We start from the raw sequence: 61,008 nt of genomic DNA on the forward strand, positions 1-61,008 counted from the left end.
CAGTACTTTTTTGGGTCCCTGTACTTGTTGTACATTTTGGGAGGTCTCTGCCACTTCTCGTCTTCTTTGCTGATGGCAAAAATTTGAGTTCTGGATGCCACTAAGGGGGTATACTCATTAAACTTCCCCCTTTTTTCAGTTTTGAATTCGTTACCTTTGCCTCTGCCTGGTCCCTGCCAGTCTCTTCTTGGCTGTGGGTTTTCTCTTCTGTCTGGGTATTCTTTTTTGTATGGCTCTTTCTTGCTCTGACTACCGTAATTGTTCTCACTTGCCACATATCGACGTGAGGTTGCTCTGCCAATTTATTCACTCTTTATAAATTCATTTGCCTTTCCCAGTACCTCTGCCAGGGTTGTGAATGATTTTCTGCCCAGATAACTCTTGAACTCTCCATCCCGCAGACCAGTCATCATGGCCAGGACTGCTACCTCTTGCTGCAACTTGGGTATATTCGACGCCTCCATATTGAATCTGGATATGTATTCCCTCAAAGATTCCTGAGGCCCCTGGATGACTGACATCAGCTCCCCTGTCATCCTTTCTCTGGCAATGTTTGCCACGTATTGGGTGCGAAACAAGATAGCTAGCTGCCGGAAAGATGTTATGGTGCCTTTGGGTATTTTACCAAACCAGCTCTGTGCCATCCCCTCTAGAGTGGAAGGAAAGACCTTACACCACATAGAGTCTGTGTTGGTATATAGCATCATGTGTCCCCCAAAGGCAGAGAGGTGATTCGTTGGGTCTGTCTTTCCGGAGTATTTGCAGGTGGGCATTTTTATCTTTTCCATTCTTTCAGAGAGTATTTCATCGCAGAAGGGAGAATTATCAGGCTTAACTACTGCTCGGATGGGATTGGGCGTACCTGACACGGAGTGGTGTCTATGACTGGGTGCTTGTTCAGTCCTTGCCCGGGGTTGAGCTCTGCTTGGTGTGATACTCTCTGCTTCATACTCTTGATTATCAGCCCCTTCCATGTCTTGCTGCAGATTCCTCCTCCAAACATTCGGACTATGTTGGGGTCTGGGACGTTTTCTCCTCTGCTCAACCTCAACCTCTGGGGCTGTTCTCATGACCTGGGCTTGTGGGGTTGTTTGAGTAAGGAATGTCAGGACTTCTATTGCTGTGCGCATCTGGTCGGGTGAGAACTGTGCCCCCAATCGTGCTAGTGAGGCACTGGTTGGAATTGGGATACCCTGGCCCTGGCTAGGGGTTGCCATAGCTCTGGGTTGTGGTGTCTCTCTTGGCGGACCAAGACTCTGAGGCATGCCGAACAAGGGTACATTTGTGGTTCTCTGGTTGTTTTTTGAGGTGGGTGGTTCTATCTGCTGGATTATCGGTTCGCTTGACTCAGTCATTGTGTGAGAGGGTAGGTCTTTTAGAAGCAAGGTCTGGGAAGTCCCCTCCTTCTAGCGCCACTTGTTCCGAGTATGGAACTGGGGGAGCCCTGCCTGGTGATGTTGCCCTGTCAGACAGAACGAACGTAAGCTAACCTCGGGGGTTTAACCGAGGAAACCCCCTCCGATGCCTAAGTCAGCAAATGAGATAATGCTCTAGAGAGAGAAAGTAGAGAGGGTTAAGAATTGTACTTGTATTGAACGTGTCCGCAAATGAATGGGGACGGCAGTATTTATAGGCGTACTATTCAGTACTTTGGCCTATTCAGATGTGCCGCGTGTACGCTAGTGATGTACTTGTTGTTTGTCCTTTTACTTAACGACGTATCTATGTTGTCGTCTAGCAGGTCGTTTCCCCGCAGACCTGAGGGTCTGTGCGGTTCTTGAGGACTTGTGGTACTTTCAATAGGTACTTCCTGCGGTTGCTTTGCTTGATCTGTCTTATCAGATGTCCGATGGTCTGCTGTGACATGGATGATCTGCTAGGTTACTTCTACTCCGTACAGTCAGCATTGCTCTACGTCCTCCACCAGTTATCAATATAGTCTTATAGTTGTGTAACAGACTCTGCTTTGGTTGTTCAATTATGTTGTATGATTCTGCCCTTGATCTGTTTCATTATAAAGACTCGTTGCTTGTTATCAGCTAGACCAAATATCAGTGCTGTAATGTTGCGTTTCTTTAAGGTAAAGATTGGATTGGTAGAGGAAACGTACGTTGCAGACCACTAAAAATAAGTTAACTTAGTGGCTGACATTGACTAAATTAAATTTGGGAATTATCTGCTTAATATTTTGCTGATCTTGTTGTAAAACCTTCTTTAGAGGAAACTGATCTTAACAAGATCATATTGGGTATTATTGTTTTTTTTTTCTATCTTGACACTGGTGACTTAAATTGCAGATAATACGTGTTGTTAAGACATGACAGCTGATTGGTGTGCATTGCCCGATGAAATCCTCGGAGAAATGATGTTGAAACTAGATTCTGCTGAAGACATTATATACTTCTCTGCTGTTTGTCGGTCATGGCTCTGTGTGTATTCTATGGTAAAAAAAGGAGTGTACTGTGAAAATGCCATGGTTGATGCTACCCGAGAACACGAAAGAAAACCCTAATTTCTTTAGGAAACTATTTTGTCCAAATAAGCAAAAATGTTACCAATTGCAGCTACCTCAAACTTTTGGGGCTCGATGTTGGGGTTCATCATGTGGTTGGGTTGTTACACTTGATCTTAACCTAGAGTTGTATCTATTTAACCATCTTATCACAGCTCGACTTGGTCTACCCCCTCAACCAACCATGCCTGACCAAGCCAAAATAGATATTCATATGATACGTGATTGTTTTGTGGACAAAGCAATTGTTTTTAAAGCAGATGGAGGAGATAATGATTATATCGTCATAGCAATACTTGGTGAGTATTGCAGCCCAGTAGCTTATGCAAGGACCGGTGACAAAACATGGTCTTCAATTCCAGCTTCTGAGACATATAAAAGTGTGGTTGATGTTGTTCAATTTGGTTCACAAACACTTTTCTTGTATCAAAGAGGGGCGGTAGGATGTTGTGACATGAGTACCATGACGGTAATGGAATATCTACCCCAGCCTCAAGGTATTTTGGATAATGTTGGACTATTTAGATTATACTTGTTGGACTCATTTGGCGATCTTATAATGGTAGCACGACATAAAATGGAAGTTCTAAATGAGGATCCGGATGCGGTTGAAGGTTGGGATCTAGATGTTTGTTATCGAACAATAGATTTTAAGGTATATAAGCTCAATTTTGGCAACAAAATTTGGGAGGAAGTCAATGACTTGGGTGATGTCGCATTATTTGTTGGCAACAATTCTTCTATGGCAGTTGATGTATCATGTACCAATAATTGCAAAAACAATTGTATCTATTTCACTGACGATGAGTGGCAATTTTGGGATGGACCTACTCTTTATGGGGGGCATGATCCTGGAATTTTTAATATTGCCAATCAGGATTTCGAGATCCTTTATGAACTAAGGTTTCTTTCAAGTATTATTCCCAAAATCATAAATACTATTCTTTTTTTGGGGGGGGGGGGGGGGGGGGTATTTACAAATCATACATTCTTCTCAAAATCTCAATGGCGTTGGATTGTTTTTTTGTGTGTGATGCAACTCATACATTCTTCTCAAAATCTAAATCGCATTGATTTTGACTTTGATTTTTATTTTGACATGTGCAATGGGACGGGTCAGGGTCGGGTGGGTTAGAAATCAAGTGGTTTGGGTTGGGTCAGGTCAAGATAACTCTTTAACTGGCTGGACCTGGTTGTGGCCCATTTATCATCACCTGACCCAACTTGGCCCATTTATTAATTCTATAGCTCACGACATTTTGGTACCACCAATCGATATATTTTGAAGTAATAATTATTTATTTGGTATCCAAATTAAAAATGCCAACTTCTTCTAAGTTAGCTGATTAACAATATCAGTTCTAGCAATCAGATAATCATGAAACTGCAAAAATTTTAAAACTTGATGAAGGAATTCCGAGAACAAATGAACAAAACCCGAACCTAAAATAGCAAATTACAACTAAACAATCTGGATAAAATTATGGCCAACAACGAAAAGCAAATAAAATAATTTTTTTAATAGAAGAAAAAAATAAGATTGAAAAACTACATACAATTGAGGAAGAGATGTACTCCTTGGTGATGAGAAACTTTTGTGTGAGACCGCCTCACATGAAAGACCGCCTTGTTGGCAATCTTGCTGGCAGCCATGTTGGCGCATGTGCTGACGTCATGCTGACGTCAGCATGTAATTTTTTTAAAAAAAAAAAATTTCGAATTTTTTTTTGATTTTTTTTATCAGGCTTAACTAATTGGACTTCAGGCTTAACTAATTGGACTTCAGGCTTAACTAATTGGATTTAAGGCTTAATTTTTTTTTTCGATTTTTTTTTCAAAATTAAAATTTTCAATTTTTTTTGGGTACTAACTAAACTAGTGTAAAACATAATTAAAAGTAATAAAATCATAACTAATTGAATAACAAAATAGTTAAGGTATAAAAACAAATAGTTAAACTTATGAGTCGAATAGTTATTAATTTTAAACAAACTTATTATTAACTAAAACTCATAAAATTTTAACTAATTAGTTGCAATGCTTAACTAATTGATTTCATTGCTTAACTAATTGGTTCATTGCTTAACTAATTGATTTTGTTGCTTAACTAATTGAATCTCAAACTTAACTAATTAGTTTCGTGGTTAACTTAATTAAATGTAGTGCATAACTAATTGCTTCCAGTGATTCACTAATTGGTTTTAGTACTTCACTAATTGATTGCATGGTTTAACTAATATGTTACATTACTTAACTAATTTATTGCATTGCTTAACTAATTGGTTCTGAAGCTTAACTTATTAGTTTCATTTTTAACTAATTGATTCAATTGCTTAACTAATTATTTTCAATGCTTAACTAATTGGATTTCAAGCTTAACTAATTGAATTTCAGGCTTAAATTTTTTATTTTCCCGAAAAAAAATAATTTCGAATTTTGTATCTTAACTAAAACTCTGAAATTCGTTATCTGAAACTCAAAAATACATAACTAAAACTCAAAAAATCTTAACTAAAACCAAGAAAATCGTAACTTAAACTCGTGAAATCATAACTGAAACTCGGAAAATCGTAACTAAAGCCCTGAATTGAAACTAAAAAATACGTAACTAAAACTCAAAAAACCTTAACTAAAACCAAGAAAATCATAACTAAAACTTAAAAATTCAGAACTAAAACCTAGAAAATCAGTCCAACGTACAACTCCACTAAGAAGGCCATTATTTCACAATTATAACTAAAACTAAAACATAATTATTCTTATCTAAATATAAGAAAAATATAACTAAACTAAAAATTACTTAAATGCAAACCAATACTACGTATAAGTAAAACATTTTATTTTTTAACTAAACCCAGATTATTCATAACTAAAACATTACAATTCTTAACTAAAACTAAACTGAAATTAAAACACCAACGACATCATCAACGACCACGAAAAATAGTCCTTCCCTCCAGCTACAAAACCCTAGCGAGACTAAGAAGCTTCCTTTGTTCGCCTCGCAGCTTCCCTTCGCTCTATTCGAGTAACCACCAGCAGTACCATGTATAATGCATCGGTGGCCGCTGTGACGAGGCAAAGCCTCCTCCTCTTGTCAGATAATCAAAAATCGAAAACACCTAAATTAAAAGAGGAGAACAACACGAGAAATACAAAATTCAAAGATTTTTCATCGACCGGCGAGGTATGACCACCGCCGATTCATTACCTCATTTCAACACATAACCCGACAACTAGATCTGGCCTCCAACATAGACTGAATAACCGCCTTCGATTTGTTACTAGAATAGAGCGGCGGCGGCGACAAGGCCGAGAACTTCCTCACACGTTTCTCGCACCTTCGACCTGCTCGCCCTTTCCTTACATGCGCCGCCGTCATACTCGATCTCCTTCAAATTACCGCCGGAAAACCTCGATTGAAGAAAAAATTAAGATTCAAGATATCAAAACACAATTAAACCATAAAAACCTGAAAAATAAAAAACCTAAAACCGTCAAGTAAAAATGGAGGTAGATGAAGAAGAATGGAGAGAGAGATTGAAGATAACCTCGATCATTTCTTGCGACAAGACGTACGAATGGCGGCGGAGATTTAAGGAGAGAAGCGGCGAGGATGACCGACGACAGCGAAGATTTTGGGGAGAGGGAGGGGCGGAGAGGTTGAGGGAGGAGAGAGAGAGGGAGAGAGCAGAAATTAGGATTGAAAATGAAATGAAATGAAAAATAATGAAAAATGCATATTTATATTTATTTATTTAAAAAAATTCAGCTGATATCAGCACTTAGTTGGCATCTTGGTTGCCAACAATGCGGTCTTTTCTTTAAGACCGCCTTATACAAAAGTTTGTACTCGGTGATAGAAGGGAAAGACCATGAAATATAATGTTGTTGACTCTCGCCTATTAAGTCCCATCCCAACCCTTTTATCTTTAAATTTTAAAATTTTGTTGATCCTTTACGAGTCAGCCACATTAATATAAAGGGTTGGGTCTGACCCTGAAATTTCAAGGTTTGGTCGGCTACCTGCTTCATTGCACAAGTCTATCATTGAGAAGATGGATATCATTCAATAAACTGGACTGAATTGTGGGGAGAATCTGTATACTCCCTCCGTCCCTTAATACTCGACTCGGTTTGACCGGCACAGAGTTTAAGGGACTTGAATTGACTTATTAGTTTAATAGATAGTGGGGTATTATTTTAATGTAGTTAGTGGAAAATGTGTAAAGGGATAGAGTATGGCTTGAATTTATTATTATTTTTTGTATGGAGTAGGGGGTAGGTGGGTTAATAAGGGGGGAGTGAGAAATAATATAATATTGTTAAGTATTTCCATTTTTAGAAACAGGTCAAGTATTAAGGGACGACCCGATAAGGAAAACAGGTCAAGTATTAAGGGACGGAGGGAGTATATACCTGATGTGAGCAATTCGTATGATTAAAAAAATGACTTCCTCACAAAAAATAAAAATACTTGAGCAAGTATCCAACCGTTGGTACATCAATGACATAAGCAACTATCAAAATCTTGTAACTATTTTGTAGCTCAAAATCTTGTTAGATATTAATAATTTATTTTGGATCAAATAAATCAAGGGACTTACTATTTACTGCCCCATAATACTCAAAATTTCCCCATTCATTTACCCATATACCCTCCTTTATTTACCCCCCTCATTTACCCTCTTACATTCCCACCCCAAATCTAACCACCAGGTCCACCACCGCCGGCCACCACCTCGGACCACCACCGCCACCATCACGTCGTCGGCGGCATAATGACCGAGTCTTCACAAGAGGTTTTTTTGTGCGGAATATTTTTTAGAAACTTATGCATTTTTAGCTTGTACCATGGTTCAGGCTTATGAATTTTAATCTTGTCACTAGTGGAAAAAATACCTGTTGAGGGGGGCATTTTGGGTTTATTGAGGCGAACAAGGCCCGCTGCGACAGACGTAGCTTCAACAGCTCAGTGATCTGTTGAGGCGTACATTAACTTCATTTATATTAACCCAACAGAGCAAAGCGTATATATAGTACGTATGTTTACAATTTTTAAACACCTAGCTAGTCTAACAAATTACAACTTATATTAACAACTAAAGACAAAAGGCTAGAGAGCTAATCTAACAAATGTCTCTAATCCAGCCACTTAGGTCCCTTTAGATCATGCATTACAAACCTTAAGTAAGGTCGTGTTGACTTTCTTCCAATCGACTCGATCCCTAGCCTGCAAGTTGCATGGAAGGAAAATATATATGAGTACCAAAGTTTACACTCACGATATTGTCTTTACATTCCATTGAAGCATAAAATTAAAAGATATAGTTGCAGACTATAGAGATAATTAAGTACGTTGTTGACCTATAACGACCCAATGAGCCTTAAATAAGCATACGTAGATTAGAATGAGTTTTAGAAAGTTAAAGCTATGTATATTAGTCATGTAATAAGAATCAAATGAGTCCTTAGGTTCTTTAGTTCAAAGTTGGGAGCGGAAATGTCATTTTAGCTCTAAACATGACCTATAACGACCTAATGAGCCTTAAATGTGCATAAATAGATTCGAATGAGTTTTAGAAAGTTTTAACTATGCATATTAGACATGTAATAAGAATCAAATGAGTCCTTAGGTTTTTTAGTTCAAAGTTGGGAGCGGAAATGTCATTTTAGCTCTAAACATGACCTATAACGACCTAATGAGCCTTAAATGTGCATAAATAGATTCGAATGAGTTTTAGAAAGTTTTAACTATGCATATTAGACATGTAATAAGAATCAAATGAGTCCTTAGGTTTTTTAGTTCAAAGTTGGGAGCGGAAATGTCATTTTAGCTCTAAACATGACCTATAACAACCTAATGAGCCTTAAATGTGCATAAATAGATTCGAATGAGTTTTAGAAAGTTTTAACTATGCATATTAATCATGTAATAAGAATCAAATGAGTCCTTAGGTTCTTTAGTTCAAAGTTGGGAGCGGAAATGTCATTTTAGCTCTAAACATGACCTATAACGACCTAATGAGCCTTAAATGTGCATAAATAGATTCGAATGAGTTTTAGAAAGTTAAAACTATGTATATTAGTCATGTAATAAGAATCAAATGAGTCCTTAGGTTCTTTAGTTCAAAGTTGGGAGCGGAAATGTCATTTTAGCTCTAAACATGACCTATAACGACCTAATGAGCCTTAAATGTGCATAAATAGATTCGAATGAGTTTTAGAAAGTTTTAACTATGCATATTAGACATGTAATAAGAATCAAATGAGTCCTTAGGTTCTTTAGTTCAAAGTTGGGAGCGGAAATGTCATTTTAGCTCTAAACATGACCTATAACGACCTAATGAGCCTTAAATGTGCATAAATAGATTCGAATGAGTTTTAGAAAGTTAAAACTATGTATATTAGTCATGTAATAAGAATCAAATGAGTCCTTAGGTTTTTTAGTTCAAAGTTGGGAGCGGAAATGTCATTTTAGCTCTAAACATGACCTATAACGACCTAATGAGCCTTAAATGTGCATAAATAGATTCGAATGAGTTTTAGAAAGTTTTAACTATGCATATTAGACATGTAATAAGAATCAAATGAGTCCTTAGGTTTTTTAGTTCAAAGTTGGGAGCGGAAATGTCATTTTAGCTCTAAACATGACCTATAACGACCTAATGAGCCTTAAATGTGCATAAATAGATTCGAATGAGTTTTAGAAAGTTTTAACTATGCATATTAATCATGTAATAAGAATCAAATGAGTCCTTAGGTTCTTTAGTTCAAAGTTGGGAGCGGAAATGTCATTTTAGCTCTAAACATGACCTATAACGACCTAATGAGCCTTAAATGTGCATAAATAGATTCGAATGAGTTTTAGAAAGTTAAAACTATGTATATTAGTCATGTAATAAGAATCAAATGAGTCCTTAGGTTCTTTAGTTCAAAGTTGGGAGCGGAAATGTCATTTTAGCTCTAAACATGACCTATAACGACCTAATGAGCCTTAAATGTGCATAAATAGATTCGAATGAGTTTTAGAAAGTTAAAACTATGCATATTAGTCATGTAATAAGAATCAAATGAGTCCTTAGGTTCTTTAGTTCAAAGTTGGGAGCGGAAATGTCATTTTAGCTCTAAACATGACCTATAACGACCTAATGAGCCTTAAATGTGCATAAATAGATTCGAATGAGTTTTAGAAAGTTTTAACTATGCATATTAGACATGTAATAAGAATCAAATGAGTCCTTAGGTTCTTTAGTTCAAAGTTGGGAGCGGAAATGTCATTGTAGCTCTAAACATGACCTATAACGACCTAATGAGCCTTAAATGTGCATAAATAGATTCGAATGAGTTTTAGAAAGTTTTAACTATGCATATTAGTCATGTAATAAGAATAAAATGAGTCCTTAGGTTCTTTAGTTCAAAGTTGGGAGCGGAAATGTCATTTTAGCTCTAAACATGACCTATAACGACCTAATGAGCCTTAAATGTGCATAAATAGATTCGAATGAGTTTTAGAAAGTTAAAACTATGCATATTAGACATGTAATAAGAATCAAATGAGTCCTTAGGTTTTTTAGTTCAAAGTTGGGAGCGGAAATGTCAAACAAAGAGGCAGGGCTGTGTTTGATGACATAAAACCTAATTAGAGAAATTATTAGAGAAGTGGAATTAATGCAACTATCTTACTTATAGTTAGAATTCTTGGAAAATATAATCTCGGTTTGTATTTGCAAGAACAGGCACATTGGTAATGTCTAATTCTTATTTAAAAGAAATATGTTCATATATCTCAACCAGTTTTTTCATAGCAAGCTAAGGGAGACTTGCAGCATCAAGAATGATGAGAGAGGGAAACAAAATGATCCACTTTTAGATTTGGAAATAGGAAATGGGTTTTTTAAAGGGTAATGATATATGCAGCTTTTAAGTTGTAAATAAGCATTTAATGCATTTCCTAAATTGAAAGTAATTTTAGGAATGCATGACAAAATCATGTGTGAATAGCTGTAATTAATGCTTAGTTTAGGTTAATGTTTCCATTTTTTATATAATCTAGATTAAAAAGAATTACAGAATGACAAACGTAAGACTGAAGTGAGGTAGATAAATACCTTACACTTTTTTGAGGAGACAAAATTATTGGAGGGATTTATTATAAGAAAGTCAAAACCATGTTGTAGATGGGATGAATTCCTCAACTAAGCATAGTTTATGAATTCCTCAACAAATTATGGGAGGCCTTTCCTCTCATGTTACAAGGAGGGAAAGGTAGCGCTAATGCAAAAAATAAATGAAAGTTGTAAGCACAATACAGTCAGTGAGAGGAAAGGCACGCAGCACAATACAGTCAACTAATTATTGGAGGCCTTTCCTCTCATGTTAGGCGCAACATAGCAAAGGTTCTAACTCCAACTAGAATAAAGATGTATTCCGCTAAGAATGGGGAGGAGGAAGGGAGATTCAAGCTCGTTCCATACTTCGATCTTAATAATCAGATTATAATGAAGGTCAATGAAGTTTTTTTATCTGAGACATGTCATCAAATTATCCAGAATGGAAACAAGAACAAATTGCTATCAGATCAGACAATCCAAAACCAAGACACTGTTTAACTCTTTAAACAGCAGGCAAAGCAACAATTAACCAAAATATAATAAAATTACCTGCAGTCTCTGGATGTTGAAGTTAGACAGTTTCAAGAACCGAGAGCATTAAGACTGGAGTATAATGGCCTTCATCTCAGCACCAACAGACAAGTCAGCACCATCACAGAAATCTCAGCTTAGTTCTGAAACTTTTAGGATGGCTCTTGCTTTCTCTAGAACATATAAAGCAATTAAGCAAAACACGCACCTAAGGTGACACTGTCAGGATCACCTTCTCGGCATCACCAAAGCAGTGGAGAGAGACCGTGCCTTCTTTGACTTACCATTATCTCTTATGGAGCAGGCCACTTCAATACTTCATAGCCATTTTGGCCACTTAAATCAACTCATAACAAGAAATAGGTAGAGATTCTAAATTCACTGAATCATATACTAACCACACAGGCACGCAGATAAAAAGGGAAAGATTTTCATAAAATGTTGAAGAACTTTGTGAGAAATATCTGAAAATTACACTTTTAGGAATGAAAGAAACGTATCTTACAAGGATTTACAATTTGAACAATACATCCCTGACTCACCTATTATGATGAGATCAGACATGAAATAAGTTAGAGATCTGCCCCTTCCCTTTCCAACTACACACGGGTTGATGGTGATCTCCAAATAATGAAATTTAAGTTGAGGCATAGTGACATACCAGCAGGTCAAACAGTATGTATCAGGTAATAATATGATAAGCAATTAGATGACCCAAAACCAAGACACGATAGAACCAGTAGCCAAGCCAACTACTAAGAACCGTATACTAACTAAGAACATAGACAGAACAAAAATATTGCCGAAAAACCCTAATCCCCAATTTTTCGCAATTGCAGATTTCAAACAACAGCATCAAAAAATTGTCAAGATTTCTACAAACAAATATGAAGAAACTATTCTATTTCCACTAAACTTCTACAGAAATTTAGTCATCGATTCGCAAATTTGACAGTAAATCCAAACAAAAATTGTAAAAAATGAAAACAAGTTAAACAGATTTAAGAAGAAATTGAAGCTTACTTAAGAAAATTGCTTGAGTTGATCGGAAATTTGATTGAGTTTCCGGCGCTTTTCTTGATGATCTTCTCAACAGCTTCAAAAATGTCACAGTATGAGTTTGCGTTGGAAGCTAGAGATGTGAAGTACGACGACCAGTTTGGAAGAGATGTCGCAGCTAGCTTATCTGTTTGGCGGTGGTTTTGATTTAAATTTAATGTGTGCCTATTGAGGCGGGCAAATGAAGGCCCCCTTCAACAGAAAGACCCTATTGAGGCGGGCAATTAAAAGCCCCCTTCAACAGCTTCTTTCTATTGAGGCGGGCTAAGAAAGCCCCCTTCAACAGCTTCTGTAGAAGCGAACACCACAAAAGCCCGCCTCAACCTGTTAGTAAAATATTTGACCCGCGTTGACTAAGTAGCTATTGAGGCGCGCTTATGTATGCCCCCCTCAACAAGGGGGCTACAACAGGGGTTTTTTCCACTAGTGTGTACCATAGTACAGACTTATGAGTTTTTAGCTTCGACCATGATATTGACTTATGCAGTTTAAGCTTGTACCATGGAAGGAGCTAAAAATTCATAAGCCTGTACCATGGTACAAGCTAAATATTCGTAAGTCTATATTATTTAAGGTTTTGATTTGTTGTTGCATTTGATTTAATATAATCGGACAAAAAATAGAGATTTATGAATGTTTAGCTCCTTCCATGGTACAATTTTTTAAATTAAATGTTATAGGGAGCTACAAAGTATTGTAGCCAACCAATGTGAAACTTTATAGCTTAAATCAATTGTAGTTAGAAATTTGATGTGGCAAACTAAGCTACACTAACTTGTAGCTCACCATTGGAGTTGCTCTAAAGGCTATATTTGAAGTTCTAAAGGCTATATTTGAAGTTCTGAATGTCAAATTCGAATAGGAAAACTTCCTTGATCATTTTAAAAAAGATTTTGTGTCTTTTATCACCTAAAAAAAACTTGTTTTGTAATTTAACACCTTACTTAATTTAAATTATATTTAAACACCTTAAAAAACATAAAATTTAGAAATCAATACCCGTTAACATTTTCTATTAGGAAAACATTGGTAGGGCCCATATTTACACTTAATCATCCAATTTAGAGTTATCCTCCATGTTTTCATTTAATTCCCGCTTCTTGTTTTCTGCCCTTCCTCTTCTATCCGAGGAAGTATAAATCAATATCTGATATGTATTTCACAAATACATATCACCCATTAAACGACAAAATAGGGATAAGATAAACATTAAAGGACAAAGTCAATTTTTTTTTATGAAAATGACATCCGTTTTGGGAAAATGGCATTGGTTTTTCCAAAATGGCATCTTTTTTTAGAAAAATGGCACCTGCTTTCATTTTTGTCTTATCTCTATTTTGTCGTTTAGTGGGGTGATACGTATCTTGAAATACATATCAGATATTGGCCTCTCCGCCCTCCTTCTCCCCTTTCTAGAACTGCTCTACTTTGAATCTCTGATGCTTCTCTTCAATTCTCACCCAACCACCCCACGCATCTGAATTGGTACTCCGTATAAAAGGATAAAGTATATTGACTTATCAAATATGTGTTTACAAATACATATCATAACAAAAGACAAAATAAGAAAAAGACAAAAAAAAAAATTGCTGTCAACTTTTTTTTTTTTGAAAATTATCTCACAAAAAAAGCTGACAGCAAACAGTCACTTAACTTAATCAATTCCACTTGCATGGACCCGGTCCACCATAAGATTACCATGGACCAGGGTAATTAGGTAATTTTAACAGTGAGTAAATTATAGAAATTGTAGGTTCTGTAAAGTAACTATATCTCCAGAATAATAACTATGAACATAATAATGATAATGATAAGAGTAACTATTTTATCCAAAGAGTAACTATATCATATAGAAAAGTAATTTTAACTGTAAAACAATTACTACTATATATTCATTTTTGCAGACAAAAAGAGTAAATTATAGAAACTATAGGTTTAGTAAAGTAACTATATTTTCAGAATAGTAACTATGAAATAAATAATAATAATAATAATAATAATAATAATAATAATAATAATAATAATAATATAGTAATTTCGATGAGAGCAATTATTCTATCCAAAGATTAACTATATTATATAGAAAAATAACTTTAGCTGTAAAACAATTACTATATTATAAAAATAAACAATATGATATAGATGGTTTAGAGGTCATATAGTATTTTTTTTTTATTATATATCACATAATTACTGAAATATAAAAGAGTAACTATATCAAAAGTAACAGTAATTATAATTCTTGAACAATAATAAAGAAAACATTAACTACTTGGTTAGTTGTTTTAGCTACGACATTCTAATTCTTTGCATCTATAAATAAACCATGTTAAACTCAAATGTTTTTTGAACTAAAAAATACTAATCGACACGTTCACGTGGACCACGTCTCTTTTTTCCACCAACACATCATGTCCTTCCTCTACCACGTTCTTGGTTTCCATTGTTGTCAGGATTTTCTTCTTCTCCTGCTTTTGTTTTCCTTGTAGAATTTATTCTTTGCACGATTTCAATTCTGGGTGCATCATCTCTTGTATTTCTGAATCAATAATATTTAAACTAAGTTAATAATTTAACATTTAAATATGAAAAAATAACATAGTAACTATGTAAAACGTGTAGTTTCTATTATGCATCATATAGTAACTCTTACAATTAACGATGGTAAAATACTTGCAGAATTGCATATATAGTTATTGTTATTGTTATAGTCATATAGTTACTGTCAAAATAATATAGTCACTTTTATTAATAATAACATGGAGTACAAAGAAAGATCATAAAATGAACATAATGATAAGATAATAACTATTAAAAATATATAGTTACTATTATACATGATATAGTAACTCTTAATATTAATGATAGTCATATACGAGCAAGGTTGTAGATATAGTTATTGTTATGATCATATAGTTGTTGTGATCATAACATAGTAACTCTTATTACTAATAACATGGAAGACAACAAAGAACATGAAAAGAACATTATAATATACATAAAAAACTATACCAAACATATAGTTACTATAATACAAGATATAATACCTATAAATATTATTGATGGTCATTTAGTCACAGAGTTGCAGACATAGTTGATGTGATAATAATATAGTAACTCTATCCATAATACAGTAACTATATCATTAAAAATATAGAATAACATAAAAACATGCACATAACATAATAAACTAACATAATACCTATTTCAAAAATATAGTAACTATATAAAACGTACAATAACTATTAAAGAAAATAAACATATGGTAACAAGTCATGATAAAATAAACATAATATCTATTTCAAACATATAGTAACTATATAAATAATATAGTAACTATTGAAGAAAATAAACATATGGTAACACATCATGATAAAATAAACATAGTACCTATTTCAAACATATAGTAACTAATATAATAATATAGTAACTATTGTACACATATAGTAACCATTATAATCACACAACAACTAGCTTAACATATAGTGACTATTATTATAATATAGTAACTATTGTACAAATATAGTAACCATTATAATCATATAGTCACTATCTAAGAAGCGGACAAATACATACTCTAAATAACATAGTACATAATGTAATCGTATAGTAACTATTATTTATCAGAAAGTCACTATAAACTGTTCATAACATAATAACTATCTTAAACACATAGTTACTGTTTTAAACTTATAATAACTTTCTAAAAAATATAGTGACTATTTTAAACACATAGTTACTGTTTTAAAGTTATAGTAACTTTAAAAAAAAAGTATAGTTACTCTAAAAACTACTACTAACATAAACACAACGAACATTCCAGTGACTATTAAAAACACTAATTCGCAACATAAATTAAAGGTGACTATATCATTTATATACTAACTAAGTGAAACACTAACCCTAATTTCAACAAAACAACAAACATTTCGAATCACTCAACAAAATAATAACTATTGTACACATATAGTAACTGTTGTACACATATAGTAACCATTAAAATGATATAGTAACTATTGTACACATATACTAACCATTAAAATTACATAGTACCTCTTTAAACCATATAGTTACTGTATTACTCATATAGTTACTATTTAAAATCGTGAAGTCACTGATCGAATTCGCGAAGTGAAAACGATACTTCGGTAAAACACAAACATTAATTTCTTCAAAACAACAAATATTTTCAATTTTAAATAAAAATAGACTTAAAATTCTTTAAAAAACTACAAACCGAGATGTGATCTCTAAAAATTCTTGTGAAGATTTGTAGGCGAGCGCAAATTCTTCGATTCGATTTCGGCAATGATGAATCTCCTTCTTGATCTACTACTTCCTCCAATTTTTCCTCATCAAATAGATCCAATCATAAGAATTATAAGATAATTACGAAAAAAAATCGAACAAAACCTAGAAATTTGGGCTAAATTTTGAAAAGCATAGAGAGAAAATAAAGAGAGAGAAAATGAAAGAGAATGAACAGAATGTAGATCTGAAATTTTGAAAAATAAAAAAGTTTAAAACGTATATAAAGTGGGCTAGACACAAATCGCATTAAAACTCTTCAAAACACATAGTAACTCTTTAAAACACATAGTTACTGTAATACGCATATAGTTACTATTTAAAATTACAAAATAACTGTCACGTGACAGTTACATATGTTACCCATAAAAATTACTCCGTTGCCCTGGTCCACGCTAAGTTAGCATGGACCGGGTTTATATTAGTGTAAATATAACTTAATTATCTCATCAAAAAAGTTGACAGCACACAGTCACTTAACTTAATTATCTCATTCTAATGTGATAGTGTGAGTCGAGTCTCTAACTTCATCGAGTTTTTATGTAAAAAAAAAAAAAAAACTTTATCGAGGTAAACTTTTTTCAGTTTTATTTGAAATTGAAATTTATGATAAGGAGTACCCATTTTTAGGCAATTACACTCTTCGAAAATGATAAAGGTCGTAACATGCGAGCTTTAAACCGTGTCACAATAACGACATGACATGCTTATGTGTCATGTTTTAAATTGGAAACTAAAATATTTAACTTAAATAACTTATTATACATGTTACAAAAAAAGGTAGGAAAATCTTAATATTCTAATTTGTTTCCTTTTTCATATCGACTACCTTATTTACGTATTTTCATAATAAAAATATTGCATTGATAGTAAAAATATTCTGATGACGCATGCCCTACGTGGCGCCTATATAATGTACCAATTAAATTGCGACAACTAGCTGTACTAAATGTTGTCGCAACTTGCGACCCTTATCATCACCCTACACTTTTATTAGTTATTACTAAGTATACTTATGATTTATGGTGCGTTCTATTTACTAGATTTTTTTTATGAACTTATCGTATCTAAACTAACTCGAACTTATCTAAAGTTATTAGAACTTATCAAATCTTATTTTAATTAAGTTATAAATTGTAGGAAATTTTGATATTTACTACCTTAAAAATACACCACTTTTGTATTTACTATCTTATGAAAATTTTATTTTAATTTACTAATTAAAGTATGTTTTTGTTTAGATTTACTATCATTTTACAGTTTTCTCATTATAAAATTAAGATATCTCCTTCATTTCTTAATCGTTTAAAGTGATTCAAAGTTTATTATTTTCTTTTTTCTATAAAGATTTCATTGCGAACGACATTTCAAAACAATTTTTTTGATAATTCACAAATATTTTTAATTCATTTTACCTTTTACAAAACTTTAAAAGCAGAATCTCTATGGAATCTTTACACATAAATGAGAATGTGTTTTGAATCATTTTAAACAATTAAGAAATGAAAGAGATATCTTAATTTTAAAATGAGAAAATTTTGAAGTGGTAGTGATTCCAAACAAAAATCTAGGTAATAAATTTAAATAAAACTAGATTTTAAATCTTGTGCGATGCACAAATCTTTATTCATATAGATTGTGATTGAAATTTATTGTACATTGAAATTGTGGTACATTTCACGTTATAATAAATATCTCAAATAACGTAACAAAAAGTATAAGATATATACTAAGTATAAAGAAACGTAGGGAGTAAAATATCTCACATGTATTTTTAAGGTAGTAAATACCAAAAAATCATAAATTATACTCGATAACCCCTATTTATTCTTGAACTAATTAACCAAACTTAATTATACTTATCTAAACTTATATTTCTTGAAATAAGTGGAAATAAGAAAACTTCATACCACATAATCACTTGTTATGCTTAAGTACGTAAAAATCCTGCAAAATCAAGAGCCTTGACTGCTGGAAAGAAGCTACGCCTAAGAGCATCATCAACCTTGACATTGCACTAATGTCAAGTGAAGTTTAACCCATGTCAAGCCTTTCAATGTTGACTGAATATTACTGTCAAATGGTTGCTGCACTTGCCATGGGTCACATATGTGACCCAATGTCAAAACTTGGTGCAAGAGATATGTGGGGCAAAGGGTAATTGTTGTTATTTTTTTTATTCTCCCTTTTCCTTCTTTACCAGCCCATCAGCAATGTATTGCAGTAATTATACTTTATTTCCATGGCTTCTTTTTTGTTTTTCTGTTTAGGTTGATGTAACTATGCAACTTTTAATTTTTTTCTTTGATGAATGCTATTAATATTGATTTATTATAACTAATAGAAATAGTATTGTTTTAAAAAAGTTAGCGACAATATCAAATAATAATAAAATAATATGAGTATATTGTAAAAATAAATTGTAATATAATTAAAGTTTTAGTAGTTGATAAAATTATTAATAGAGAGATAATTAGAGATGGGAGTATATAAAAAGTAGGTGAGAGAAAATTATGACCTTATGTCAAGATTGTGGGTGAAAAAAGAGGGGTTAGAGTAGGTGATATGTCAAGTTAGTGAAAAGTGAGGTGGAAAGAGGAGAAGGATGAAAGAGAAATTATTTTACACTTGACTGAGAGTCAAGAATGCATATGGTCAAACAAGATTAAGTGAATACCAGAATATACTTATAATTTATTTATTTTTGAATAAAACGTGAATAGTTCAGTAGCGAGTTAGACTCGTGATCTTCTCGAGCATACACATCATATTAAACTCCGATGTAACAATGTTATATGTATCGATCGTAGAGTCAAGTAACGGTTTGTTCTCCAATATGGGGTAAAATGTTAGAACTAAGTCCATGCGATGCACGATCAATATTTCATTTGAGGGGATTTGAGTCCTTCATAATAGCCCTTCGTTAATGAGATTGTTCTTTTAGTTTGTGGTAATTTAGTTGCATTATATAGAGCATGGTAGTTGACTTCAAGTAAAATTTATATCTTACTAGATTAGATCCCGTGCACGCACGGGTATTTAACCAGTTTTTTTTATAATATATTTGACTGAAATATTTCTCTCCCATGAGTTACCGCATAATTAATAAATCCTAAACACTCATTTAACCATCTTGCAATTTTAGTCCTACTACATATTGCATATGTTATATGCATATAATGCTAATTAGACCAAAATATTCGATATACTAATATGCTAATTTAATTTGACCAAAATGTTAAGTAAATATATTTTTCATTATAAATCTATTGATTTGACTAAAATGGAAAATTATTATGTGACATCTATTATTTCCATAAACATATGCAGAATATTCTTTTTTCTATACATAAACAGTTACTCCGTAATAAAAAAATGACAGAATATTAAAAACACGGAGTACAAATAAAGTAAAGATTGTTTTAGGAAAAAAAATTCGGGGGGGAATTTTGCATCAGAAAGTGACATGTGTCATTTATGTTGTCTGTTTTAGTATAAAATAATAGATTATCTTTACTAAGTAATTATTTATCTATTTGGACTCCTAGCAAAATTTATATCTTATTATCTTTTTACCAGTAGTTGACTCCTAGTAAATTTACTAAGTTCTTATTTATCTATTAATCTATTATTTATGTATTTGTACTCCTAGAAAAATTTATCTCTTATTATCTTTTTACCAATGGTTGAATCCTATTAAATTTACTAAGTGTTTATTTATCTATTAATCTCTTATTATCTTTTATCGGATATTTAACTATTTTTATTTTAATAAATCTGAAATAATATTAGTTGTATTATATATATATATATATATATATATATATATATATATATATATATATATATAGAGAGAGAGAGAGAGAATTAGAGGAAAAGAAGTTATTGGTTAATGATTTCATTAGTACCTCAATATGAAACTATTACAAAATATCATACTCTGTAATTAGGTTCGTGCGTAAATCTGTTGAATGAGTCACTGCAGCAACAACAACAACAAACAACCAAAAAAATGTATTAGAAAATACTTCCTCCGTTCCGCAATAGATGTATCGTTTCTCATTTGGGCACTATTCATCAACTAAGTTTGACAATCATTCTTTCACATTATGTAAGAATAAAAATAGTCAAGTGAGATTTTGTTAAATTCGTATCAATGCGAGGATTTCAAATATCAAGTTTTTATGATTTTTACTTAGACGCAATTAGAGATATTAATGTTTAAAGAAGCGTGTTTGAATACGTGAAAAAAGAAATGATGCAAGTATTGTGAAACGGAGGTAGTACGAATTATACACTATATATAAGTTTCGCCACATAAAAACATGCATGCTTACATGATCATATATTCACGATGAATGAATTAATTTTACATTACTATGATAAATAGGACATCAAAATTATAATAATAATAAAAAAATGCTATCCCTTTATATATATAGTACGAATATCAATCTGACATTTTTTTTTAAAGTAACTAGATTAGATCCCGTGCACGCACGGATTTTGATCATGTTTTTCACAAATTATTTAACGGATTATCTCTCAAACTACTGCATAGTTATAACATTGTTAACATACTCATTTAAATTTATTCATCTAATGTGCATATTTAAAATGTTTTTTTAGCTATATTTAAAATGCTAGTATGGTAAGTTGACAAAACTATTGAGTGATATATTTTTCATTATTAATATAGTGATTTGACTAAAATAATACCAATTTAGAATAATTATTATTACGTCGTCTCTATTATTTCCATAGTTTATAAACTAAATTTTGTTTCCATACATAAATAGTTTATAAAAAAAGATAGAAAATAAAACATATACAATTAATTTTTTTGGAAAGTGGTTTTTGGCGGGAAAAAATCGCACCAGGAATTGACACGTGTCATTCCTGGTGTCAATTTTAGTATATAGTAATAGATAGGGGAGAGGGTGCAATGGGGGGAAAAGGGAGAAGTTAATTAAATTTAAAATTTTCTAAGGCCACAGGTCGGTCACGTGATGAAGTGAACGTTGGGAATTATGGTCAATGTCCTTTTTTTGACCAAAGGTCTCAGTTAACAAAAAAAAAGGTTCATGAAGGTCCCAATTTGTCACTATGCTTACAAAAATGTATTTTCTCACAAAGTCGACCTTATAAAAGGTCTGACAAATTTTAACCCACTAACCAATACTTGCATATGTTTAACCCACTAACCATAACTCGTATTCGCCTACCTCATTTATCAACCATGTCCAGTCATCGTTGTATTGATAAATACAATATGGATTTTGATGAGTTAAGAGGTGCTTTCTTGGAAAAGGTAGTTATTATTCAAGTTGATGATGGAGAAGATGATTATATTGTTAGAACAATTCCAGGCCAACCTAATGGAAGCATAACTTATACAAAGCCGAGTGATCTAGTATGGACTTCAGTTATAAGTAAGGAGATAACTAAAGGAGCATGTGTGAAGGATGTTGTGCGTTGGGGGGTTCACAAATGATATTCTTGTATCGGGACCGAGGAACTGGATATTGCCACATCAATGCACTTGATCATTCAGATCCAGAGCAACCGACGATAATGAAATATCTACCTCAACCCTTAAATTTTTATGATGGTAGAACGCTAGAAAAAGTTTACTTGTTGGTGACATTTGGTGATTTTATAATGGTCTGTCGATTCAAACAGTGTAATGATAATGAAAATGGGGATAACCCCTTGTGTTCGGATTTTTCTTATCGAACAACGGATTTCGAGGTATACAAAATCAAGTTAGGCACCAAAAATTATAAGCATGTTCATGAGTTTTACTTCAATATCGTTTGTTAGTAGATCAAACGTTAGTAATTGCAAGAGCAATTATATTCACTTCACCGATAATGAGTGGCAATTTGGGATGTGTTCGACATTAAGGGGGGTCATGATGTTAAACTTTTCTACATAACAAACATGGAGTTGGAAGCTGTGTATGAAGGTGATGATATAAATTATATTTGTTGCACTGCATTGTGGTTTATGCCTAACTTCTAGCTTATGGTTTCTTGAAGTATTGTACTCCTTATCAATTTTAGCTTATACGGAGTACTATGTAGTAAGTATTCTTTGTCAGGATATTTTAGAGTTAAGCTAAACAATGGGGACTCAGCTTTCAAATTTTTCACTCTTTATAACCTATATCTTTTTTTTTCACCCTTTACGACCTCAAACTCATTTTACGGCAAGTTAACTCAAGGCTAACCCACTGTTAACCACACCAACCATATATTATGTATACACATACAAAAAGAGGTATAAACTAATGTTTGGGGGTCCAACCTTTCACATTTTTCACCTTATAGGACATATATATACCTTTTTTCCCACCCTTTTGGACCTCAAACACAAATTATGGTGAGTTAACCATAGCCCAATCCATTATTAAGTTATTATCCAAATGAGCAACATTATAAACAATAAAATCAATTAGATGCATAAAATACAATCATAAAAAATTAAAACAGTAAAATAAAGTCTCAACTCTTGCATTTTCTCCATTAGCACCCCGTTATCCATGACTATTTTACGAAGAACTTGGTAATAATGTTAAAATATAAAGCATATATGCCGAAAAAAATAAGAAAATGTAGACACATGTCGAGTACCTAACAACATCACCAAAACCAGATTAATTTTCACTAACTTTCTATCCAAGAACACGAACTCAATAAACATAGAAATTGTGCGATCGTAAGTTCATCCGAATAATCAGCACTTTGTTGGTTATATCCGATTGAAGTTGGTAGATGAAGATAATTCACCAATTCATTTTGGTGAAATCGAAAAAATAAAAAATAAAATGGATCAAATTTTCGACCGAAGAACAACGAAATTCATCAAGAATTTCTATCAACCCAATAAACATCGAAACCATAAATTTAATGCAAGTAGGTGAGTTTGGGGGGAGCTTTTGATTTTGTTGGTTTTTTTTATCAGCAACGAATTTTCGATTGCTTTTGAGAAGAAAGATGAAACGGGTGTTGAAGATTCTAGGGAATGGGGAGATTCCTTTGATTATCTATAATGAACGTCGGAAATATTGTTCCATTAGTGATGAATTTGACATTAATTGTCTGGTTTAAGTTAGTTTTTTTTATTTTATTTTATTGGTGATTGATATGCTATGAGAGTGCGAGATTTTGAAAGACAAAATTGAGGATCTTGGGTGATGAAAAGTGGAATTGAATGAATAATTAATTATACCAACTATATATTAATTAACATGTAATTTTAAAAAAGAAAATGATTTGGAATTAGATATTCTCCTTAAAAAATATTGATTTAATTTCCTTTAATTATCATTATTAATGGGCATTGTTAAATAACGCCCTACTTTATCCCATTTTTCCTATCTTATCCTTACTAATTTGCCATAGTTTCTTACTCTTTTTTCTTACATTTCCCCTCTTCTTTAACATAACTCCCACTCTTCCAAAGCATACCCACCAGTCCACCACCAACGTTACTGGAGTACCACTATTAGTCTGACTCTAACAAGCTGAAAAAGTGGTTGGCCATCAACTCCATTGTTGCGATCTGCCTCACCTACCACACCCACATTTCTACTAAGGAGAACCACCACAACACCTTGTCGGGTGACCCAAATGGTTGAATATTATAATCGTATAATAGCAAGTGCGCACAAAGTATATTCGATTTGTGAAAATTCATACATTTTCCCCAGAAAATAGGGCGAAACTGCATCTAAATGAGAGTACACCAACGGACAGACTAAGTTAAATCCATTTTAGCCTACGGGATAGACTAGATCCAAATGGGTGTCATCCAAATGAGTGTACACCATGGGTGACACCCATATTGTGCTAGTTTATACCATGGGGTGGACTTAATTAGAGCTAGTTCAGCCCTTCACAATTTTGACGACATTCCCGTCCAGCGCTAGTCCGAGGATTTGATTCCTCGATGTCCAACACAAGTATGCACCCACGAAATAACCCCTTGGAAGTATCACATTTCATGTGGATCTATAATTGAATACTTGAAGAGGAGACAAAATACAAAACAAAAATGTTGCTGAAATACAAAACAAAAATAAAACCTTGAAGAGGAGGTGAGGCGATGGGAGAATTGCGGCTTCGATGGGAAGCGATGAAGCAGCATGGGCAGCGGTGGCTAACATCGGTGGCCAGGGTGTTTGCTTATGTTGTTTGCAGTGAGGGTGAAGGGGAGCGTGAATGTCCCCGTCAAGGATGTCATGGTGGTACTGGAACAGTGAGAGGATCAAGAGAGGAAAAGCAGTGAAGGTGGAGAGATAGACTATCAGGGAAGGTAGATGAGGGGTGGGATTAGTAAGGGTAAGATAGGAAACTTCATGATAAAATGGGGCGTTTTGTTTAATTATAGGGAGTTAAATAATAAGTCAATTATTAATCGGGCACACTTTATTAGCTTAATTCTCATTGGTTTGCAATTTAGAAGGTGGACCACTGGCGGATCCAGAAATTGTACTAAGTGGGGTCACTATTACAAAATTACTGAAAAATTAACTAAATTAGATACTTTTTAATACAAATTAGTCTAAAATTAACTAAAATTATGTAATTTTTTTGGCCAAGTGGGGTCAAGTGACCCCACTCCCTACACACTAGATCCGCCAGTGAGATGGACCATGGTGCACATAGAGCATGGTGCACCTTAAGAACATTAGTATATAATTAAAAGAACATCTGGTTAAGTTAAAAGAACATCGACATATATTTTTTTATATTTTTAATAAATTGTGATTTTTTATAACAAAAAAGTAAAACATTATATTGCATGTTCTTTTGTCATAGTGTCATGTTCTTTTGTTTATGCACATGTGTTCTTTTGGTGCACATGGTGCACCATGCTCTATGTGCACCATGGTCCATAGTCCACGGATTGCTCATTGGTTAATAGTTAACAATGATTTACATACAAACCAATCGGTAGCTGACACGTGGAATATTTACAAGGGGATTGAACTTTTAACCAAGGGGACTAACCTTTTGTTTGCTTGGGTTAGTTTTGACCGGAAAGTTAATAATAGGTCTCAAACAGTGAAAAGAAAAAGGTTTATGTCCCAAACGGTGAAAATATAAAAGGTAAGACCCCAACGTTATACTTAACTCAGAGATTTTTATATTGATTTTCGTTGTATTTTCATGGCGCCTTGTCCAAAAACATTCATACAAACTTATCATTCCTGAACTCAACATATAACAAACTTATCCAATTAAGATGTCTTTAGATGTATGATTCATAATTATTTTTTTTTCAAATTACGTTACCAAAACACTAAATATTGACACACCAAAATATACTACATATGTGGAGGAAATATACAAACAAACACAATCAACAGAGAAAGAAAAGAAGTACAAGTGATTCAATTGCACAATATGCGGTCATCGTTCTTGTACCAGATTTAGTTAAAACTAGATTAGATCCCGTGCACGCACGGATTTTGATATATTTTTTCAAAAAATATTTAACTGAATATCTCCCAAACTACTGCATAGTTATAACATTTTTAACATACTCGTTTAAATTTATTCATCTAATATGCATACTTAAAATGCTAATACGACAATTTGACCAAAATATTGAGTGATATATTTTTCATTATTAATATAGCGATTTGACTAAAATATTACCAATTTAGAATAATTATTATTACGTCGTATCTATTATTTCCATAATTTATAAACTAAAATTTGTTTCCATACATAAATAATGAGTAGTTTATAAAAAAAAGGTAGAGAATAAAAATAAAATAAAAAAGATAAACTTTTTTGGGAAAGTAATTTTTGGCGGGAAAAAATCGCATCAGAAATTGACACGTGTCATTCCTGGTGTCTCTTTTAGTATATAGTAATAGATGTCAAGACTTCGCTTATGTGAATGAACCAGTTCTATTGAAATGCAATTTCAATTTGACACTTCATTTCAAATTTATGCCAACCTTCTGTAAACTACTACTTTGTATTCAATCTGAAACTTAATTGCAAAAGATTTGGCGTGTTGTAGTTCTTTGGATTCAGAGGTTACTTTATCTCCAACAGAATTCATTAAATCAACACATTACCTGAGAAAGTTTTGGCTTAAAGTGACTTGTGTCCATGGACATAAGTGGCTTGTAATTGTTACCCGCTAATTTGGTATTGGTACTAAGACTAGTATGGTATTAGTATACCAATACATTGCTAAGAAGTACCAATAAAAATTATTTGTGTTATTGGTACTGACATATGCTGTGTTGGTACTAAAAATAATTGTATTTGAGTCACTTGTGTCCACATGGACACAAGTCACTTGAGGTTTAGCAATCCTCCACATTACCTAGTGACTACAGTCTATAGAAACGGCCAAAAAATTATGAGTCTACGCACATAATGTGAAATTACAATGAAATCTGACTTGCAGGATTACAAATATTGCTAGAGTAAACTGCCCAATCAAAACTGTTAAAAACCAAAATCTAGAAACATGTAATAAAATATCAAGACTCTCCAATAAAATATCTAAGAGTAGAAGGACCTAGAACTATCTACAAAGGGAAGAAAGTAGATTAGTCTAGAGTATTGTAGTGGTGGAATCAACCAACATTGTGTTACTATAAATATAGAGCATTGTAAAGCATGAAAATTGAATAGCCTGTAAAACAAGAATAATTTCCCACAAAATTCAACTTTGTATTTCCCACAAAATTTAATAGCCAATAAAACAAGAATAATTTCTCACAAAATTGAAAACAACTTTCTTTTTAGAAACAAGTCAATCCAAAAGTCGTCAATCGGGATGCATTTTATCGTTGAGTTGTTTTTCACATAAGAATTTTATGGTGTCACTAAGTAGGGTGATGTCCACAACCTTAATGAAGAGATTTGATTCCCAAAAGCAAGTCAGTTAAAGACCTATTACCAACCTTCTTTTGAGTTATTCAACACTCTCTTTCCCTTCACCCATTGGAATTGACCACATAAGAAGGGACACATGTGAGAACTACATAGGGTTTTGATCCGGGAATAGATTCAAATCCCACGTTAAACGGTACGTAGGGAAACTTCAATGCTCAAACCCACATCACCAGATTTATCTCCTCGTGCATGTATTATATCATATGCAATGCATGTATTATATCATATGCAATGCATGTATTATATCATATTGCATATGAGTGTGTTTGACTACTTGCAAATTATGTGACATTATGCATTAGTAGGAGTCTGTTCTTAGAACAGAGGGATAAACGAGTTCCAGACGTTTGATCTTCCTAACTTATACCCTGGACCTTAATCTTTGATTTCAAAAGACCAGATTTCATAGGAAAAATGCCTTTTATTTTGTGGAGCCATCATTGTTTTCGAAAATTTATTTTTCATTAAATAATTATTTATCCCTTGAAAATGATGATTTTAAAAATCCAGTTTCTATCGGATAAAATAGGGTGGCGACTCTAAACTTTCAAATATTATATGCCTAACTGTTGGCTTATGTGAGATTCTGACCGCTAATTTATACTAGTTGAGAATCGGTCCCACACATGGTTTCAACAAGGTAGATAAAATCAATAGAGATAACTTCTCTTTTTGGGTGCTTTCAAGGTTTCAACACTTGGGAAAAAGAAAAACGAAAACCATGAATTTTCGAACCTAATAAAGAACATCAGAGTCAGAGGCAGTAGAGACAAATTTAATGGCCAACCATTTTGTCACGAACCTTCCGGCTCTGCCAACCTGGCAATTTAAAAATATTCTACAAGAATGATTAAAGAGCACACGAAGAATAACAATTATTTGATTAAATGAAGGTGTAAAAAATGCATACCCTAAGTAGGTAAGTATCTGTTGAATCTGGCATGTCACGAATCTGAATCCAAATCGCTACCCGATATTATTTCAAAGTGTATTACTTTTCGTACATAATTTTTTTTAAAGGAAGTTCCCGATTTAATCTAATATATTTAATTAAAGTGCATATGTTTGTAATTTATTAATTTATTATAAACTCATTAGATTTTGGCAAACGAGAAATAGGATTTATAATTTATTTTAGAATTAAAAAAAATACAAGTTTTATGTAAGTAAAGTTAACGCATGGTTCATATTTGGATATGGATATGGATATATATATATGGATTAGGATTCGGATATGGATATGGATTCGGATTCGGATATGGATATGGATATGGATGCAATTTTGGAGTCCGAATTTTAAATGTATTTGGATATGGATGCAATTTTGGAGTCCGAATTTTAAATGGATCGGATTCGGAGTTTACTACATCCGACCCGAGTCCGATCCATTGCCATTCCTAAGCGCTAGAAAATTCTGGCGCTGGTTTCCTTATTCTGCAGAAATTCGAATTGCAAATCTGTTTCAAACTTACTTAGGTTCTGCTTTGCATAGGTATAAATAGAGGTCACGGTCCTCATTAGTCTTCACCCTTGCATTGCTATTGATTGTGTTTGTGCACTTTTGCTTTTGTTGTTATCATGTCAACTCCTGTTCCCTCTGTTTCCCTGAAATCTGTTGTTAGCAAGTGGCTTCGCTCGTTTGCTCCTACTGAAAAAATATTGCTGAAAGAATATGCTTTGGATGCTTTTTTAGGATTACAACAAATAAAAATGGACTTTAGCTTTATTCATGCTGCCTGAACTTTTGGGATCCGGACCACCATGTGTTTGTTTTCCGTAATAATGAGATCGTCTCATTGCCTGAAGAATTTTATGCGATTTTGGGTTATTATGTTAATGCACTTTCTGCCACTCCTAGTAAGGGGAAGAAAATGGTGGGAAAATTCCTTGGCATGGCTGATAATGTTGTTAATGAGATGGTAGTAGAGATACTGTTGATTTGTTTTTTTTTTTTTTTTTTTGGTTCTACTACGAGGAGTTCCCACCGCCTTCGGCGAGGTAATCTCCCGTGGGAGTTTGCATGGGTACCTCGATGGGCAGCATCATATCCCTCCCAGTTGAGATTTTTTCCATTCCCAAGGCTCGAACCCGAGACCTTGGTTAAGGAGCAAGGGGCCCTTAACCACTCATGCCAACCTCAATTGGTAGATACTGTTGATTTGTCAATGCTCATTAAATGCTTTAGGATTTCTACTGACAATATAAGCAAACAAAAGTTTAGCATTAGGATTTAGGGCTCTTTGCTTTTGCTTGTTGAAGTGTTATTTATTCTGTAACAATGACGGTATATTTAGAGATCTGAAACTGATGTCAATTGTCAGTATGATGGAAATGCAAGCGAGTGCGTTCATATTCCAAAGGCATTAATTGCCAATGAAACACTAACGTAGTCTGTCTCTGTCGATAATTCAAACGAGTTTTGGGGTAAGGAGTTAAGGACGCAACTCGTGGGGATGATATGAGTGTGTACGATATGTCATCTCAAGAATTCTAATAGGTTTTATGATACAATTTCAGTCTTCTACTCATGCACGCCTGGTTTATGCCCAAATTGTTGATGTTCTTCATCTCTATGTCTTTTCCTTTCTTTGATTTTGTTGGTAAGGAATCAATAAAATATGAGTGTACCATAAATTTTGTTGATGGATATGTATTGAGTCTATAATCTTACGAAAGAATTGCGAAATAAGCTTATGAAATATGAACGAATATACAAGTTTTGGAAATCAGATAGAACACCTTAACATAGGATGATAGGACTAATAAAACAAAAGCTCTAATTACATGGCCTATGTACAGAATTCCGCTATGTGCTCGGTGTTGATGTCTCTGGTCATTACATATACAGCAGTAAACTGTGATATATTCTTCAAGTTGAGTGCATATCCTGCTCAAACCCGAGAGGGAAATGGAAGAACACAATTGACTCCTATTTACCCTTTCAACCAAGTTTTTTACAGCATCATCATGCATTCATGCTAATTATCCTACTTAAACATCCCTCATAATTGGCTGAGGAGTCCATTTGAGATTCAAGGCTAACCTCCCAGATTTTGTTCCGTCTAGATCAAAGACATCGTACAGATCCCCTTCCAGCAATACTCTAGTCAGTGTCATGATGTATCTTCCCATATAATTCTGCAATATTACACCACATTTATATATTAGGGTTTTGCAAAGAGTCACTAAATTTGCTGCAGATGGAAACAGCAAATTAACATCAATAACAGAAACATTTCGAATTGACAACTTGACCGAATACATGAAAGAGCTTTACAACACATAAGAAACGCAGACAACTTCTGTAAAGAGAAATATGCCTTTTGCAACTGTGTAGTAGAGCTTATAGGGGCAGTGCGTGCCGAGTTAAACTTTATTACTAACCAAAGAGGAATTATTTGCAAGAAAAATTCAATACGAACAGACCAGTGTATAAAAAGGCGCACCTAGGCTCTGAGGCGCAAGGCGATTTCGATGAGGCGCACTTTGAGGCGCAAAAAGGCGCAAAAAAGGCGCACCTACCAAGGCACACCATTTTTTTACTTTTTATTAGGGCGCCTCACTTCAATGAGGCGCACCGAGGCGCGCCTAAGGCGCTGGGAACTCCAAATCGCCTTGTTGCGCCTTGAGCCTTTTTATACATTGGAACAGACCAACACATTCAACTATTAGCTTCTACCAACTCCATCCGTATCCTACCCTGCAATACACATTCTACTCTTCTAGGAAGGATTGAAGGGAAGACTCTTCATACTAATGGTGTAGTATTTAGTGAAAGGGAGAGAGATAGGCTATCATTCCCCTCTCATGCCGTTAGAGGTAGCAGGGTATAGTTACTATAGTATAGTATGATAGCTTTAAATCAAGGTAGACCACATTTTATTTCAGATAAACAGCATTAAGGGTGTCTTTTAAGTTTATGATCTCTAGTTTGTGAAGTACAGAGTATAATATTATCATAAATCAACTAGTCTTTTTCTTCTTTGTCTGCAGATAGGGTAAGGTGTTTGAGACTTGCGACTTGCAAGCAAGCAATATGTACAATTGTAGATGTCCCTGCCTCCCTAGTCATGATTGTAATAAACTAGTTGTACACAAGAAGAGGAAATGGTCAAATCAAGGTTAAGGAAGTTACCTTTCCAATTGTGTCATGATCATACACCTCAAAAATAAGCAATTCGTGCAAAGCATCCTCCACAACAAAGTCAAAAGTTTGGTTCCAAACTGGATTTAGAGTTTCATTTAGCACCTGAAATTGAATAAAGGGAAAGATCAAGCATCAATTTAACAATTTCTGATAAACAATCCAACTGCAAGTCATAAGTTAAGGCACAGTGATTAGTTATGAAAATATACCCTAGTTTTCACTTTTGTTCCTGCCTTCTTCATTGACACGACCACATACGGGTCAGACTTTCCAGTCAGGTCCATAACTGGCAAATTTTCTGCAGATACTACTGTTACAGAAAGTACCCCTCTAAGGATGACCTCGTGCTTCTTTTCACTGGTTTTTCTTTCAATATCACTCACATCATCGTCAGTTGTGTCTTTCAAGACTCTCTCCACGTTCGTCAACGGCACATTAGAGGAAAAAGGATTTAGAATCTGATTTTCAGTGCCAAATGGACAATATAAGAGCTCAAGATTAACCTGCACAACAAAAAACCCAAAGGAAGGTTAAGTGACCTCTTTGTCAAACCTCTCTTATTAGCCCCACCAACAGGTTAAAAAAAGAAGTAAAGAAAACGAAAAACATTTGAGAAGAAAGAACTAAAAGAAATGGAACACTGCTACTAATTAATTTTTTGCGTATTATCATCAAGTTATTTCTAACCAAATAATTCCATTCTCACTCACTATACTTTGATAGTTGGATATAGCAAATACAGCTTATTAGATAAGGAATTTGAGCTATATTATACAGACTTACACCTCAAAATAAAGTTGTTAATAAATGGACAGAATAAAAGTATAGGGTTATAGACCATGAAATGCATGTCACAAAAATATTACAGAATTTGGAATTCTCTTCCAATAAAATGAATTCTGCAAGTTCTTGGGTAGCAGAACACAGCATCAAACATAAGGAAACAGTTAACATCACCAATGATCGATGATATAATCTAGCAATATTGAAAATCTCTTCTATTTTTTACTTCTTAAGGTACTTGTTATTTTCATTTCCATTTGTTTTCTCTGACATTCTTATCCTGTGCAGGTATACAAAAACTTAAAAGGAAATCAAGAATAATTTGTAAAACAGGTTCCTTACCTGACCTCTATATTTTGTATCCCTTTGGACCTCTAAGTCCTTAACTAGAGTCAACCATTCAATTTTCACTTTACCAGGCTCCAGCACATTGATTGGTATATGTGCACAACCAATGAGTTGAGGAGGCTGAAGCCCTTCATCATCGTAGACTCTAAGAGTCAAATGTTGTGTGGATGGATCCTCAACTACGAAGTCAAAAGTCTCGTTCCATATTGGATTCAGTTGATTGTTCTGAAAAAAAGTTATGATGTCATCCAAGATGTAAAAAGTTAAGATAAATTAGAGAAAAGGGCATAAACTTACAATCGTTTTGCTTTTTTTGGTTCTGTTGCGTAGTGGACGTATGAATAAGGAAGCAAAAGGATCAGACTTCCCAATGAGGTCTTTATTTGACAAGTCTTTGGCTTGAACCAGCTTCACCTCTAAAATTCCACGAGGCTTCAGTTCCAAGTCACTGTGCCAAAAAAAGGCCAAATATAAAAGTTAATCATCTGCCAACTATTATTTTTATTTGCTATACTCTGCCTCATCAACTCAGCTTCCTACAAAGCACATTCCCCTCCAAATATTCAATATTTACTTTCAAATTTTATTTTTTATTTTCTGCCCATATTATGGTCAACTCTAAATATAACACCTTACTATCTTAGATAATGTCTCTTGAACTTTATAGTTGGCTATAATGACACTAGACAAAAGATGGATGTTTTCATTTCGGCAATTCTCTGAAAGTCATCGGTCATTCTGGCATATCCTTATTTCTCTATTTGAATTATCAGTGACAAGGGTCATACTAAGAATTAGAAAAGCATACTCCGCATATAAAAACAAGGAAATGTAGATAAAGCCTTCAAAAAAAACAATGAGAAGAAACATCACTTGCCTGTAATCTCCAGGTATAATTGGTATTATCTTGCGAACTGGCCACGTTATAGAATCTTCTATAGCATCTCTTATCATATTCTGCAAATTAAATGCCAGAATAATTCTAAATACTTAAAGTTGACATTTGTTACAGGCCGTCCACCGCAGTGACTTAAAAGTAAAAGTGTAAAGAAAAGGTATAGGTCCTATATTTATTTATTTTTGAGGGGACAATAAATTAATACGGAGTAATGTAAATGATAAAATAATGAAATTTAAGGGAATGGAAAAAATGATGAGAACTTAAAACTGTTACAACAGAGTTAAAAGAGTTATGAACTTATGATCAGCCTGATAAGGAAACATTTAGCAATGATAAGGGTTGAACAGAATGTCTCACTATAACCTTTTCTATGCATATTTGCAAAGTTGCACACATGATATGTAATTCTATCTAAGCTCTAACAGAAACAACCTCTAAGCTGGGATCATCATCAAAAAAAATTAGGAAATTGTTTTCTACTTCACAATCTAGGTAGATCACTTCCCAGAGTTAAATCTCACTAAAGCCATTTCTACTTGCATGCTTTTATCCTTTTAGGTTCGACTGTGTGAGCCCGTCAGAGGCACGGGATATGGTATAGTTAGGATTGTGAAGAAACAATAGGAACTAAATACAACAATGTAAACAATATGAACAATGCAAGGAGTGTGGCCCCTGCAATTGGAATGACCTCTGAAGTTTGTCCTGTACAACGCTTATCCCTAGTTAAGTTGGGGAAAAAAGATAGTTGTCAATCTTGACATCATATAAGCAGAAGTATAGGGCTACTGATGGCATGTTAAAGAAGTGGTCGACAAAAAAGGTAACAAATGTAGCTTGAGGCTTGACTCCAACATGCAGGAAAGGAAGATATTGTAACTTTCTCTCGATGTTCAAGTCGTGATACAGGTGGAGCATTACACAAGAATATATGAAGGTAGGTTTCCATAAAACTGTATCCTACACAGTTCAATAAATTTGCCAAGTGAAGTAACCAAGAAATTTCTCTTTCTTTTTCTCTTCCAAATGAATACAAGGCCATTCAACAAATTATCACTTAAACCAATCTAGGAACCCTATACATGCATGACTAAAAATTCCAGTTGAGAAAATACCATATAAAAAGAACACTTAAGCAACACAATTTGTAAATCACAGCAGGGTGTAAATAAATGTTTCTACATCAACAAGCATATTGTGTAAAAGAACTAAAAATAAAAAATAAAAATTCTTACATCAATGGAATCAGAAAGCCCTGGAACAATGGACATGTCACCACCTATAACTTTAAGTGTGAAATCCAAGTCTTTCTGCATTCAATAAAAGGAATAGGTCAACTGACAGAACCAGTGGAGCTGATAAGTGCAACACCTTTGAGTTTTGATCTAAATTTTTTAAAATGCTGATTTCTGTTTCTCTTTGATAAAGATGCACACCATTTCTCATTTAATTGTGAATGGCATGCAGGATAAAGCCCTTACAGAAAAGACAGGATAATCGAATATATGATATCAAAAACAATAGTCCCACACCTTTTTTCTTAGAGAATAAGATACAGCACCAAAACAAGGAAACTCGTCCACGAGAGGCTTGAAAATTATCCTGAAAAGCCCTGTAAATCCTATATTCTTAACCTACAGACAACAATAATAAAACATCAGTGAGTTAGTGGTGAAATTATATCAGTACAATAAAAAGTCCAAGCTAGAAAGAAAGTAGATCCGCAGAAGATTTTAATGAAGCAATAATCGATCTCTGAAAACAAGATAAGGGTCATTCATCACAAAGTCTGGTTCTAAAATTTCTGAATCTTGCTTTCCTAACTCTCTTTTAATATAAATTGGAGGGAACAGTGAAGATGTATGCTATACATCAGCAATTTAATGCATCTGTCAATCAGAATCTCGGTGTATTCAGTAGTGTATTCAGTATATAACAACACATAAATTCATCCTAAACTATTCTTACAGCAAAGAAGAGTTAAAGAGGTTTCATGTACCTGTATAGGCAGTGCAACACCAACATGAGTTTTCACATCAAGCACAATGTTTGGATTACCATCCCACTGGACTTCCATTTCCATGATTATCTCCCCAGGGTCACTATCAATAATGCAGATTCCTGGAAACCAAAATCATTACACATTGGGGAAAAAAAAGGTTCAGCTATAAAGTACGAGTGTCTAACTTGTTATATTCCCCTAGCACATCTTTTAACAATTAAGAACCAATATCAGATAAGGACCCTTAAAAACAACGCTATGCCACATTTTCATTGAGGGTCTTAAGTTTCAGTCTTTACTCCGAAAATGGTCAAGACTACACATACCCTCAAGTTCTCTACCATAGGCTTATCAGTTATTTGTGCAATAGAGCTAGCATGAATGCATGATACTCTGTATTTCTTAGGCACTTTCACTTAGAACAGCTGCCGATACATTCAACACTCAACAAAAAATTACAACATTCGTCAGGATTAAAACTAGAAAACAAAAGATGTTATGTATCAATTGTTTAAACGGGCACAATAATAGACCAAAGAAACATATGATTTCCTCCAGATAATTCATGCATAAAATCTGGAATGTCAAAACACTGCTTAGTTTCTCTAAGATTTTCATGATCAAGCATTCAAGAGCTTCCAACATTGAAGAGACTACAATTATTCCTTAGCGTTCTCATTGCTGATATTTTTCTGGTGGCTAGAGGAAGTAATGAGATGCTCATTTAAAGAATATATAATTGTAATTCTTCCTTAAGTAGGTTGCAAATAGTTGGATACTTTCAGCTAATTGCTAAATTTTCCAAAGTGTCAACTACTTCTCAATAAGCACCTCATCAAATGATGAAAATTTCAACTATCTCAAATTAAAACTACAGTCCATTTGGTTTTCCAATTTACACTGCAAAACTTCAATCAAGTAACAAGTTCACCAACATCTCCCCCTCTCTTATTTACAAAAGATTAAAATATCAGCCACAAAGTTTTCACAAATTCATAATCAGCACACTACCTGTAAATTGAGGGGCCACAGTCCCAAGAGTTAGCTTCTTAAACGTCATGGAGGCTAAGATGACAGGTCTATATTGCTCAAGAACTGGCTCCACAGAGCTCTTTATTAACTCCGACGCCGCCTAATTAAATAGCCACACCTCACACTATTATCTCCAAATCAATCACAATTCACAATTCATAGACATGACCAGTTTAAATGACCACAAGGGTGAATAAACTTACTTCATTAATATAAGGCCACAGTTTCTCTAGCTGAGAATTAAGCCATTTTAACTACAGTAAACAAAAACCAACATTATTAGTTAACATTTAAGCATGTCAAAATCTCCAAAACAAGAAGATTACAAACAATGTACACCACCTTTTCCATTTGCGGGAAGATAACCCAAGGTGGGTATTCCTCAGGTGTGAGCAATTTTCTTGCATCCTGCACTGTCATCCTAGAGAAAGCAGCCACTGTTGCCGCCTTCAGTAAACAAAAAAACCAGAAACAAAGAATCCAACTTTAACATATACCCATACAACGACAAAAAAGAAAATCAATTTTGGGCAACAAAAACACATCATAAGTAGAATTTGATTGCAATTGCAAGAGATAGAAAGAGACCAAATCTGCGCGGCGTTTAGCGCGAATGTTCCCATAGTAAACAAGAGCCATGATCAATCCAAAACCAGAAGCAACACCAAGAACAATTCCTATAACAAAACCCATTTTCAGAATTTGAGCTTAATCAAATGGGTTTCAATTACTTTGGTTGATTACGTTGAGAATTCGAAAGGGGGTTGAATTTTAGTGATGTTTTTGTTCATTGGGACATTTGGTCGAACAGGTGATGCGCATTTTAGAGAGAGGAAGAAGCAGAATCAAAGAGAAGGTGTGATGGTGCGAGAATGTACGAACGTGATTATGTGAATAAAATTAATGATTAAACAAAATATTATGAAAGAAGGTTGTTGGGTATTTTATTCAGCTTTAATTTGGGTTTGTTTAGTTAGTTAATTTGAGGTTAGATTCCAGTTTTACAATCGAGGGAAAAGTAGTTTTTATTGTTGGAGAAGTTACCTCTATTGTCAGTTTGCCACCTCTTTTTCTTTTTGCACAAATGCTAACACTTTCCCTTTCTATACCACAAATCACACATGGTGTTTGACGGTTTGTTGTTGTCATTGAGATTTACAAATTCATTTCCTCGAAAATATTACTAGCTGTATCGTCTTAGGCTCTGTTTGGCAATACTAACTGAAATTAAACTGAAACTGATAAGGTAGCTGAAACTGATAAGGTGATACCTGAAACTGATAAGGTGCTGAAACTGATAAGATGAATGTTTACATTAACCGTTTGGTAAAACTAGTATCTGAAATCTTTACAAATTAAATACTCGTACTCAAGATTAATTAACTTGATTTTATTTTTATTTTTATTGTAAGTAAAATATTGTAATGTGAATATCTATACACTTATTTAAAAAAAACAAAGTCATCATTTTAAAGGGTAACCACTTCAATCAAATGTAAGCCCAACTCATATCCCCAACTACCAAGTGACGGCTCCTCACTAGCACTATCTATCTCCTTCTGTTATCTTGTCTCCTTCAATTCTATCTCCCTCCTGTTCCTCTATGGAAAAAAAACGTACTCTGTAGATTCATGATTCCACTGGTAAAACTTTTGTTTGGATTAATTTTTGGAACTTTGACATATCAAATTTGTAATCTTTGCTCCATTATAATCTGCTTCTACTTTGAGGATTTTTTTCTCTTGTTGTTTAATTAACAAATTCATGAGTCAGACATTTCCGCATTGGTTTTGAGTGCTTGATTCATGGCCAAATAAACCAAAGTAGTGATGAGTAAAATAATCTCCAGCTAGCGGTGGAATACAAAAGAATTTCAGGCACCTGATTTCCAGACGTTACTTTTGGTAACGTCTAGATTTCAGTCTGTTTCTCTTCATTTCAGCTCCTGAAATAACAATACCAAACACATATATTTATTTCAGGCATCTTAAATTTCAGGTGCCTAATCCTTTAAGGTAGCTGAAACGAGTTACCAAACAGACCCTAATCCGTTGAAAATGTGATTCAGTATAGTGAAATTTTATCATGTCTGATATTATGAGTGTGATCTGAAACCCTTTAGTGAAAAACTATCTAAATCGGTTAAGTCCATACTCATGAAAGTAAGAGACTAAATAGATTATCTTCTTTCCCTCAAAAAAAAAAAAAAAAGATTATCTTCTTAATTTTCCGTGGATACCAACTACTTTAGGTGGTTAAAGTTATAATAAGAGTAGTACGTGCGATAAGGAATCGAATCTCATCCATATCGGTTGCCCTATATATCCCTCTCTACACCACAAAAATCTTCTTAGTTTTCTTGATGATAATCGAACAGTCGATCTTGTAATAGTTGGCAAGATTTTTTGCATAATCTTAATTTTACATTCTAAAGTTATGCATAAATAAATAAATAATCATCGGACATCACAAATAAATTAATAGTGCTTGTAAAATTCAAAACATTAACAAACATTCAGAATAAGAAATTTAATATTTTGTATTAAAAACTAAAATTGATATCGAACAAGCCCTTAAACTCTTTGTTTATTTATTTATTTATTACTTTATGAAAGATAAAAAAAAAGGTAAATTAGCCTTAAAATGATATTTCCTCCGTTCGTTTTTACTCGCAATGTTAGTCATTTTCACGCATACTATTACACAACTTAGATCATTAATATATTTAATTTTCTTCCAGCAAATATTATAAAAAGTTGATATTTTAGAAATACACATTGAGAAAATTTTAACAAGATCGCACATTAGTATGCCTTATTTTACATATAAATTATTAACAATTATTAAGATAAAAATATGTGAAAAGTTAATAAGTTCAAATGTTGCGAGTAAAAACGAACTGAGAAAGTAGAATTTAGAAAGCACTTTACAAGGAAGGACAATTAGACAACCCAAAGAAACAAGAATATGGCATCATATCATGAAATTTTGTGAAGGGAATTTGATGCTTTGTTTAAACTTGTCCATGTCACATTCATAAAATATCAGCTCAAGGCAAGTATTAATGTATTATTGCCATTTGCCAGCCAGCAGCTATCCCACATCGCCACCCATCATCCTTTGGCCTATCAGGACATTACACGTGGCGGTTCTAGTATGGATTAGTGTTTGTATTGTATAATCTTGACAAAAAAATTCCTGTTTTTTTTGTTGTTCCTTCCCTTCCCTTTTGTTTATTTTGTTTAGTTGTTAACACTTCTTCCATCCGAATTACCTCGTGAGTCGTTTCTTGAGGTTCTTCCTAATTTTACTTTATTGTTTATTTTGTTTTTGTCAAAATAATATTGATCTTTTCTGGAGTTGTTTTCTTATTCCGCTACATTTTATTTATGAAACATACAAGTGTCAACTTATATTTTTAAAAGGAGAAACTCTCGCTCGTAGAGCTCCCATGTTCATCCACTCGATTATAGTGGATGAGGCCGGTAAGTTGTATTATGTGACTCAATTGATCTTTGGAACCTTTCATAGAAAGAGGGACGACAATCACTATCATTCAAAACATTCTCAAATTATTTTTATACAAGTACTACGTAATACGTATGTGACTATTGTGTAGGGTTGTATGAAGAAGTATATTTTATGAACGATAAAGCTCAACATTTATCTATACTATTATTAAAATCTTAAGGCAAGAAATGTCATCCTGCCACATGTCGCTTCCTATATAACGATGACATGATGCATCGTCATCTTTGACATGTCATATAACTTTCTTGATCGTTAAAAAGTGTTAGCTATAGGTTTCGAATATGTGACCTCTCATTTGTTAGTCACATATTTTAACCAATATGCTACAACTTAAGTTATTGTTTCTTATACGTTAAAAGTTATATTAAGTGAATATAATTAGAAAAATTATCTAAATCATTTCTTAATAGTCTCACATCATTAATTAGTCATTACTTTTACGAGTTACTAATCATTACATGATTTATTAAAGCATACTCAAAACAAGATATATTATAATGTAACAAAGTAAACTCAAAATAAGTTATATAATAATATATTTGATCCATTTTTCTCATATTTGGTATATCACCCGGATACTAACTAGTTGGAAATGAAAACAATTTAGCATTACGATTTACGAGTAATGAAATTATTGGTCCTTACGTTTTTACGTTTGGGGTATCAGAAATTTGGGAGTCCAAGTACAGTTTCACTGATTTGGGTTATGGCCACTTGACCAGCATAGGCCCAATAACTTGAGTATGCATATCCATTGCATGGGCTGACCGGCCCAAATACCTTTTTTCTTTTGACAGGTCCGGGCCGGAAATTTTGAGTTTGCAATCCCTTCCAAATTTGCAATATGCATTTTAATTTTTATTTTATTTTGGTACAAATGGGCCATAAGTACATTACCAATTATAAATGTGGGACTCCATGCACACTAATTCTTAAGTGAACTTGTTCACATTAAATTTATTGTGGATCATGTGTAAAAAAGGTTAACAACTCGATTCTAATTTATTTCGACGTGTTTATTAGAATTATTATGAAAAAATTATCAAATTTGTGTCATTAGTACATGTTGTGCTTGAATAATGTGATTTTAAGTCAGATTCTCTTTTAAAAATATAGGGTAACATTAATTCAAAAATGGTTACTATATCTAAAAGTTGGTGTTTAGTCACTATGTGAACAATAAAGGTCACTACATATGAAAATGGGTCGTAGAGTAAACTGTTTGCTTTAGGTTCACAATAATTGTGTATCAGGTCCACAAAGAATAATCCGTACATGCGACGTATTCATATATAGTACATAAGTCCTCAATCTTTATCGATATGAAAAAAAATTAATTGATATAGTATATTATCACTTGAGCTCGAACTAGTTGCAGAGAGTGACTTTTTTGGTGGAATAACATTTGATGCTTTTATTTACTGGTTATATTATTGAGGGTGGTTTTTTATATTTGTGGATGTTAAGATCTGACCCATGAAAATATCACGTGTGAGACTCCCACATTGATAAAAGACGAGAGAGTTAAACACTTAATAAGGCCAAGGGGGTACTCCACTTATTTCCATATGGTTTTAAGGTGGAACCTCCTTTGGACTTGTTAAATGGACTCTCTCTCTTGGTGACGGGTGCAGCCCAGGCCCGTATTTAACATGGTATCAGAGCCAGGCCCAGAACTGGGACCTTACTGTACTGTATTCTGGGCCAACTGAACGGGATCCATGTGAGGGGGAGTGATAAAAGACACTCTGGCCCATGAACCATCACATGTGACCCATATTGAAAAGGGACCTCACACGTGAGGGGAAGTGTTAAGATCTGACCCATGAAACATCACGTGTGAGAGTCCCACATTGATAAAAGAAAAGAGGGTTAAACACTTAATAAGGCCTTGGGCTACTCCCCTTATTGCCATATGGTTTTAAGGTGGAACCTCCTTTGGACTTGTTAAGTGGACTCTCTCTCTTGGTGACGGGTGCGGCCCAGTCCCGTATTTAACATGGTATCAGAGCCAGGCCCACAGCTGGGAACTTACTGTACTATATTCTGGGCCAATGGAACGGGATCCATGTGAGGGGGAGTGATAAAGACACTCTGACACATGAAACGTCACATGTGACCCATATTGAAAAAGGGACCTCACACGTAAGGGGAAGTGTTAAGATCTGACCCATGAAAACATCACGTGTGAGAGTCCCACATTGATAAAAGATGAGAGAGTTAAACACTTAATAAAGCCAAGGGGCTACTCCACTTATTGCCATATGGTTTTAAGGTGGAACCTCCTTTGGACTTGTTAAGTGGACTCTCTCTCTTGGTGACGGGTGCGGCCCAGGCCCGTATTTAACATGCTGACATTCCCACTCCATCTGCACAGGAGTTCGTGCCACATCCCTTAATTGGGCAGCAAGCCCAACCAATTCCACAAGGGTTGGGTGATGCAAATATGCCCAGTGACCTTCCACTCGGTTTGGGTAATGGTTTTCGACTCAAACGTCCTTCTGTTCTACTCAAAGATTATGTTGCGCACACTGTCCAAGCAACAAGTCCATCCCCCCATTCATCTACCCCCACGAGCTCCTCAGGTACCCCCTATCCTATAGCACATTATGTGAATTGTGATAAATTTTCAATACACACCGTATATTTCTTGCAGCTGTAATTGCAGGACTTGAGCCTAAGACTTTTAATGAGGCAATGAAGGATGCTGGTTGGAGGGAGGCAATGCAAAAAGAAATTGGGGCGCTTGAGGACAATGAGACTTGGGTCATGGAAGAATTACCGCCCGGGAAGAAAGCTCTCGGATGCAAATGGGTATATAAAATCAAGTTTCATGCGAATGGTAAAATTGAGCGTTTGAAGGCGCGCTTGGTCATTTTTGGGAATCATCAGGTCGAAGGTATTGATTATAATGAGACGTTTTCTCCAGTAGCAAAGATGGTTATGGTTCGTGCTTTCCTTGCAGTCGCAGCGGCAAAGAATTGGGAATTACATCAGATGGATGTTCATAATGCGTTTTTGCATGGTGACCTAGATGAGGAGGTGTACATGAAACTGCCACCAGGGTTTAACGTCGGCAAACCCGGAATGGTTTGTCGCTTGAAGAAGTACCTTTATGGTCTAAAACAAGCGCCTAGGTGTTGGTTTGCTAAGTTAGCTGCATCATTACGGAATTATGGTATCCTTCATTCTTATTCAGACTACTCACTCTTCACTTTCACAAAGGGAAATGTTCAACTTAATGTACTTGTGTACGTTGATGATTTGATTATATCTGGTAATGATTCTTCCGTTATTGCTTCTTTTAAACAATATTTGGGTGAATGTTTTCATATGAAGGATTTGGGCGTGTTGAAATATTTTTTTGGCATTGAGGTTGCTCGTAGTCCAGAGGGCATTTTTCTTTGTCATCGAAAATATACTCTTGATATTATTGCCGAAGCATGATTACTTGGTTCGAAACCTGCAGGATTTCCCATTGAACAGAATCACAATCTCGCTCTTGCCAGTGGTGCTCTTCTCGACGACCCGGAACCCTATAGGCGGCTTGTGGGTCGCCTTATTTATCTGTCATTTACTCGTCCCGATTTGGCTTATACAGTTCACATATTGGCACAGTTTATGCAAGGACCGCGTCAAGTGTTAGGTTATGATTCATATGACAAAACATAAATCATGCGGAAAAACCATAAAGCCAGAAAAGCATATTATTTACACATAATCATTTAGCATAATTTAGATGCATACACTTTGTTGCGTGCCCTCCCTAGCTGCGCCCGAACCGAACAAGAACAAGTCTTTAGGACTCCAAGTGTCGTCCCTTCGTAGATAGTCCACAGCACGTCCGGATCCGCCTTAAGCTTGACCAACTAGAATCTCCCTTAAGGTTGCTTAGGAATTTCGGCTATTTAGGTGCAAGTGTATGGCTGCTTTTTCTTCAAAATCTTACCTTTAGAATACTTCAATTGTATCTATAAATTATGACCCTAGGCACCTATTTATAGAGGTATGAAAAAGGAACTGGAATCCTACTAGGATACGAATTAATTAAACTAGAATCCTAGTAGAATTCTTATTTAATTCATTTATCCTTTTAGATTAGGAATTTAATCATATATCGAATCCTGATAGCTTTAGGATTCGTGTATGAACACAAACACACACACGCACACACAGCCTTGGCGCCATGCGCGCGCGCGCAGCCCGCGAGTACTCGCAGCCCATTGCCACGAGGCCCACACGCTGCCGCAGCCTTGGCGCGCGCTGGGCCTGCCTTGCGGTGGGCCTGGCGCAGCCTTGGCTGGTGTGTTGTGGCGCGCTGGCTTGTTGGGCGATGGCCCGGCTTCGTGTTGGGCCTTCGTCTGGGAGGCCTCGTCCGATGCTAATTCGTACGATACGCTTCCGATTAAATTCCCGAATCCGGAATTTATTTCCGATACGAACAATATTTAATATTTCCGATTCCGGAATTAATTTCCGTTTTGAACAAATATTTAATATTTCCGTTTTCGGAATTATTTCCCGATTCCGGTAATATTTCCGATTCTGACGATATTTCCGTTTCCGGCAATATTTCCGATTCCAGCAATATTTCCATTTCCATTAATATTTTCCGATACGTACCATGTTTCCGTTTCCGGCAACATTTACGACTTGGATAATATTTATATTTCCGATACGATCCATATTTCCGTTTCCGGTAATATCATCGTTTCCGGAGTATTCATTTCTTGCTTGTGAACGATCTCAGCTCCCACTGAAACCAAGATCCGTCGATTCCGAATATCCATAGATGGAGTATTTAATGCCATTAAATACTTGATCCGTTTACGTACTATTTGTGTGACCCTACGGGTTCAGTCAAGATTAAGCTGTGGATTAATATCATTAATTCCACTTGAACTGAAGCGGCCTCTAGCTAGGCATTCAGCTCACTTGATCTCACTGAATTATTAACTTGTTAATTAATACTGAACCGCATTTATTAGACTTAATATTATATGCATACTTGGACCAAGGGCACTATTTCCTTCAGTCTCCCACTTGTCCTTAGGGACAAGTGTGCATTTACCTAATTCCTTTGTCGCTCGATGCTTGCTCTTGAACATAAGGTAAGAGTTGTCATCCTTATTATGTCCAGAGGTGTTTCTCGGTTTCAGAGTTTAACGGATCAAATAAACAGATAATCATAGCCTATGATTCATCCGAGCACGGCCATGTATTTTACAGTTTCTAGCTCTTCGAGTGGCCTTGTACAACTTTTAAGCATCTCATCCCGATTTATGGGAGGACAATCCCAATCTTGCGATCTTGAGATTAGACTTCGTTTGATAGGTGATTACCTGAGCATTGCCTTTATAGCCTCCTTTTACGGTGCGACGGTTGGTCAACGTCAAAGCAACCAGTTCTCAAACAAGTAATCTCAAATCACTAAGGTATTGAGGATTTAGTGTCTAATAATTTTAATGAAATTTACTTATGACAGATTTTCATCTCTTATAGTAAAGTTTCATAGGTCTGTCCGATACTAGTCTTCCCAAAGTAAGTATCTACGCAAATGATTATGACATTGTTATGTCCACATAGTTCAAGAAACAGAACTACTAGTCATCTTGCATTCTAGTCGTCTAACGTTTTCTATGCGTCCAATTTTATAGAAAACTCCGACCAGGAACCGTTTTCAACTTTTGACGTTCACTTGATAGACATTTCTTAGTCACAGGACTGGTCCTGACAGTCTATCTTGAATATTTTGTCAAATTGAAGGGACTCATCATTTAATAAACCATAAATTAAATGGAAAAATGAATTCTATTCATTTATTGTGAATGATTAACTAATAATGTTTTACAAAGTATTAAACTTTAAAACTTTAAAACATCAAACAAGGACATCAAAGCCATTCTCCAATATGCTTGATTCCCATAGCTGCAGTGTGTGAGTTGTGCTTCGCCTGCGGCAGAGGTTTAGTCAATGGATCTGATATGTTGTCATCATTTCCAATCTTGCTTATCTCGACTTCTTTTCTTTCAACGAACTCTCGTAGAAGGTGAAATCTACGAAGTACATGCTTGACTCTTTGGTGGTGTCTAGGCTCCTTTGCCTGTGCAATAGCTCTGTTATTATCACAATACAGGGCTATTGGTCCTTTAATGGAGGGGACTACACCAAGTTCACCTATGAACTTCCTTAGCCATATAGCTTCCTTTGCTGCTTCATGTGCAGCAACGTACTCCGCTTCAGTTGTAGAATCCGCAATGGTGCTTGCCATTGCTTGGAGCTAGGGCTCGTCATAGCTTGTTTGTAAGTCGCAGGTTCATCACGTCATAGATCTCGTTCGTCAAAGTACCTAAGTACCTTTCCGGTTGAGATCTATATCTCTGCGATCTACGCGGGGTTACATCTCTAGATTGACCATGATTCTCACAAGATACTTCTAAAGATCTCTGAGTTTCATCTTGAATGTCATCTTGAGCATTCTCTAGAGTTTGTTGTTCGACTCAAATTTCTACGAGGTCTACTTTTCTCCCACTTGTCATTTTGGAAATGTGATCCTTTTCCAAAAAGATACCATCTCGAGCAACAAACACCTTGTTCTCAGATGTATTGTAGAAGTAATACCCCTTTGTTTCCTTTGGATAGCCCACAAGGATACATTTGTCAGATTTTGGATGAAGTTTGTCTGAAATTAATCGTTTGACGTATACTTCACATCCCCAAATCTTAAGAAAATACACTTTTGGAGGCTTTCCAAACCATAACTCATATGGAGTCTTTTCAACAGCTTTAGACGGAGCTCTATTTATAGTGAGTGCAGCTGTATTTAGTGCATGTCCCCAAAATTCTATTGGAAGTTCGGCCTGACCCATCATTGACCTAACCATGTCTAGCAAGGTTCTGTTCCTCCGTTCCGACACACCGTTCCATTGTGGTGTTCCAGGAGGATTCAATTCTGATAGAATTCCACATTCTTTCAGATGGTCATCAAATTCATAGCTCAGATATTCACCGCCTCTATCAGACCGCAGTGCTTTAATCTTCTTGCCTAATTGATTCTCTACTTCACTCTGAAATTCCTTGAATTTGTCAAAGGATTCAGACTTATGCTTCATTAGGTAGACATAACCATATCTACTGAAGTCATCAGTGAAAGTGATAAAGTAGCTGAAACCACCTCTAGCATTTGTACTCATTGGTCCACATACATTTGTATGGATTAAACCCAATAGTTCGGTTGCTCTTTCTCCAACTTTAGAGAAAGGTTTCTTTGTCATTTTGCCAAGTAAACATGATTTGCACTTACCATAATCCTCTAAGTCAAATGGTTCTAGAATTCCTTCCTTTTGAAGTCTTTCCATGTGTTTCAAGTTAATATGGCCTAATCGACAATGCCACAGATAGGTGAGATCTGAATCATCCTTTTTGGCCTTTTTGGTATTTATGTTATAAACTTGTTTGTCGTGATCTAATAAATAAAGTCCATTGACTAATCTAGCAGATCCATAAAACATCTCTTTAAAATAAAACGAACAACTATTGTCTTTTATTAAAAAGGAAAATCCCTTAGCATCTAAGCAAGAAACAGAAAAGATGTTTTTAGTAAGGCTTGGAACATGGAAACACTCTTCTAGTTCCAAAACTAGCCCAGAGGGCAACGACAAATAATAAGTTCCTACAGCTAATGCAGCAATCCGTGCTCCATTTCCCACTCGTAGGTCGACTTCACCCTTGCTTAACTTTCTACTTCTTCTTAGTCCCAGTGAATTGGAACATAAGTGTGAGCCACAACCTGTATCTAATACCCAAGAAGTTGAATTAACAAGTGTACAGTCTATAACGAAAATACCTGAAGATGGAATGACTGTTCCGTTCTTCTGATCTTCCTTTAGCTTCAAGCAATCTCTCTTCCAATGCCCCTTCTTCTTGCAGTAGAAGCATTCGGATTCGGAAGTGGGTTGACTGACCTTCCTCTTTTCAGACTTGGCGCCAGTTTGCTTAGTTGGGCTGGTCTTGTTGCCACCTTTCTTAGCATTCCTCTTCTTTCCAGATTTCTTGAACTTGCCCCAACGCACCATAAGCACATCCTGCTTATCACTTTTGAGCGTCTTTTCAGCGGTCTTCAGCATACCGTGAAGCTCAGTGAGCGTTTTGTCCAGACTATTCATACTGTAGTTCAGTTTGAACTGATCATACCCGTTATGAAGAGAATGGAGGATGGTGTCTACAGCCATTTCCTGAGAGAATTGCTGATCCAGCCGACTCATATTCTCAATGAGTCCAATCATTTTGAGAACATGTGGACTTACGGGCTCGCCTTTCTTGAGCTTGGTCTCAAGAATTTGCCTATGAGTCTCGAATCTTTCGACCTGGGCCAGATCTTGGAACATGTTCTTTAACTCACTGATGATCGTGAAAGCATCTGAGTTGATGAACGTTTTCTGTAGATCTGCACTCATGGTTGCAAGCATTAGACATTTCACATCCTTGTTGGCATCAATCCAACGATTGAGGGCTGCCTGAGTGACCCCTTCGCCTGCGGCTTCGGGCATCGCCTCTTCCAGGACATACTCCTTTTCTTCCTGCATAAGAACTATTTGCAAGTTCCTTCGCCAGTCAAGGAAGTTTTTCCCGCTCAACTTCTCCTTTTCGAGAATTGATCGAATGTTGAATGAATTGTTGTTTTCCATAATTAAAACTACAATTGAAAAAGAATAAACAAATAAATAACCATTCACAGTTTCTCTTAATAAACCTAAATTCTAGCATGCATGCATAATTCAATGTTTATTAAGCATTTTATTCAAGTTATGTGTTCCGGCAGGTGTGAATAAAATGATTCCAAGATCCTAAAATCCATTGAAGAATTAAGCACATTATGTATTTAGACTCAATTCTAAAATCTTTTAGGTAAGCAAAAGCCTTTTGCTAATAGTTTAGAAACTACTCTTGGTTGATAGGTACGTCTAAGAACTTATTAGGTAAACCTATCGATTTTGCCACGACATAAAAGGAATCCTTACTTATATCGTTGAGTTTCACCAAAACTAACATGTACTCACAATTATTTGTGTACCTTACCCCTTTAGTATCGATAAGTAACACCTCGCTATGGCGGAAAACTATTACTAAGATCGATGAAAAAAGGATATCCAAGTAAGTGTTATTTTGGCATGGCACCTTTTAACTCAATTTTTAAGTTTGGAACTTAAGACTCTTACTATGTTGGTTAGATTTTAAGTGAACTAAAATCCTTAATCATGCAACATAATCAAGCTTTGATCTCATGCATATTTAAGACATATTTAAAAGCAATAAATAACTTAAAACATGCATAAGATAAATGTGATCTAGTATGGCCCGACTTCATCTTGAAGCTTCAACTTCAAAGTCCGTCTTGAAAATCTCCGTGGGAGGCGCCATTTTCTTCAAATAGGATAAGCTATAATTATACTAATTACAACTATATGATGGTACGCATACCATATTTGAATTGAAAAACAATTTTGGTACTTTAGACCAATTACATTCAAATTAATGGTACGCATACCATATTTTCTATCCTATTTGGGTCATACTAGTCACTTCATAACCTGCAAAACAGTACATATACAATATATACCATTCACCCATTCATTATCATGAATGGCCCACATAGCTGGTTAGTAAAACACGTTATGCGTCACATAAATATTTGCAGCAATTAATTAATTAAGGGCACCAATAATCTACCAATTATTCAGTCCTTATTAATTCTAATCAAGTTGTTTAACCTTAAAGGATTTGTAGACCTAATCAAGAGTTTATGACTAAAATTGCTCTCACTTAAACCAATAAATTCATATGCTTTACTAATTTTAAACATAAAAAGGTATTTCTAGTCTAAGCGGAAACATACAAATTTAATTAAAATTTAAAGCTCATATAAATTTATAATTGAATCCACTTATTTAATTTATTTTTAGTCGAATTTAAATTAATTCAAGGTTTAATTTTAGTAAAATAATTAGTATAAATAAAATTTTATAATAATTATAATATTCAAAATTAAATCCGAGAAAACAATTTAAATAATTAATTTTAAATTTAATTAAAATTATTTCCGAACTGAAAATTTAAAATTAAAACGAAACGCATCAATACTTTGCAAGACGAGGCACTTGGGCTTGCGCCCAAGCCCCATCGATCTACGAGGCCCATGCCCCGTGAGAATTGATCGTCGCACATCCCTAGCACAGCCACACACTCCCACGCACAAGGCCACGCACACACGCACCCCTTGCGGGCTACGCTGCGCGCATCATTGCTGCGTCGTGGCTGCTGCTTGTCTTGGCGCGCATGGTGCGTTGTGGCGCAGCGTGCTGTTGCCCACACGCATCGTGCAGTGCCTTGTGTGCCTCGCCCTCGCCCATTGTGCTACGTGCATGCCTAGGCGTTGAGCCTAGCGTGCCGCACACATCGTTGCTCGTTGCATTCGTACCGCACGGGCGACGAGCTCCCTTGCTCGTCGTCACGTGCCCGCACTATACAACACCCCTTAAGGGTAACACATAGCTTCCATTGCTTTATGCGTGCAACATTAATGAGCGTTTTTTTTAAAAAAAAAATTAAAATTTTTTTTAATTCAAAATTAATGACAAATTAATAAAACATATTAATTTCACAATTTTAGGGCGAAAAATCGAAAATTTATTAATCAATTAATTTCCGATTAACATGGATTCAAATCTAGGTCATAAAAATTAAAAATTTAACATAAATTAACAATTTTTATGGTGGATTTTAATCATGGATACCTAATTAAATTATTAATTAATTATGAAAATCAAATTAATTCTAAATTATTCGAATTTCAACAAATTAATCATAATTACAAATTAGGTTGTATAATCAACAAGGCTAGGCATTCAAACTTGTTAAACATATACTGTAGGTCAATCAAAAATTCAAGATTTATCAACAAGAATCGCAAATATTTAATTTAACATCTTAAATTTACAAACTTTTGCGTTCGAAAAACTAAAACCTCCGAAAAGTCATAGTTAGGCTTCGAATTTGGAAATTCTGGGTTCGGCCTAAAATTACTGTTTTTGTCAAAAATTTAGAATGCCTTTTACATGCGGAATTGACACAAAAATCACTCGATTTGGATGAGTAACGAAGAAACTGCCGAAAAACTGCGTACATATAATTAAATAAACGCAATTTGCAATTAATTAACAATTACGAAAATTAATCACCCCTTTTAATTCTTTGCAAATTTGTAAAATTTAACCATGTTTATGCAATTTAGATTATGAAAATAATAAGAGGCTCGTGATACCACTGTTAGGTTATGATTCATATGACAAAACATAAATCATGCGGAAAAACCATAAAGCCAGGAAAGCATATTATTTACACATAATCATTTAGCATAGTTTAGATGCATACACTTTGTTGCGTGCCCTCCCTAGCTGCGCCCGAACCGAACAAGAACAAGTCTTTAGAACTCCAAGTGTCGTCCCTCCATAGATAGTCCACAGCACGTCCGGATCCGCCTTAAGCTTGACCAACTAGAATCGCCCTTAAGGTTGCTTAGGAATTTCGGCTATTTAGGTGCAAGTGTATGGCTGATTTTTCTTCAAAATCTTACCTTTAGAATACTTCAATTGTATCTATAAATTATGACCCTAGGCACCTATTTATAGAGGTATGAAAAAGGAACTGGAATCCTATTAAGATACGAATTAATTAAACTAGAATCCTAGTAGAATTCTTATTTAATTAATTTATCCTTTTAGATTAGGAATTTAATCATATATCGAATCCTGATAGCTTTAGGATTCGTGTATGAACACAAACACACACACGCACGCACAGCAGCCCACGAGGGGCGCCATGCGCGCGCGCGCAGCCCGCGAGTACTCGCAGCCCATTGCCACGAGGCCCACACGCTGCCGCAGCCTTGGCGCGCGCTGGGCCTGCCTTGCGGTGGGCCTGGCGCAGCCTTGGCTGGTGCGTTGTGGCTTGCTGGCTTGCTGGGCGATGGCCCGGCTTCGTGCTGGGCCTTCGTTTGGCAGGCCTCGTCCGATGCTAATTCGTACGATACGTTTCCGATTAAATTCCCGATTCCGGAATTTATTTCCGATACGAACAATATTTAATATTTCCGATTCCGGAATTAATTTCTGTTTCGAACAAATATTTAATATTTCCGTTTCCGGAATTATTTTCCGATTCCGATAATATTTCCGATTCTAACAATATTTCCGTTTCCGACAATATTTCCGATTCCGGCAATATTTCCATTTCCATTAATATTTTTCGATACGTACCATGTTTCCGTTTCTGGCAACATTTACGACTTGGATAATATTTATATTTCCGATACGATTCATATTTCCGTTTCCGGTAATATCATCGTTTCTGGAGTATTCATTTCTTGCTTGTGACGATCTTAGCTCCCACTGAAACCAAGATCCGTCGATTCCGAATATCCATAGATGGAGTATTTAATGCCATTAAATACATGATCCGTTTACGTACTATTTGTGTGACCCTACGGGTTCAGTCAAGAGTAAGCTGTGGATTAATATCATTAATTCCACTTGAACTGAAGCGGCCTCTAGCTAGGCATTCAGCTCACTTGATCTCACTGAATTATTAACTTGTTAATTAATACTGAACCGCATTTATTAGACTTAATATTATATGCATACTTGGACCAAGGGCACTATTTCCTTCATCAAGATAATTGGGATGCTGCCATTCGAGCTGTGCGTTACTTGAAAGGGTGCTCGGGAGGGACAGGGGATTCTTCTTCGGACTGACTGTGATCTTACTTTGTCTGGTTGGTGTGACTCTGATTGGGCAAGTTTCCCCTTGACTCGGCGATCTCTCACGGGTTGGCTTGTATTCCTTGGTGGCTCACCCGTGTCTTGGAAAACCAAGAAACAACATGTCGTTTCTCGCTCGTCTGCGGAGGCCGAGTAACGTGCCATGGAAACCATTACTTCGGAGTTGAAGTGGCTTAAAGCCTTACTCCATAGTCTTGGTGTTGATCACACCCGTGCCATGGCTTTGTTTTGTGATAATCCCGTATTTCATGAACGAACGAAGCATATTGAGATTGATTGTCACTATGTCCTAGATGCTATTCAAGAGGGCATTATTACTACGAGTCATGTCTCTACCGACAATCAGCTTGCTGACATTTTCATGAAGGCTTTAGGCAAGCGCAAATTCTTGTACTTACTCCGCAAGTTGGGCATTTGTAATCTCCATGCTCCAACTTGAGGGGAGGTATTAGGCCTATATATTTGTGTACCATATATTTTGGGCTTTATATGTTAACCTTGTAATTAATATATTTAACGTAGGAAGCCCTAGCTAGAGTTGTAATATATAACAGAGATATGCAATACAAACTCAAGGAAAACATAACCCTAATAAACTTGTCAGTGGAGCATGAAATCTATATTGTCTATGATGTGCCTCTTTGTTTACTAAGTCTCAGTTTTATCAGGCTTATTTTGATTGAACTTATATCATCTGAACTTATCTGAACTTAACTTAACTTATTTTATCTGGAAAAAAAACTTATTTTGTCTGAAATAAACTTATTTGTATGTGAAAATGTCTGAAAAAAACTTATTTTTGCTGAACTAATATTATCTGAATTTAACTGAACTTATCTGAACTTAACTGACTTTATCTGAACTATTTTGTATAAAATAAGTCAAAATAAGTCGAACAGAACAGGACCTAAGCGGTGTCTTAGTTCTTAAATCTTAATTCACATATTAAATGGACTTACTATCCATAACATTACATGGGCCAATTTTGATAAGAACCAAAATTTTTTGTTAACTTCTAGCTAGATAAGTACTTCATAGATCCCGAAAAAAAAATACTCCACAGATAATTAAAACTTAAAAATGCTTTTCGACAACTCAAAAAAAGGAAAGTTTAAATTATTATCAAATCAAGTGAGGTCTCATTCCAAAATCAATCAGCAATTCCACTATTTAAAATTCCGACCAATTAATCTAGCTAATATTCATTGCTTGTTAGAATTATGATGTACTCCCTCCGTCCCTTAATACTCGCACCGTTTTGACTGGATACGTTTGTCAATGCACAATTTTGACCCCCAATATCTTTAACTACATATTATAAAAACTTATAAAAATATTAATATTTTTAAAATATATTAGGATGAACCAAACAATATATTACATACTAACATTTGCTTTCATATACTAGAAATAAAATAAGGTCAAAGTGAATTATATGAATAGTGCAAAAAGTCAAAACAGTGCAAGTATTAAGGGACAGAGGGAGTACTCCGTAACTAATAGTCGATAACTCGACATGTTACCGACTTACCATATCATCTCGATTGTGTAAGGGAACGCCTGAGGAAGTGAGGAGGCGTAAATAGTAATTGACTATTTTACCTTTATTAACATTTGGAAAAATAAAAACAAATTAAGCACAAAAATATTTTATAATACAATATGCAAGGAATCAATTTCAAAAGATATTTATTAAAATCACCAAATATTAAAACTGAGAAATAAAACATTAAAAGGGGAAAAAATAATTATCGAAATAAGTATTACTAGATTTTATCTCGTGCGATGCACAGATTCTATTAAATTGTTAAGTTAAAATAAAACTCATATATATATTTCAACTGCTATATTTTATATATTAGATTAGTTTTGATTAGTTTTTTTTTTATTTTGGATTGAATTTCATTTTAGATTTATTTTTTTAATTATTAGAGTGTTTGATTTTGGATGGAGTTATATATATGTAGTATTCATAATTAATTATCTACCTGTCACCTGATTATTTATTTGTGTGGCACTCAACTTTTTAAATTCATAAATAATTTTGAAATCTTATTTTTCATTCATCAAAACCATTAGATTTTCTACGTGGCGCTCTAATATTGGATTATTAGATTATTGTTTGATTTTGGATTGAATTTTATTTTATATTATTGTTTGATTTTGGATTGAATTTTATTTTAGATTAGTTTTTGATTTTGGATTGAATTTTTTTTTGGATTTATTTTTTAATCATTAGAGTGTTTGATTTTGGATGGAGTTGTATATATTAGTAATTAATTAATTAAAATATCTATGTGGCACCTAATTAATTATCTACATGGCACTCGATTTTTTTAATTCAAAAATAAATTATAAATCTTATTTTTCATTGGCCGAAACCATTAGTAATCCTACGTGGCGCTCTAATAGTTAAGCAAACATGCCTCCTTTATATATATATATATATATATATATATATATATATATATATATATATATATATATATATATATATATATATATATATATATATATATTAGACTGTATTGCGTTGTCAATTACAAGCACGCATCGCGTGCAAAAATAGCTACTCCCACCGTCTCTTTTTGTTTTTTACGTTTTCCTTTTTGGGTGTCTCAAAATGTTCTTTACGTTTCCTTTTATATCATCACATAAATGCTTTAATATTCTATCGAAATTTGTGTCAAATGATTATTTTAACCAATTAAATTCATTGGGTTATTCAATTTCTCACACCTTCCTATTAGGACATTAAAATTTCTCATATTCCCAATAACATAATTTTGATAAATGTGAAAATATTATAAATAAACTGTAATTTTCATTGTTTAAATAAAAAAATAGAGCAATCTCAATACACATTTTTTTTTTTGGTTCTACTACGAGGAGTTCCCACCGCCTTCGGCGAGGTAATCTCCCGTGGGAGTTTGCGGTGGGTACCTCGATGGGCAGCATCCCTCCCAGTTGAGATTTTTTCCATTCTCAATGCTCGAACCCGAGACCTTGGTTAAGGAGCAAGAAACCCTTAACCACTCATGTCAACCTTAATTGGTTCAATACACATTAATTAGTCGTTAATAAATGTGCAAAATACCAAACGTAAAGAACAAAAATAGACGGAGAGAGTAGTAATTTTATTCATATGTGAACGACATTAGGTTCAACAAACAAGTTGGGTAACTTTTATTAACCATTAGTCCATTACGAATCGACACAAAACAGAAAACTCGAACGGCCGGATTACCGCCGTTTCATATGGACCGTTAAATAGAAGTCATGGTCATATCTTATATATGTGGGTCCAAATTATACTATGAGCCAACCATTCTTTCTTTTATAGGTCACACACTCACACACCATATTGTTCATGACATAGACTCCTGCCCAAAATTTAAGTGATGGAAAATTGGAAATCTCAAAATTGTCCATGACGGCACGTTCGTTCCCATATTCCATAGAATATTCACATCGCATCAAATTTTTGTGTAGTCAAATTTGTGATAACTAACATTTTTTAGAAGAAACTTTTGAACATTTTATATATTTGGTTTAACTACTCGATAACTTATACTCCATACTGATTGTGATATTTCATGACGTACAACCAGAGATGGCCATTGAGTCGGGATTAGGTTGGTCATGGATGGGTTTAGTGAGCTGTAGGTCGGGGATGCATGGTTGACAAACGACCGACACGGTATAAATCAAGGTATGTCGAGTAGTATGTTGTGTTGTGTCAAGAAAAATGGACACACGTACTACACATATTGGGTCGTCGTATATCGTGGTGGGTTAGACGGATTTTGGGGGCTTATATGGGTCTGGTGGATTTAGACGACTTTTTTGTTGGATAATGTGGGTCTGGTGGATCGGTGTTTACACGATTACTGAAGCATAAAATTGTAATCCCTCAGTTTCTTTTTGTTTGTTACGTATTCCTTCTAAGGTGTTTCACAATGTTTGTTACGTGGAGAATCTTTCCTTTTATAAATTTATTATACTACGGAGTATCATTTTTTGTGCCATCTTTTAATATTAATTGGTCCAATTTTTTCAATTCATTAATTTTCTTTACACTTTCCCAAGTATGTTAAGTTAGCAATCTTTGTGTTTTTCCATTATTGGTTCATTTTATAAATAAAACAATCTTATTGGTTGTTGTAAAGATTAGTGGATTGAATTTTTACTTGAGTTTATTTTTTTAATAAAAAAAATCTTTATTATACGTTAATAAACGTGCAAAAGTTCAAACGTAACAAACAAAAAGAAACGAAGGGAGTACAAAACTCATAAGATGAACTTAAATTAAATCATTTTTATATTATTGGCAAACTCATATAAAAAGTACTCCATGTACACTCAAAACATTAAATTAAAACTAGTGTTTAGCCCATAGATGCACGGATTTTTTTAAAGTTAAAAAGTTGGTCATTTTTCATACAATGAAGGAGAAGAAGAATGCAAAGTCAAAATATTGAAAAATAGTAAAGGATGAGTAGGAGCTTAATGCAAATTGTTCAATTGAAATTAGAGTTGGAAATTAGTAAAGGTAAATGGAAAATATAATGGGTTAATTAAAATGAAGCGCAAAGGGAGAGGAAAAAGTGTGATGGTTTTAAAAACTAAAGCAAACTAACATTTTAATCCGTGCAATGCATGGACGCATTATATGTATATAAAGTGTGAAAAATTTACATCGCTCGAAATACGATTTTTAGGTATTATAAAATATAATTTTTTTATGGTATGTTCACAAGGTTAATGTATGATAAAAATAAGTAGAAATACTTTATATCTATTATTCTTCTATTACTTTAAGGTTTAAAAAAATAAAGTGGAAAATACATAACATAAAAACATATTATCTTTGAAATGTATGTTGATTAGTTAATTGTGTGAAAGATATAACGAAAAATGGTTCATAGTCAAATTTATTTATACGGGGGCATGGATGAGAGGTTGGGGATTTATTGGAAAAAAATATTTAGTTTTCTTATACTCTTATTTTTTTGAAGTTAAGAACCTAAAAAGATTATTAAGTTATAAGTACTAATGCTTATTAAGTTATGATTTTTTTTCTATGTTTTATTTATTATGGTTGTCTTTTGAGTTGTTGTTAATTTTTTCGTATACAAGGGTGTCTTTTGCGGGATCCACTTTTTCAGGAATATGGGTCGAAGCAATTTTTACAATTTTAATACAAGTATTAATATTGAACAACATTTTAACGAGTCGATCTCAATCAAAAAAGAAAAATAAAGGAAAAATATGAAAATGATGGAGAAGTGGACACATGTCACATATGTAACTATGGTATGAGTTTTTAAATACTAGGTATAGATTAAAAAAAAAATAGAAACACAAGGAGAAGAGTGTTAGGTTATGATTCATATGACAGTTCATAAATCATGCGGAAAAACCATAAAGCCAGGAAACATATTATTTACACATAATCATTTAGCATAGTTTAGATGCATACTCTTTGTTGCGTGCCTTCCCTAGCTGCGCCCGAACCGAACAAGAACAAGTCTTTAGGACTCCAAGTGTCGTCCCTCCGTAGATAGTCCACAGCACGTCCGGATCCGCCTTAAGATTGACCAACTAGAATCGCCCTTAAGGTTCTAATATTTTCGGTTAGGTAGGCAAGAATATTGGCTGATTTTTCTGCTTAAAAATCTTAGTTTTGAATACTTAAAACTTGTTTGTATAAATAATGACCCCTAGGCCTTTATTTATAGAGTTATGGAAAAGGAATCGTAATCCTAGTAGGATACGAATTAATTGAAATTAGAATCCTACATGAATTCTATTTAATTAATTTATCCAATTAGGAATAGGAATTTAATCATACACTAACTCTTGTAGATTTAGGAATCACGCATGAGCATAAACTCACACACACACGGCAGCCACAAGGGCTGCCCATGCGCGTGCGAGCAGCAGCCCACGCAGCGCGGCCCACGCATCCGTGGCCTTGGCGCGCGCTGGGCCTGCCTTGCGGTAGGCCTGGGCGCTGCCTTGGCTGGGCTTGTGGCGCGCGTGCTTGCTGGGCGATGGCCCGGCTTCGTGCTGGGCCTTCGTCCGGCAGGCCTCGTCCGATGCTAATTCGTACGATACGCTTCCGATTAAATTTCCAGTTCCGGAATTTATTTCCGATACGAACAATATTTAATATTTCCGATTCCGGAATTAATTTCCGTTTCGAACAAATATTTAATATTTCCGTTTCCGGAATTATTTTCCGATTCCGGTAATATTTCCGATTCTGACAATATTTCCGTTTCCGGCAATATTTCCGATTCTGGTAATATTTCCATTTCCAATAATATTTTCCGATACGTACCATGTTTCCGTTTCCGGCAACATCTACGACTTGGATAATATTCATATTTCCGATACGATCCATATTTCCGTTTCCGGCAATATCATCGTTTCCGGAGTATTCATTTCTTGCCTGTGACGATCTTAGCTCCCACTGAAACCAAGATCCGTCGGTTCCGAATATTCATAGATGGAGTATTTAATGCCATTAAATACTTGATCCGTTTACGTACTATTTGTGTGACCCTACGGGTTCAGTCAAGAGTAAGCTGTGGATTAATATCATTAATTCCACTTGAACTGGAGCGGCCTCTAGCTAGGCATTCAGCTCACTTGATCTCACTGAATTATTAACTTGTTAATTAATACTGAACCGCATTTATTAGACTTAACATAGAATGCATACTTGGACCAAGGGCATTATTTCCTTCAGTCTCCCACTTGTCCTTAGGGACAAGTGTGCATTTCCTAATTCCTTTGTCGCTCGATGCTTGCTCTTGAACATAAGGTAAGAGTTGTCATCCTTATTATGTCCAGAGGTGTTCCTCGGTTTCAGAGTTCAACTGATCAAATAAACAGATAATCATAGCCTATGATTCATCCGAGCACGGCCATGCATTTCACAGTTTCTAGCTCTCCGAGTGGCCTTGTACAACTTTTAAGCATCTCATCCCGATTTATGGGAGGACAATCCCAATCTTGCGATCTTGAGATTAGACTTCGTTTGATAGGTGATTACCTGAGCGTTGCCTTTATAGCCTCCTTTTACGGTGCGACGGTTGGTCAACGTCAAAGCAACCAGTTCTCAAACAAGTAATCTCAAATCACTCAGGTATTGAGGATTTAGTGTCTAATAATTTAATGAAATTTACTTATGACAGACTTTCATCTCTTACAGTAAAGTTTCATAGGTCTTGTCCGATACTAGTCTTCCCAAAGTAAGTATCTATGCAAATGATTATGACATTGCCATGTCCACATAGTTCAAGAAACAGAACTACTAGTCATCTTGCATTCTAATCGTCTAACGTTTTCTATGCGTCCAATTTTATAGAAAACTCCGATTAGGGACCATTTTCAACCTTTGACATTCAAGTTCACTTGATAGACATTTCTTAGTCACAGGACTGGTCCTGACAGTCTATCTTGAATATATCGTCAAGTTGAAGGGACTCATCATTTAATAAACCACAAATTAAATGGAAAAATGAATTCCTTTCATTTATTGTGAATGATTAACCAATAATGTTTTACAAAGATTTAAACTCTAAAACTTTAAAACATTAAACAGAGACATCAAAGCCATTCTCCAATATGCTTGATTCCCATAGCTGCAGTGTGCGAGTTGTGCTTCGCTTGCGGCAGAGGTTTAGTTAATGGATCTGATATGTTGTCATCAGTTCCAATTTTGCTTATCTCGACTTCTTTTCTTTCAACGAACTCTCGTAGAAGGTGAAATCTACGAAGTACATGCTTGACTCTCTGGTGGTGTCTAGGCTCTTTTGCCTGTGCAATAGCTCCGTTATTATCACAATACAGGGCTATTGGTCCTTTTAATGGAGGGGACTACACCTAGTTCTCCTATGAACTTCCTTAGCCATATAGCTTCCTTTGCTGCTTCATGTGCAGCAATGTACTCCGCTTCAGTT

The 61,008-nt window shown here is 34.7% G+C and overlaps 2 protein-coding genes across 2 annotated transcripts; one reads left to right on the plus strand and one right to left on the minus strand.

Moving 5' to 3' along the window:
• Positions 1-2,317: 2,317 nt before the first annotated feature.
• On the plus strand, positions 2,318-24,816 carry LOC110801153 (F-box protein At2g26160-like). The gene is made up of 3 exons (XM_056834420.1): positions 2,318-2,410; positions 2,454-3,415; positions 24,621-24,816. The coding sequence occupies exons 1-3, from the start codon at positions 2,318-2,320 to the stop codon at positions 24,814-24,816; spliced, it is 1,251 nt and encodes a 416-aa protein (XP_056690398.1).
• A 5,264-nt stretch (positions 24,817-30,080) lies between these two features.
• Positions 30,081-37,652, minus strand: LOC110801170 (synaptotagmin-5). Its single transcript, XM_022006497.2, has 13 exons — positions 37,257-37,652; positions 37,011-37,115; positions 36,872-36,922; positions 36,648-36,768; positions 35,634-35,755; positions 35,167-35,268; positions 34,870-34,944; positions 33,611-33,690; positions 33,031-33,181; positions 32,728-32,958; positions 31,812-32,105; positions 31,591-31,704; positions 30,081-30,593 (listed from the first exon to the last, which is right to left on the minus strand). Exons 1-13 carry the CDS (start codon positions 37,359-37,361, stop codon positions 30,447-30,449), a joined length of 1,698 nt encoding a protein of 565 aa, XP_021862189.2. The 5' UTR covers positions 37,362-37,652; the 3' UTR covers positions 30,081-30,446.
• Between the last annotated feature and the right edge of the window lie 23,356 nt (positions 37,653-61,008).

The sequence above is a fragment of the Spinacia oleracea genome, chromosome 1 (genome assembly GCF_020520425.1).
Source record: "Spinacia oleracea cultivar Varoflay chromosome 1, BTI_SOV_V1, whole genome shotgun sequence".
Classification (NCBI taxonomy): domain Eukaryota; kingdom Viridiplantae; phylum Streptophyta; class Magnoliopsida; order Caryophyllales; family Amaranthaceae; genus Spinacia; species Spinacia oleracea.

Coding starts and splice junctions, on each gene's coding strand:
- LOC110801153 (XM_056834420.1), top strand. CDS start 2,318: ATGACAGCTGATTGGTGTGCATTGCCCGATGAAATCCTCGGAGAAATG. Junction 2,411..2,453: donor ACATTATATACTTCTCTGCT/GTTTGTCGGTCA, acceptor TGGTAAAAAAAG/GAGTGTACTGTGAAAATGCC. Junction 3,416..24,620: donor GAGATCCTTTATGAACTAAG/GTTTCTTTCAAG, acceptor AAAACCTTGAAG/AGGAGGTGAGGCGATGGGAG.
- LOC110801170 (XM_022006497.2), bottom strand. CDS start 37,361: ATGGGTTTTGTTATAGGAATTGTTCTTGGTGTTGCTTCTGGTTTTGGA. Junction 37,116..37,256: donor CTAAACGCCGCGCAGATTTG/GTCTCTTTCTAT, acceptor TGTTTACTGAAG/GCGGCAACAGTGGCTGCTTT. Junction 35,756..36,647: donor TGTGGCCCCTCAATTTACAG/GTAGTGTGCTGA, acceptor TTTGGTTTCCAG/GAATCTGCATTATTGATAGT.